Source organism: Protomyctophum bolini (genome assembly GCF_963924005.1).
Source record: "Protomyctophum bolini genome assembly, chromosome: 12".
Lineage (NCBI taxonomy): Eukaryota > Metazoa > Chordata > Actinopteri > Myctophiformes > Myctophidae > Protomyctophum > Protomyctophum bolini.
The window spans coordinates 937,680-1,005,360 of NC_137873.1; the positions used below are offsets into that span (position 1 = coordinate 937,680).

The 67,681-nt window shown below is 44.6% G+C and overlaps 5 protein-coding genes, 1 long non-coding RNA gene and 1 pseudogene across 7 annotated transcripts; 1 reads left to right on the forward strand and 6 right to left on the reverse strand.

The window, feature by feature from the left end:
- Positions 1-13,262: 13,262 nt before the first annotated feature.
- Positions 13,263-13,574, reverse strand: LOC308325323 (histone H4; the record flags this gene model as incomplete). Its single annotated transcript, XM_080777812.1, has 1 exon — positions 13,263-13,574. The coding sequence occupies one exon, from the start codon at positions 13,572-13,574 to the stop codon at positions 13,263-13,265; it is 312 nt and encodes a 103-aa protein (XP_080633938.1).
- Positions 13,575-14,711: 1,137 nt separating this feature from the next.
- Positions 14,712-15,400, reverse strand: LOC308324909 (histone H1-like; the record flags this gene model as incomplete). Its single annotated transcript, XM_080777254.1, has 1 exon — positions 14,712-15,400. One exon carries the CDS (start codon positions 15,398-15,400, stop codon positions 14,783-14,785), a length of 618 nt encoding a protein of 205 aa, XP_080633380.1. The 3' UTR covers positions 14,712-14,782.
- A 3,169-nt stretch (positions 15,401-18,569) lies between these two features.
- On the reverse strand, positions 18,570-18,980 carry LOC308324916 (histone H3.2; the record flags this gene model as incomplete). The annotated part of the gene is made up of 1 exon (XM_080777262.1): positions 18,570-18,980. The coding sequence occupies one exon, from the start codon at positions 18,978-18,980 to the stop codon at positions 18,570-18,572; it is 411 nt and encodes a 136-aa protein (XP_080633388.1).
- Positions 18,981-22,945: 3,965 nt separating this feature from the next.
- On the reverse strand, positions 22,946-23,882 carry LOC308324937. The gene is made up of 2 exons (XR_013964976.1): positions 23,800-23,882; positions 22,946-23,458 (listed from the first exon to the last, which is right to left on the reverse strand). It is a non-coding gene; the product is annotated as an uncharacterized lncRNA (long non-coding RNA).
- A 7,407-nt stretch (positions 23,883-31,289) lies between these two features.
- LOC308325389 (histone H2A-like) lies at positions 31,290-31,981 on the forward strand (the record flags this gene model as incomplete). The annotated part of the gene is made up of 2 exons (XM_080777876.1): positions 31,290-31,363; positions 31,612-31,981. The coding sequence occupies 2 exons, from the start codon at positions 31,290-31,292 to the stop codon at positions 31,979-31,981; spliced, it is 444 nt and encodes a 147-aa protein (XP_080634002.1).
- Positions 31,982-32,849: 868 nt separating this feature from the next.
- Positions 32,850-33,234, reverse strand: LOC308324922 (histone H2B 1/2-like; annotated as a pseudogene). The gene has a single exon. The product of its transcript is annotated as a histone H2B 1/2-like (transcript).
- Positions 33,235-50,829: 17,595 nt separating this feature from the next.
- On the reverse strand, positions 50,830-60,145 carry LOC308325390 (chymotrypsinogen B-like). Its single transcript, XM_080777877.1, has 7 exons — positions 59,917-60,145; positions 59,000-59,194; positions 57,960-58,143; positions 54,512-54,666; positions 54,122-54,259; positions 52,488-52,624; positions 50,830-52,116 (listed from the first exon to the last, which is right to left on the reverse strand). The coding sequence occupies exons 1-7, from the start codon at positions 59,960-59,962 to the stop codon at positions 51,904-51,906; spliced, it is 1,068 nt and encodes a 355-aa protein (XP_080634003.1). The 5' UTR covers positions 59,963-60,145; the 3' UTR covers positions 50,830-51,903.
- Between the last annotated feature and the right edge of the window lie 7,536 nt (positions 60,146-67,681).

Consider the following 67,681-nt stretch of genomic DNA (forward strand, 5'->3'; position numbering starts at 1 on the left):
CGTTCTGTTATACTTTTCTGCGTGTTTCCTTGGTGGGCTTAGCTACTGCCTACACACAGAAAATGCCCAAAAAAAGGAAAAGAGAGAAATGGAAGCCGGTTTTACTGTGAAATCTAGTAGCGCTACAGGAATTCAACAGTCCACCAGCTAGCAAGAGAAGTATTGGTACTTAAGAACACTTTAAATAAGGTTACAAATACATACGTTTTGTTGAGTTGTTGCTTTGCGATCCGACCAGCCAGGCTGCAGGCACCGGCTCGGTCAAGATTTATCCGTATCCAGATAGACAGAAAGGTGAATTCTGTGCAGGTTCTAGCCCCCCTCCTAATGTTTTCACAAACCAGCTGTGAAATTCTATAGGCAAAGGAAACACCGCTCGATATGGACCAAATGATAAGTATAGAAATACTTTAACTCCACCTTAACTATCTTTCTTTGGAAACCAGAGACAGCTCAACTAACAACTCAAAAGTACGCTCTCTGGTGGAAAACCAGAGGGAAAAAGACTTGAAAGGAATGTTCACACGGACGACAGGTTAATACAAGGATCTTTAGTGAATTCTTCGGTTCTTACAAAGTATGTTACACATGAAATATGTGACAAGAATGATGGAATATGGTAGGAGAGAGAATTCTCCGTACCGCAAGAGCTTCTGAACACTGTTACATCATTTTACAATAGTATATATACAATTCAATCATGTCATGTTTTATCAGAATGCAGTGTCACTTCTCCATAGGTCGAACAGCGTGATTAGGGTCAGGCGTCATCAGACGCCAGTCACGCCAAACAACAGAACATGTTTTTGACTGGTAATCATGTTCCATGATTACGGATTCTGTTGTTCACGGTTTATCTCATGGGGTGAGAGTGTCATTTAGGTCAAGTTGTTTCCTCCAGTTTGAATCAATCTGGAGTGGGTGACAGCTGATAATAGAATGAATGAACATGCAAAAACAAGAGGTCCCTTACTCGGTGACAGGGCAGTCCTGTCCACCCGAGTGAGGACAATTTTTAACATTACATTAATATGTGAATCAATAAAATATGAATAGAAATATCTATCAGGCAAGACCCCACCGGCGGTGGCAGTCTCCCTGCTGTGGGCACTCCGGCTGTCAGACGCCGTAGAGAAGTACGATGGTTGCTGGGACCTGCGACGAGTCGACAAGTCACCAGCTCCTGAACGGCACGTTAATGTCCTGGCCGCTGTGGCCCGCCTTAATGCAGCCATGCTGCTGGGCTCCTATGTTGCACACTTGGTCTTTACGCTCCAAGGTGCCGGCCAAGCCAGGACAGACAGAGCAGTGAAAGTATTCTGTCCTTTCTCCACCGGTTCCACCTGGGACGGATGGTCCGACACGTCGACGTCCTAGAGCTCAGAGCTGTGCGCCTAGCTCTATGGGATTTTCCTCAGTGTTTGGAAGGCCGGCATGTGTTGGTCGGGTCAGACAACACTACGGTGGTGGCCCTCAACCATCAAGGTGGATTGAGATCCCGCCGTCTCCACGAGATGACGCGGGAGCTTCTAGTGTGGGCTCATGAAAGAGCCCATCCATCCAAGCCACTGGAAATACCTCCGGTTCGCCTTCGAGGGAGAGTCCTACGAATACCAGGTACTTCCCTTCGGGCTTTCTCTTGCACCACGCACCTTCACAAAATGCATGGATGCGGTTCTGGAGCCCCTCTCCTCCATGGGCATTCAGGTATTGAATTATCTCGACGACTGGCTCCTCTGTGCTCCGTCCATGGAGCACGCAGCCAGGGACACCAGCCTCCTGTTAAAACACATCCAGGAGCTAGGGTTGGTCCTGAACGAGAAGAAGAGCCGTTTGTCCCCTTCACAAGACGTGGTCTTCGTGGGGATGGCTATAAACTCATCTCTCATGAGGGCGAGTCTGCCCGCCAAGAGAGTCGAGACGATTCTGTCCTTTCTCCTCCGGTTCCGCCTGGGACGGACAGTGTCCGTCGGGGACTGCCAACGCCTACTGGGCTTGCTAACAGCGGCCTCGTCGCTGGTCCCCTTAGGTCTCCTTCATCTCAGGCCGCTGCAGCGTTGGTTCAATGCCCACAAGCTGCATCGGCGGCGACACAGACATCGTCGTCTCCTGGTGACGAAGTACTGTGTGCTCGCACTCACTCTGTGGCGTGCCCGCTCCTTCTTGGAGTCAGGGAGGGCGCTCAGCAGGATGACACGCAGGGAACTGGTGTGCACCGATGCCTCTCTGGAAGGTTGGGGCGCTGTGTACAGGGGCATGGCGGCCAGCGGCCGCTGGAGTCCGCCATGGTCTGTCCAACATATCAATGTGCTGGAGCTCAGAGCTGTGTGCCTGGCGCTTCGGCATTTTCTTCAGCATCTGGAAGGCCGGCATGTGTTGGTGCGGTCAGACAACACCTCGGTTGTAGCCTACATCAACCATCAAGGTGGGTTGAGGTCCCGCCGTCTCCACGAGATGACGCGGGAGCTCTTAGTTTGGGCTCAGGCTCACTTCCCATCTCTTCGGGCCACGTATGTCCCGGGGGTCCAGAACTCTGCAGCGGACATGCTGTCCAGAGACGGACCGAGAGAGGGGGACTGGCGTCTCCACCCTCAGGTCGTGCAACAACTGTGGAACAGGTTTGGGAGGGCACAGGTGGACCTGTTTGCCTCCCAGGAAACCGCTCACTGCCCCAGTTGGTTCTCACTGGCAAATCCTCCAGGGCCTCTGGGCCTGGATGCCTTGGCTCACGACTGGCCGCTGACGCGGCTCTATGCCTTCCCTCCATTTCCCCTGATCCAGGCTACGCTGGACAGAGTCGGGAGGGAGGGACATCGGTTGCTTCTGATAGCCCCACGCTGGCCGAGACGCCCTTGGTTCAGGGTGCTACTGTCTCTGGTCGCGGGGACACCGTGGCAGTTGCCTCAGAGGCCCGACCTGCTTTCGCAGGCTCAGGGAGCCCTGTGGCACCCCCGCCCCGATCGCCTCCAGCTATGGGCTTGGCCCCTGAGAGGCGCAGGTGGTCGGGTCTAGGTCTCCCAGAGGGAGTTCTACATACGCTGCAGAGTTCCAGAGCCCCGTCTACGGTTGCAACATACCAGGTTTGTTGGCGCCGGTTCCGCACTTGGTGCGCGACCTGTGGTGCTGACCCGGAGCACTGTGACGTTCAGATTGTGCTACACTTTCTGCAGTCACTGCTGGACGAGGGCAGGGCGGCCAACACTCTAAAGGTGTATATGGCCGCTATCTCTGCATGCCATTCTGATGGCTTTGACGGACAGCTGGGTAAGCATCCATTGCTGTCACGCTTTATGAAAGGAGTAAGGCGCCTCCGCCCAGTGAAGACTCTTCAGGTCCCCACTTGGGACCTTGGCTTGGTGCTCTCAGCACTCGGGAAACCTCCCTTCGAGCCCCTGGATACTGCCTGTCTTCAGCACCTTTCATGGAAAACTGCGTTTCTCTTGGCAGTCACCTCTGCAAAGAGGGTGGGGGAGCTCCACGCGCTCTCGGTGAGCGCAGAGTGTCTCCAGATGGGTCCTGGTAAAGCGAGTGTTACTTTGCGACCCAATTCCTCCTTTCTGCCGAAGGTTCTGTCCGTGGGACATGTGAATCGGCCTCTTCACCTGTCTGCCTATGTCCCTCCCTTGAGTGGGGAGGGCTCGGGTGATGCTCCTCACGTCCTCTGCCCGGTGAGGGCTCTGGACGCCTACGTCGTGCGAACGAAGGCGGTCAGACTGACTGATCAGCTCTTCGTATGCTACGGTGATAGAGTCTTGGGCCAAGGCCTCTCAAAGCAAAGACTCTCACATTGGCTTGTTGATACAATTGCCTGTGCTTACCACTCGGTGGGGCAGGTTCTGCCGCCCGCGGTGGTGGCGCACTCGGTTCGGGGCATGGCTACTTCTTGGGCGCAGCTTAAGGGTGTCCCCCTTTCGGACATCTGTGCCTCAGCCAGCTGGACGTCGCCTAGTACCTTCACCAGGTTCTACCGCGTCAATGTGGTCCCTGAGAACCGGTTGGAACAAGCCGTTTTAGGGGTGGCCTCTGCTCCTTCGGAGACAGTGGGCCCCTCTTTGTGATTGAGCTGGGGCTGGCCGCTCCCACCGGGAGGGCCTGGCTCTTGTTCTCATTGATAGGTCCCCGACTGATCTGGTAGTGTACTATCATATATTGGAGTGATCCAATATAGCGCTACATAACGTAGGTTACGTAGGTAACCACGGTTATGTGAGCGATTGGATCACTCCAATTATAGTCGCGGTGATCTATCGCGCCTCGGAAAGGGTACGAGGAAGGGGAAATGACGTGTGCGAGCAAAGTAACCTCGGGAGGCGGTGCCTCACTCACACGTCATTTTCCCGTGGCTGTTAGCACGGGATCATCGGTAAGTCCGCTCGACGCTCCGCCTGCGGACGGAACTATCATATATTGGAGTGATCCAATCGCTCACATAACCGTGGTTACCTACGTAACCTACGTTGTGTTGGGGAATATGTTTCCGCAATACCGCCCTCATCTGGCAGCGTCAGGTTACCATTTGGTACCATTCAGAGTTACATAACCATAAGGGTCCATTTGGTTCTAAACTATCATTTAGCTGGGTACCCCCTCAAGGACCCCTGGGGGTCCCCGGACCCCACTTTGGGAACAACTGCTCTATAGCATGCACCCATAAGCAATGACCCAACAGTTGAATAATATACAGATTACAACAGGGATACTCAAATAGATTTACCTGTGGGCCACATTACAAAAATGGCAAGGGGCCAGGGGCCAGTAGATAAAATTACGACATTAATGATACTTGATAACTTCTCTCTTTCAATTGCTTTATTTTCGCAAAATGTATCAAAGTACAATGTGCATGCACACAATATGTAAATAAATAAATGTGTTACATCTTCTTGCATAAACACAAAGAGCTGTTTCCATAACTGCACAAATTATTGCACATAACATGAGTAGCTGTTATAATAACATAATAACATAACATGAGTAGCTCTTTGCCTGCCTGCCTGCCTGCCTGCCTGCCTGCCTGTCTGTCTGTCTGTCTGTCTGTCTGTCCAATCCATGAGTAGTTATTTGTCTGTCTGTCAATGAGTAGCTGTCTTACTGTCTGCCTGTCTATGAGTAGCTGTCTGTCTGTCTGCCTGCCTGTCTATGAGTAGCTGTCTGTCTGCCTGCCTGCCTGTCCAATTGTCCATGAGTAGCTGTCTGTCTGCCTGCCTGCCTAATTGTCCATGAGTAGCTGTCTGTCTGCCTGTCTATGAGTAGCTGTCTGCCTGCCTGCCTAATTGTCCATGAGTAGCTGTCTGTCTGCCTGTCTATGAGTAGCTGTCTGCCTTCCTGCCTGTCCAATTGTCCATGAGTAGCTGTCTGTCTGTCTATGAGTAGCTGTCTGCCTGCCTGCCCAATTGTCTATGAGTAGCTGTCTGTCTGTCTATGAGTAGCTGTCTGCCTTCCTGCCTGTCCAATTGTCCATGAGTAGCTGTCTGTCTGTCTATGAGTAGCTGTCTGCCTTCCTGCCTGTCCAATTGTCCATGAGTAGCTGTCTGCCTGCCTGTCCAATTCTCCATGAGTATAGCTGTCTGTCTGCCTGTCTATGAGTAGCTGTCTGACTGCCTGCCTGTCCAATTCTCCATGAGTAGCTGTCTGTCTGTCTGCCTGTCTATGAGTAGCTGTCTGCCTGCCTGCCAGCCAGCAAGTTGGTTAACAGAAAATAAATTGTTATGGCTGAGTAAAATAAAATACAATAAACACAATTTGCCTGAAAATAGATTACCCAACTATGACCTTTTTCATGAAAAAAATGAGTAGTGATATGGCTGACTGAGTAAAATAAAACAATCTACCTGAAAATAGATAGCTATAAGTGAAGAGCAATTTCCGCAATTTCCATTTCCGCAATTTCCGCAATTTCCGCAATTTCCATTTCCGCAATTTCCTCAATTTCCATTTCCGCAATTTCCGCAATTTCCATTTCCACCATTTCCGCAATTTCCGCAATTTCCATTTTCGCAATTTCCGCAATTTCCATTTGTACCATTTCCGCAATTTCCGCAATTACAATTTCCGCAATTTCCATTTCCGCAATTTCCGCAATTTCCATTTCCATTTCCACTATTAATGGCAGCTGGGTTTCATCATTCAAATAAAATAGAATTTTGTCCGTTTAGCTATAAAATTATGTCAGGGAATAGGGATACACAGTATGGGCCTGATTCATTAAAAAGAAATACGCCACCGTTGCACTGTGGCGGAAACAGATATCGTATTTATCCGTCCGATCAAGCTACGTTGAGATGACGTGTTATTCAGAGAAGCTGGTGTAATCACTTCATTTATGCGGATCGCTGAGTGTATCCTTTCCGCATTTTCCCCAAGCGATTCGCCTGTTGTCGCCTGGTTAGTTGGAACATCCACGCCCATTCTACACCATATAAGGCAACAGGAAATCTCGAAATACGTCATCATAGCCGGCACAGAGGATTCCCAAACTTTAAATTCTATACAACAGCGCGATGAGCTTGTAGAGTAGTTAATTTTGACAGGAGGTTCTCTGCACGGACAGATCTTCAAGCAAACAGCGCGAGTTATATGTATAAAAATAATTATAAACGAAACTTGCCAACTTGGCACGCATTGCTTCACTCGATCCTTAAATGTCAGAGTTAACTGATATGTTACAGTTACTTTCACATAATGAGAAAGAAGTTAATTTGTACTGTTCACCACACGACCAAATGCTATATACAACTTGGCAATGATACTGATGAATGCACTGCAGGGTTATAAAAAAAGAAAGAGCACTCGCCTGCAGAAGTAAAATAGATATCCGATGTATCAGATGTAAATTCATTTCATGATGTCGTCATATTAAAATGATTCGCGGGACACGGCAAACTTGATTCATCTCATGATGAGATCAATGTAGTAGCTAGCCTACAGCATATAGCCTACACAGCTACAACGTTGCCCATATTATAATTAATTAAGGTGAGCTGGCTTAAAACTGACTGGCCAAATTGCACGCGCTGATGCCATAATGTGGATTTATAGCCCTCGTCGTGACTGCTGTCTGTCTGTCAGACCGGCATGTCTGTGAACCATAGAATGCCATAGATAGACCATATAACAGTCGGGCCGGGCCGTGTTCTGTCCTTGCCGGGCTCACCGCGCCGTTATATTAATTTTCCAATGTAAATTTCACCCAGATTGGACTCTGTTCAGCGGCCGCATGCTGCTGTCCGCCCCACACACACACACACACACACACACACACACACACCGACAGTCAGAGAACTGACTCACTAAATAACACTAACACACACTAAACAATGTTGGATTCGTACAGTGCAGAATGCAGATAAGTGTAGGCCTATGTTCTTATTATAATTGTGAGTTTGTTTTTTAACATGCCGCGTGAGTCCACGGGAGCCGATCTACAAGCTCACAACACGTTGCACTGCGAGTAGCCTAGAGAAGGCTGTCAAGTGAGCAGCGCAATCGCGCATGCTATAGAAATATCCTAATAAATAAATAAAAATGTGTCGCTTGCAGGGGCAGTTTCCTTATGGGACTTGCCTCTAGAATGCATGCATAGGCATACAAGTGCAAGTTTTATATATCATTTTTTTATGTGCTGAACAATGTTATAGGGTCGGGACACATGCCTACATATTTTATCTGTGATTTGGGAACTATTTATTGATTCAGCATGAAGACTAAAGCCTTCTGAATATATCCGTAAATTCGTCCGCCACCTAAAGAGGTCCCGTGGGATTTTACGGAGTTTCCGACCAACCTACGTGAGCGTCAAGTTCACGGCCATTTCCATGAATTCCAAATTAATGTGGGAAATCCACGTAAATGCCTTTCCGCTAGCTTCACGTCATTATATCAGCGTAAACGCGTTGAAGAATCAGGCCCTATATGTCTTTCATTTGCATTGCATCTCCCCCCCCCCCCCCCCCCCCCCAAGCTTTTATTTTCGTTCGAGGTAATAGTACAACTCTAATAGTATTACTTATAATAATGTAATTGAAGATAACTTCATTCAGATTTTTTTATTTTTATTTCATTTTCCAGAATTTTTTTTCTTCTTTTTTTTAGATTTTCATTGGTGGGCCAGTCATAATGGTCCCGCGGGCCTGATGTGGCCCGCAGGCCTGAGGTTGAGTATCACTGGATTACAATATCAGGTATGCCAAATCTATAATGTAATGCACAACTGTCACAATTCAATATAGCATGTAATATATAAACACAATATAAAGCACACGTCAGTGAAATAATAATTTAGTTTAGAAGATTTAGAACGCTTTGCTGGGGGGTCTTTATGTGTGTAATGTGTGGTCCAGTGCCTACAGATAGTACTGGGGAAGCCATGCCCCAAACATATCTTTAGAGAACTGTATCCAAGTACAGCACAAGTGTGGCCTACAAAACGAACATATAGGCTTACCAAATGACCAAGTCAGCAGCCGAGCATCCCTCTCTCACACCGCGTTAACGCTATGGGGTTGTGAGGACCCACAACTGACGTCCTGTCCTGTCAGCTGCCTGTTCAGAACACCCTTAATAAACGTCTCACTCAGGACTCACCTATTGTATTATTAATAGACCTTTTTAACTTGTGATCATATGTGTTCATTTTACATGATTGCTAATAGTAGCCTAGTAGTGTGTAGTGTAGATAATGTAATATCAATCTACATTTGGACAAGCTTCTCTAAAGTAGTTTCATACAAATGTTGAACCCCATTTACAGCAATATTTTTGTTTATGAATTAATGCACAGTAGTTCATTAAAAAAACGAGTTTTATCATTGTAATTCAGATTAGCGTCAGACGACTGACCTGGACTAGCTGGTTTATCTGGCAGGCTCTGAAATGACAAATGCTTATAGTATTTGGATAAAGACAGAACCGTTTACTTGCAGCTGGTGTACTTGGTCACAGCCTTGGTGCCTTCAGACACGGCGTGCTAGACCTCATGGGGCAGTTCCTTTACAAACAGCTACACATTACATTACTTTATAAATACGGTAGTTGCTATAGTACAGGGGTGGGCAATTATTTTTTAAGCCCTCCAAATATTTTGGAGGGCCGGGCCAAAAGGCTGAACTTAATTATGCATAATATCACTTTTATTTTTTATATAAAAAGCAGTAAATGGCCATTTATGATGACGTACAATAAGTGTGCCCCTCATTTCACATGGGTGTGATTTGTACTTGCATGCTTGAGACGTTTCCTTTCCCAGTTAAAAACTATGTTTTTGTTTAAGTTACAAGTCATGTAAATACTAGCATTTTATTTTAACAATGAGATGATATTGTTGATGTAGATGGTTTTGTTATGACTTCTCCTCTGCATGCTGTAGTATTTAGATAGTTCTGTTATGACTTCTCCTCTGCATGTTGTAGTATTTAGATGGTTCTGTTATGACTTCTCCTCTGCATGCTGTAGTATTTAGATGGTTCTGTTATGACTTCTCCTCTGCATGTTGTAGTATTTAGATGGTTGATCTGTTTTGACTTCTTCTCTGCATGCAGTAGTATTTAGAATGGTTCCGTTATTAGTATAGGACCTGATATGTATGCACTTAATTTAGGAGAGAATATCGCAACTGTTCTTGACTAATATAAACCCAGCGAACAACTTGGGAACTGTGAACAATTCTCTATCTGGGGCGAAATACCCGAAAATTAATATGCCCTTTTAAAAATGGCCGCTACTTCAAACATGGCTCGATTTTCTAAACCGTTGGAGCTACAGATGTTCTGAGGTGCTAAAAATGTTCAGAATACTGAGACAGCAACCCTCATCATAGTGGCCAAATCCAATATCATCTAAACTTTAGATGGTTCTGTTATGACTGTGTAACAAGGTTACACTTGTAGTTTATTTTTATGTTGAAATCCCACCAAATCTGTATTCCTTTCAGTCAATGTGAGAAGCCCCTGATTGCAGCCCGCAGATCGGGGCGGGGCTTCTCCTAGGAGGAGTGGGCGGGGTTATGGAGGAGGAGTGGGTGGGGTTTTGAGAGGAGTGGGTGGGGTCACCCCCTATGGTTACACCCAGCCCCTTGAGTGAAGGGTACAATACTTATTACATTATCAATGTTTATAAGTTAAATACCGAAATTAAACTAAAAATAATTACGTATAAATTAGCCTATATTTTATTTAAGACATAGTAAAAATCGCTAATCAAAAAATCATAGGCTACTACTGATTAAAATTCTTAGTAATAATGAATGTTTATAGTTTAATATAATATCAATACCGAAATTCTTTATAGGCCTAAATGGTAAATGGTGCATTTATATAGTGCCTTTATCTAAATAAATCTAAATCTATCTAATCTAAATCCTGATATAAAAAGCTTGTTTCATGGTAGGCCTACAATGTCTTATAACAATGGAATCAGCATGATATAACGTAATAATGGAAAATTCCATACAGATGACATCAATAGTCCCATAATAATAATACTAATACTACTACTACTAATAATAATAATAATAAAGTTGTGCAATTGCTATAGTCTGGCAACCAGATTATTGCCCACTCACAATATGTTGCGTATTGAGATAAACACGCACGCGCGCACGCGCACACGCACACGCACACGCACACGCACACACACACACACACACACACACACACACACACACAAGCTGTGCCTATTGTAGAGCAGCTGTATATCAAGGTGAGTTACTGTACCAGTGCGGCAGTGCCAGTGTCTGTTTACTATGACAAATGAAACACTTTAGTCTGTCTGTATACACTATGTAGGCCTACACTAATGTTTTTAATGCGACTGTACATTTTTTTTATTGTGTTGTGTTATGAATACAAGGGACCTCAGACATCTTGGCACCTTTTTTGGGATGACTGGATCCTTGATAGTACCTTCTAATTCTAATCTTCAATATGATTTAATTTATAGCACTCTGAGAGTCCCTGTGAGTGACAAGTGCAATACAAATAAAATATGAACAACAAATTACCTCTTATAGTGACTTATGTACTCACTGTATAATGGATTTTAATGCATTTTAAGAGTGACTATAAAGCATTATAAAATGATTGCAATGTCTTACAACTATGATATTTAACATAGATAGAAACTGTCATTACACAATGGTTTGTGTTATGAGTGCGTATAGAACTGTGTTATATGCATTTCATGATGCATTTATACTTGGCCTTATAATGATTTATAACACATTGGCTGGATGTACAATTATAGAACGCCTTTATCCAAGGCTCTTTACATAGATTGTGCATTACGTTCACCCATTTACACATGAGGAATTAAACTGCAAGGCACTAACGTTTCAGTGTCTTGCTCAAGGACACTTCGACACTAACTCTAGCCCGGGTTTGAACTGGGAACCTTGTGGTTGCCATCTAGCCATCCACGACAACAATGTGTTATAAATCAGTATAAGGCCAAGTATAAATGCATCATGAAATGCATATAACACAGTTCTATACGCACTCATAACACAAAACATTGTGTAATGACAGTTTCTATCTATGTTAAATATCATAGTTGTAAGACATTGCAATCATTTTATAATGCTTTATAGTCACTCTTAAAATGCATTAAATCCATTATACAGTGAGTACATAAGTCACTATAAGAGGTAATTTGTTGTTCATATTTTATTTGTATTGCACTTGTCACTCACAGGGACTCTCAGAGTGCTATAAATTAAATCATATTGAAGATTAGAATTAGAAGGTACTCATCAAGGATCCAGTCATCCCAAAAAAGGTGCCAAGATGTCTGAGGTCCCTTGTATTCATAACACAACACAATAAAAAAATGTACAGTCGCATTAAAAACATTAGTGTACATAGTGTATACAGACAGACTATAGTGTTTCATTTGTCATAGTAAACAGACACTGGCACTGGTACAGTAACTCACCTTGATATACAGCTGCTCTACAATAGGCACAGCTTGTGTGTGTGTGTGTGTGTGTGTGTGTGTGTGTGTGTGTGTGTGTGTGTGTGTGTGTGTGTGTGTGTGTGTGTGCGCGTGCGTGTGTGTGTGTTTATCTCAATACGCAGCATATTGTGAGTGGGCAATAATCTGGTTGCCAGACTATAGCAATTGCACAACTTTATTATTATTATTATTAGTAGTAGTAGTAGTAGTATTAGTATTATTATTATTGGACTATTGATGTCATAATCTGTATGGAATTTTCCATTATTACGTTATATCATGCTGATTCCATTGTTATAAGACATTGTAGGCCTACCATGAAACAAGCTTTTTATATCAGGATTTAGATTAGATAGATTTAGATTTATTTAGATAAAGGCACTATATAAATGCACCATTTACCATTTAGGCCTATAAAGAATTTCGGTATTATTATATTATATTAAACTATAAACATTCATTATTACCAAGACTTTTAATCAGTAGTAGCCTATGATTTTTTTGATTAGCGATTTTTACTATGTCTTAAATAAAATATAGGCTAATTTATACATAATTATTTTTAGTTTAATTTCGGTATTTAACTTATAAACATTGATAATGAATAAGTATTGTACCCTTCACTCAAGGGGCTGGGTGTAACCCCACCCACTCCTCTCAAAACCCCACCCACTCCTCCTCCATAACCCCGCCCACTCCTCCTAGGAGAAGCCCCGCCCCGATCTGCGGGCTGCATTCAGGGGTACATGGTCAATGTTATTCTATTCCAATACCTGTACTGTCACTTTAAGACTTCACTGCAGTCGAGAGTTAATGACGTACAGGTATGTTTATTTTGTTGTGTTATGCATTCATTATTATTGGTATGTTGGAACTGGCGTTCCTTTAATTGTATTGTCATTGAAACACTATTATTGCTGTGAATAATAGTGATGATACATAATGTACATGTAAAATGTATATTAGTCAGTTTATGCTGGACTAACTGAGGGGAGGTCTGTTGCTGAACCCTGTACAGTATATGGCTGCATATTCACTGCATATTGTGCATTTATTTTCTGACGTACAGAGTAAAGAATCATCAACAGCAGCGTGTGGTCCCTTCTCTTCTGTCCATCAACACAACACAACACTGAGAGTTAGCGGATGTGCAGTCAAGAAGACTGACAGAACACACCCGATACAAATGCATGCTGTAGTATTTAGTATAGCATTATCTAATAGAAAAGTGTCTGAAAAAAACTCTTTAAAGAAAATGTGGGTGGCTCTTAAAAGAGCCTTTGGGTTGTTGGTAGATTAGATTAAAGTCGGCGTTATTAACCTCCGAAGCCGTACAGAGTGCGTCCCTGTCTCTTCAGAGCATAGACAACATCCATGGCGGTCACGGTCTTTCTCTTGGCGTGCTCGGTGTAGGTGACGGCGTCACGGATGACGTTCTCCAGGAACACCTTGAGGACACCGCGGGTCTCCTCGTAGATAAGACCGGAGATACGCTTCACTCCGCCACGGCGAGCAAGACGGCGAATAGCGGGCTTGGTGATTCCCTGGATGTTATCACGAAGCACCTTGCGATGACGCTTGGCGCCTCCTTTTCCAAGACCTTTACCGCCCTTGCCTCGTCCTGACATTTTGAGTAGAAGTGTAGTTGAAGATAGAAAACTGAATGATTAGAAAGCTCAGAGCCTTGCCTATTTATGTGTGTTCTGAGGACGTAAGGGAGGACAGGCACAGAGAGAGCTACGTGGGCGTTGCCAATGTGCACCCCCCCCACCCACCCACACACACACACACACATACTCCTCCCCCTTGGTCACATCACCCATTTGTTTTTACAGTAATATTGCTATTCAACTCTATAATCATATAATTGCTGTTATGTTTTCCACTCCAATATTGCTTTCCCTGTTTTTATTGGTTTTATTCCTTGGCATTCATCTTATTTTTAACTCCCTAATAAAGTAGATTTTACATGTTGCTTCTTCTTGCCCCTCATGTGTAAAGTGTATTTGGGTGAGTACCCAAATACACTTTACACATGAGAATACACTTTACACATGAGGGGCAAGAAGAACCTGAGAAAAGCGCTACATAAGTTTGAGATATTATTATTAAATATCACATTTTATTATCATGCAAGAGACAATAAAGACAATAATTTATATGTAAACATTTGTAGAAACCCTTGGAAAGCATAAATAATAACATTACATGACTTCATGGCTTATTTTCCTATGCTGTACTCTCGATAATTCTAAATACTACAGCATGCAGATGAGAAGTCATAACAGAACCATCTAAACACTACAGCATGCAGAGGAGAAGTCATAACAGAACCATCTGAATACTACAACATGCAGAGGAGAAGTCATAACAGAACCATCTGAATACTACAACATGCAGAGGAGAAGTCATAACAGAACCATCTAAATACTACAGCATGCAGAGGAGAAGTCATAACAGAACCATCTAAATACTACAACATGCAGAGGAGAAGTCAGAACAGAACCATCTAAATACTACAACATGCAGAGGAGAGGAGGGCCGCTAATTGGGGAACCCTAGTCCTTTATTTTATTTATTTGGAACTACCGTATGTCATTGTACACTATTCAAAATTGATTTGAACCAAACTGATTCATGGTTTATCAGTGTGAAGATAAATGCCAGATTAGAACTGGCCTTTTAATAATTGCGTGGTGTTTGACTTCTAACAAACAGGTATAAAGTGCCTGCTGCTCACATGAACACCATTATAGTGAGGATAGGATACTCTTATAAAACAATGTGGTTGGCTCTTAAAAGAGCCTTTTGTGAGTATAAATATGGAGCAGACAGTTTACTTCTTTTTGGGCGCTGCCTTCTTTGCTGCCTTGGGTTTGGCAACCTTCTTGGCTGGAGCTTTCTTGGCTGCTGCGGGCTTCTTAACCACTTTCTTGGGGCTCTTGGTGACCTTCTTCGGGCTTTTAGCTACTACTTTCTTTGCGGCAGGCTTCTTGGCTTTCTTGGGTGATTTCTTTGCGGCTACGGGCTTCTTTGCTACGGCCTTCTTGGGCGATTTCTTAGCCGCTGCAGGTTTCTTAGCTGCAACGGGCTTCTTTACTTTGACTGCTTTCTTAGCTGCAGGCTTCTTTACCTTCACCGCTTCTGCCTTGTTAATCTTGAAGGAGCCAGACGCGCCAGTGCCTTTGAGCTGGACCAGGGTGCCTTTAGTGACCAGGCTCTTGACTGCGCTCTTAACACGGACCTTGTTCTTCTCCACATCGTAGCCGCCGGCAGCCAAAGCCTTCTTGACCGCAGCGAGAGACACACCGCTCCGCTCCTTGGAGGCGGACACGGCCTCGACGACCAGCTCAGCGACGCTGGGGCCGGTCTTCTTGGGTCGGGGAGCTGCTGCTGCCTTCTTCTTGGCTGCCTTGGCCGGAGCTGGAGCTGGTGCTGGAGCGACTTCTGCCATTATTCTCTCGGATAGTAGATTGCTGTTCCTTCTCGAAAGTAAACTCCCACAGTGTGATGCTGAACGCTCTGAAGGGGCTGGACTTAAACGCCACATGAGAACCATCTAGACTCAACATACACAGCAGCTCTTCTGTAGTATCTTAATGTGACACTTTTGTGTTTTCTCCTCAATTAAAACATCATATAACTATCTACTGGGTATATTATTTAATGCAACAAAGAGCTGATCAGTTAACACACATGCTCCTTTTTTACATTAATACATCTGATATGAAAACAGCACTCTAGTTTTTAAGTTATATGATAAAAAACACCACCCTTCCACAGTCCGACACAAGTGTTTCCTATCATTTGTATTCTAAAACAATTTAAACTATGATAAATTGACAATGATACTCAAACTCCTCTTAGCAGACATTCATGGCGACGCAATAACATAAAATATACTTTTGTTTTGTCTTCCGTTTTTCTATAAAAAGAAGGTTTTCTGACACAAGTAAACACACTCCAGTTGACAACAGCATGGTGGAGTTGATACCACATTCCAATGCCAGAGGTTGTAATACTTTTGTGGTCAAAAACGTATTGCTATCAAAATACAAAAAATATGTTTTCATCTTCAATCAACTGCAGGTACATTATGTATTTGGTTATGGCAAACATAAGCTACACTGATACACTACTTCCATGCGTGATGATGTGAGCAGACAAATCTGACTTTGGAACATGATGTTGCATGTTGGCTTGCATTATTTTACTTAAACTGGTGTGTACAGTAGACTATACCTTTGTAATAATACAAAAGTATTTGTTGTAGTGTCACATTATGGACAACATGGAGACTATAATGTATTTTATGGACACTACTTCATATGTCTTCTTTTCAGAGCCACCCACACTTTCTTTCAATATTTATTCAGTGTCATGATCAATGAGGCCAATAATTAAGTACTTATAAGTAATCCGTTCTCAACAGTGATATCAAAGTACATTATAGTAGTAATGGATGGATTCATGACAGAGGTGGCAGTGCATATTTAGGTGAGGTGACTCTGAGACAAGCTTGGTTAAGGCCTATTCATAGTCTAGAATTTGGGTGGTGAGGTGACCATGCCCCATGCCAGACTGTGAAGAGTTGGAGACCATATGACACTTGCTCATAGAAGACTGCAATAGGTCAAAAGCAATCTGGAGCAAGATGCACGATATAGGCGTGAGGGTGCCATGTCACAGGGACATTTTGTACTGTATTTTTTAAACAAATTAAAACTGAACTTAAAAAGAGAAAAACAATGGACCTGAAGAGACTGCACACGCACTTAAACTGGCCCACTTTGGCACTGTAGGGTTAGTAGTAGTAGTAATTTTAGCACAGCCCAGACAAATGTACTTTGTAACGTATGTATATATATTTTTTGCCCTTATTCTGCCACAGTGAGTAGTATTCTGATGTGAGGACTCACAGTCGCGGTATGTCTACATGTTTTATACTTTTAAATGTTTATACTGAGTGTGCGGTTCTGGGGGTGTTGTTGCATGCCAGCGGATAGACACACATGGCACCAAAGCATGGTGCTATTTGTTGGCGAGTGGCGAGACCTTCAGAACAGCACATGCAAGTGCAGGCATTTGGGCGTTGGGGGGTGCTGCGGATAGTATACATGGCACCCAAGCATGGTGCTGTTTGCTCGCGCTCTCTGGCGCCTAAAAGCCTATTCATAGTCCGGATTTTCGGTGGTGAGGTGACCACCGGAGCTGAAATAACGCTGAGCGGCGGTGAGTAAAAACAGAGAGAAGGGCTGGAGCGGTGGCGGTGGTTTGCTCTTCACCGCGGCTCGTGACGTCATGTTGTAGTAGTTCAGTGGTCACCTAACCACCGAAGATCCAGACTATGGGCCGATTCATACTCCTATTTTACCGCTGTTTCGGCGCTGTAGTGCCGAAATGATTTCGGCTCGTCAGAATTTTTCAGTAGCACCGAAGAGCCGACTTTAGGACGGTACCCGCCCCCCCGAACCTCAAATGACGTCAAATTGTAGGCTCTACAGCGCCGAACCGACTTTTATTCGGCTCTAAAATAGGAGTATGAATCGGCCCTATGAATAGGCCTTTATGGTTATGGAGCCTCACACAGCTGGACTCAAGTTAACATTAAGAAATGAATGCAGTGATATGCAGATCAAACTGTTTTCATTCTCCAGTATTGCATGTGTCAGTTCAACATAAGAGGAGTAAATCTAAGGTTGTGATTCCCCCCCCCCCCCCCCCCCAGCGATGCTGATTAATAGCAGAAAAGCAGATCTACAAGATCACACAGAGTCACAGACTTGCAGTATTGTTATTATTTGTGGGGAACAAGCCCCATCTATGTCGAGCCTTTAGTCAAGTCAAGTCAAGTCACCTTTATTTATATAGCACATTTAAAAGCAACAGAAGTTGACCCAAAGTGCTTTCCATATCAAAATGACATCATAAAATACAACATTAAAATAAACGTTTAGGAGCTGAAGGCAATTAGTGTGCACGTAAACAGTGTGTCCTAAACAGTTCTGAGTGTTTGTGTTAACACAAACATTGAAGACGAGGACATACATTGTGATTGGCCAGAATGAGATGATGTATGATGACGTATAAGAGCGCCCCTCAATTCACACGGGTGTGATTTGTTTGCATATTCAGTATTCTAATGTCATTTCACAAATGTTTCCTTTGCTTGGTGTTGTGTAAAACACATTGAATTGCCTTGTTGAAATAAAATTGGCTTTGCCTTTCATAGTAACCCAAAAAAGTGATTATTACTTACAAATTAATGCTGAACTAATGATAATAATTTCATGTGAATGGGTGTCTGAGATAATTAATAGTAAGGAGCACACACAGGTAGCAGTTTTAATGACTTATTATAGCCTTCACACAATGATACAGTATTTGTATTGTTTTATTGTGCAAAGGCATTGATGAATAAACACAGAATTTTAACGTGCACATGTGAGTTAGTCAAATTTTCTCAGCACACATTAACAAATGAATAATTGTCATTTTTGGCCCATTGTTCAGTTAGTTAAAAGTGCATAACTAGTCAATATCAAAGGATAATAGCTCTTTAAATAACACATTTGGTGGCTCTTAAAAGAGCCGTTTTGGGGGTGTGGCAGTGACAGATGAGTTTATGCACGTTCTCCGCGGATACGACGGGCCAGCTGGATGTCTTTGGGCATGATGGTCACCCTCTTGGCGTGGATGGCACACAGGTTGGTGTCTTCAAACAGACCGACCAGATAAGCCTCTGCGGACTCCTGCAGAGCCATGACGGCGGAGCTCTGGAAGCGCAGGTCGGTCTTGAAGTCCTGTGCGATCTCCCTCACCAGGCGCTGGAAGGGCAGCTTGCGGATCAGCAGCTCGGTGGATTTCTGGTAACGACGGATCTCCCTCAGAGCCACTGTACCGGGACGGTAACGGTGAGGTTTCTTCACTCCACCAGTCGCCGGCGCGCTCTTACGAGCTGCCTTGGTGGCGAGCTGCTTCCTGGGCGCTTTGCCCCCGGTGGACTTACGCGCTGTCTGCTTAGTTCTGGCCATTGTCTGTTCTATGTCAAGAAGAGAATAGAATGACTAAGCAGAGCAAACTGCTGACTTTATTAGCGCCACGGAGACGCCGTCGTCCTATGATTGGTCAGTGTTCTGAAACCTCCTTGTTTGGGGAGGTACCATGCATCACTGGCACCGATTGGAGGAGAGCTCTTTACACACGTCAATCTGACTGGGACTGCTGTAATATAGCTAATAAATACTATGGAATACCAGTTTCCAGCAAACTGAAACAAATAATATACATGCATTGCTCTATGACACGGGGCATATAAATAAACATTTCTACAAGAGCACTCAAAAGGTTAAAAAGGCAGTGTTGGATTGCAGTGAAACTGTACGCGCACGCACACACACACGAAGGGCATTTGTTCTAGTTTGCATCTCCATGGACACCTTTCCTTTTGTTACTAAACACAAGGATGTATGTGTGTAAAATACGTGGTTATCTCTTGTCTTAATGCATAATTAACCCTCATTTACGTACAAAATATTAATGTGGTCAATCTTACATGTAGGCCTATGTGCTTTTGGCACAGAAGTGATGATTGTGGACTAGAACTAAAACGTGTCTTGCACTTGAATATTATATGCAGGCACTGAATGTATTATGTCAGCTGGGGTTTCTTAATCTTATTTACATGTGGTCTGTTTGTATGGTTCTTAACATTTTTCTCTGTAAAGCAGTTGTACTGACATGTAACTTGTCGCAAAAAGGGAGCAAACTGCTGCATTTTATCTCACTAGCTCTGAGAGGCAGCAGTGCAGCACACACACTTTCAGTGTTGTTGAAGATGTGTGGTCAGGAACCTCCCTATTTGGGAAGAGTCAGAGTTTACACTGGGAGGAACCGATCACTCCACTAGCAGTGATTGGTGGGAAACTCATACACACTCAGCCCGCGCTCTCATCCGTCTCTATGATTGGTGAGGCGCACAACCCCACACTATACTTTACTAAGGCAAGCTGAATATATAAAACGTCTCGCACGCCTCTACCCCAGTAAATTTCTTCGAGTGCTTATTATTCTACAAAACCAAAATGAGTGGTCGAGGCAAAACCGGAGGAGCCTGTCTGGAACAGTCCAGACAATATAATCTTAGTAATATGTATATATATCTTTTCTGCCTTATCCTGATGCGAGGACTCCCTCTTTGGACATTTTATATATTTATTATTGTTTGTACTGAGTGTGTTGCTCTGGGGGTCTTGTTGCACGCCGGCGGATAGTCACACATGGCACCAAAGCATGGTGCTATCTGCTGGCGGGCGGCGAGGCCCTCAGAGCAGCACATACAGGCGCAGGCGCTTGGGCTTTAGGGGGCGACGCGGAGAGTACACATCGCATCAACGGATGGTACTGTGGCGCTCGCGCCCCCTGGCGCCTAAGTGGCTGTGAACTAAATGTTTTTGATGTATGTATTGATGATGTTTTATGTATTATGAGGTATGTAATTTGATGTGATGATTTTATACATTGACAAGCAGCATATATGTTTGTATGGATTTTCAAGTTTCGATATATGTATGACTTGTAACTGTGTGGAAATTTAATAAAATACTTTAAAAAGCAAAACCGGAGGACTGGAAACTGGAAACTAAACATCAATTGCTTAAAAAATCTAGAGTTAATACAGAGTGTTAAAAATGAGATAAGTAGAGTGAAGGATTTAAGAGTTCTTACTGAATCAAATGTCGAATTATGGGAAGAGATGAAGAGATGCGTAAAAAGGCAACTCATTTTAAAATGTAAAGATTTAAATATAGAACGAAATAAAGCAAGAGTGTCTGACTGCAGGGCAGGTTGATCGATCAAGAAGTCTCTGCGAGGGCGGGGTTAGTCAACGGGGCGGGGTTAGTCAACATCAACCAGAGTAGAGGAAACACAAAAACGGAAACGGAAACAGATAAACGGAAACAGAAAAGGGCGTTCCCTTGTTCCCTCCTCACTCAGGGACTCGGCCCCGTGGGTCTCGTGCCCAAGTGGGGGTCCGCGGGGGTCCGCGGGGGTCCCCGGCGTATCTCGGCCGTCTCTGGTCCGTTTTGAACGGGGGGAATCTCGTTGCGACCGGGCCGCCCTCAGGGACTCGGCCCCGTGGGTCTCGTGCCCGGGTGGGGGTCCGCGGGGGTCCGCGGGGGTCCGCGGGGGTCCCCGGCGTATCTCGGCCGTCTCTGGTCCGTTTTGGCCGGGGGGGATCTCGTTGCGACCGGGCCGCCCTCAGGGACTCGGCCCCGTGCCCGGGTGGGGGTCCGCGGGGGTCCCCGGCGTATCTCGGCCGTCTCTGGGCCGTTTTGGACGGGAGGAATCGTGGGCCCTATTGTAAACAAGTGTAATGCTTATGGCAGCAGTTCCCAAAGTGGGGTCCGCGGGCTAGGGGTATGCGACGCATAGCCAGGGGGTACTCAAGCTGACAAAAAAAAAAAAAATCATGTGTGTGTGTGTGTGTGTCTGCCCAGTGTCTGCCCAGTGCCTCCCCAGTGTCCGCCATGGTGCCTCCCCAGTGTCTGCCCAGTGGCTCCCCAGTACCTCCCCAGTGTCCCCTGAGTGCCTACTGCCTCACCACTGTCCCAGTGTGACCCTGAGTGCCTCCTCAGTGTCCCCCTGAGTACCTCCCCGCAGTGTCTCCCCAGTGCCTCCCCAGTGTCTGCCCAGTGCCTCGCCAGTGTCTCCCCAGTGCCTCCCCAGTGTCTGCCCAGTGCCTCCCCAGCGTCCCCCCGAGTGCCTACCCAAAAGGGGTACCTGGTCCAAAAAAGTTTGGTAACCCCTGCTTTATGGTGTCGTCCACTCAATGTACTGTAATTCTGCAAACTGCATGTTAATCAATCTATATATATATATTGTAGTGACTTTTATAATATATATATATATAGAGAGCCTAATCACAGACTGCTGGACATTCACTGGAGAGCACTCCAGGCATAAGGTTGAGCAACCCTTTTGTGGTCCCACCTGGTTTCTTAGGAGGCACTATCAATAAAGTCTCTTCAATAGTTTGTTCCACAGTAATTCAACAATCTGGATGGATAATAAATAGGTTGTTTGGTCATAGTAGTAACTTAGTAAGGACTAAGGAGTAGTAACATATAGCCTACACTTGCTGCAGTAGGTGTAAAAGATATGCAGTCACCTTCACTCTGCGCTCCAACAATATCACTACCATGTGAGGTATGACAGCAGTTGAGCCAAATAAGTCCATACTAATTATCCATAATGTATAAATATGGATAAGAGTTCAGGACAGACAGGCCTTTTCGGGGAGGTTAGATGGTTAACTTAGATGTTTAACTGCTCTTCTGGGGTCATGTCAAAATTGGTTTCTACGTCCTCCTAAACTCAGTAGGCCTATGGGGACCAGGACAATTCCGGCTGTCTGTTGGTGTATTATGTTGGTCATGTCCATCTATGGTACATGGTGGTACAGTATATTATAACATTTTTTTCTTTTCAATAATTGTTACCTATTAAAACCCGGCTATAACCCACTAACCCTACGATGTGGTTTTGCATATTCAGACTATTACCCCAAAACAGTATGTATACTCACTCTGCTTCTCTTCTGAAACTGGCAACTGCTATCACATTTGATCACTCCTGGATGTCAGACTATAACACTTGTATAAACCAATGAATAGTGTGACAGTGCTTTAATCTGTGGGCACAATTATGGAAACTCTGTATACAATACATATTTTGTGATTCAAAGTAACGTCTAAATGGTTTCTACATCTTCATAAACACTTACTACACCGTTACACTACACTATACTATTACACTTATCATAGTTCATGGTATCATATTACACGTGTCATAGCAGCCTCCACCCACCTGCGAGGTACCAACATGGACTTCCAGAGCAGTACATGGACCTGGGAGAAGTGGCAATTCAATAAAACAAGCAGAAAGCCTGCAACACTGCATGTGTTTGGAAACAACAATAGAGCCACAACATAGTGAAAACCTTTTATCCTTTTCTTTATTGCTTAAAGAATACAACTTTGTAATCAAATGAATGTGTATCAATTACAACCACGTTATCTATGTTTATATTAAGGGTTTACCACACAGTCGCATTGCAAATGTTTGATAATACACCAGAGGTGGGCAAAAGAACAAATTCAGCCCAGATAAAGCATTTTACAAAGTAAACATCCTTAACATTGTGTACATTTGCTTGGATGCACTCTGCAGCCAAGCAGAGCAGTACGGGCATCTGGAATGGGTAGAGGGCTCAGAAGGGCTGGGCGCCTGAACACTGTGCATCGCGGGGCTGGCAGACTGACCACTGTGCATCGCAGGGCTGGCAGACTGAGGAGGGCTGGACAGCTGACCTGAATAGAGTTTGCACTTCGGCAGGTGTTTTCTCATCGCATCAGCCCTTAAAAGGGTGTTCTTACACCGCAGGGACAATGATAGTGTGCCTGAGATGTATCTGATCTGCAGTTAAGACAGCATCTAATGATGCGCAGATCTAGAGGGAGGGGAGACATACAATATGACAAATTAATATACAGTATATAATATACACACACAGCACCAACTCATTCTTACATTTCAAATGTACTTAAGGGGAGATCCATCCTTCATAGACCACTGGCAGTCACTAGACTGACTCACTGACTGAACACACAAATTGCATGCGTTGCAGAGATGGAACCTGGGTGAAATGAGTGCATGAATAACACACCCTGCCTGGCCAAGGCCAACAGTCTGAATAAGTCCCAATGTCAATTTGAAAGATAATGAAAATGCCTCCTCTCTACAGTACATCCAGACATACATCCTAAAAATAAAAAACAAGCTTATACATACCTTCAAAAGCGATTGCAGTTTTAATATGAGCAGTGGTACAGTGTACAGCAGGTTGTACATTGTTTGAGCTGTACAGACTCATTTGCGGTCAATATGGAATGATGCATCTGTTAATAAAAAGAAACAAGACAATTTTAACAATTACACTGAATTTGCAGAGCAGATAATCTACATCTGTAGACAGGCATTAAGTCCATAGATCTGTCAATTTGCCTATGCTGTAACAATAACAGTAATCTTTTTTTTTAAGTATTAAACTAATAAAAATGATCCATCATTTAACAGACCTCACAAATTAAAATAATATGTCACCAGAAGCAGGGATGCATGTTGTATGCAGCCATGCTAGCTGCTGCTAATGAATAACCTAACACTTTGGCTACATGTTTAAGAAATTATTTCATATTTATGTCAGACATGCTCTATGTGAAGAGTTTTCCTGTGTCATTAACTAATTTCATGGAACATAACAGCTAACAAAATAATGCAAGTGCATGTTACAAAAACAGAATATAAGGGGGAAAACGAACCCGTTTAACTCCTAACGCTAGGTGCATTAATGGTAGTTTAGCTTCATAAGTTAGAATCGGAATATTGCTTGTTGTGTTATTACTCGAGTGTTAGCTACCGGTGTATCCTTTGTATCTGTCCGGTATTTAGCTAAGAGGCTAAGCTACTCGAGCAGGCAAGAAAGAAAAGAAAAACAAACTCATTAACTCCTGTTCATAAGGCTATAGTTTGCACTGCAGAACGTTTACATTTATATTAAGTTATACTTATAATATTAATATTGTCTTGCTGGTTTACGTACCTTGCGGAGGAAGAACGAGAAGAGTCTGGAAAGTGGAAAGAACTGCAGCAAACGGGCTGTAATATAAGTAACCCAATAGTGTAAGTGGTGCCAGATTTTGCAACAGAAATGTTGAAAAGAAGCCACTCAACAAATTGCAACAGATTAGCTCATTTAAATCTAATGTTCATCAACTGTTTGAAAATAGCAGAGCTAGAAGCATAGCAGCATATTAAATTAATAATAATATTAATAATAATACAAATAACGATAATAATACAAGTCGCTTATAATAAGCGGACATGGCATGCGGACAACAACAAGCTCCCATGGACCGCCCCCACCCTTGCAATACTTCCTGATCAATGCCCTCCCCCCTCGCAGAGACTTCTTGATCGATCAATCCTGCCCTGCAGTCAGACGCTTCTCAAATAAAGAGTATACTAAACTAATGCAACTATATGTTGAACTCAAATGTAAAAGTAGCCCACTATCAGAACATGATGAAAATAAATTAGACGACATTACTAGCACTTTGAAGATTTTTAATAATGATTATTTTAATGCAGCTAAAGTACAAGCAGGCTTCGATATGGACGAACCAGCAAACATACGAAAAGTTATAGAGAAATATAAAGAGAGACAGGAGTTTAACTGTATAAATGCACTGACCAATAAACATGGTCAAATTGTAAATGATGATAATGGAATAATGGAATTGATTGTGGAACATTTTAAGGAAATGTATTGTGGTAACAGAGTTGCAGTCCTACACAGCTCTCTGTGCTTCCTCCAGTGCAGCCGCCTACCCAACCTGTCCCACAAATCAGAACTATACAAACTATACAGTCTCTGTACAGGCTGAACAAACCATATAGGCTGCACAAACAAAAGCAAAAGGAAATAGGAGCTGTACATACAAACTTGATACAAATCAAGACCAATACAGTTGTACCACAAGACACAAATATCAAATGTGGATTTCTAAATATTAGATCTCTACGCAAAAAAGGAACATTAGTCAATGAAATTATATCAGACAATTGTCTTGATATATTTTTTCTGACTGAAACTTGGCTAGGTGAGCAAGAATATGTTAGCTTAAATACAGCCACCCCACCAAGTCACACCAATGCACATATACCTAGAGACAATGGGAAAACTGGAGGTGGAGTGGCTGCTATCTTCAATACAGGCCTAGCAATTAGTCTTAGAGCTAGAGCTACATACAAATCATTTGAAAGCTTGATTCTCAACCTTTCACACACAAGCTGGAAATCAATACAGCCGCTGATAGTCATTACAGTGTACCGCCCCCCCGGCGCTTACACACAATTTTTATCAGAGTTTTCAGAATTTCTATCAAGTCTAGTTCTCGAGTCTAATAAAATCATCATAATTGGTGATTTCAATATTCACGCGGACATAGGAACTGATAGCTTGAATAGAGCGTTCATCTCATTGATTGATTCAATCGGTTTCTCTCAATGTGTAGACAAACCTACACACATTCACAACCATACCCTTGACCTCATTCTGGTCTATGGTATTGCAATAGAGCACCTCACAGTTTTTCCAGAAAACCGTGATCTCTCTGATCATTATCTGATCACCTTCGATTTTACATTGATCGATTATACACCACTGGACAAAAATGTCCTTGGCAGAAGTATATCCGAGAGCGCTGTAAGCAAATTCAAGGAAATGGTTCCATCAGCCATCAACTCGGTATATTTCAACAAAATAGAGGACCTTCACACATATAGTTCTCATCAACTCGATCAACTTGTTGATAGTGTCACATGCTCATTTCAAACTACGCTAGACTCTGTTGCTCCCCTGAAAAGGAAGGTAATAAAGCAACAAAGGCTAGCCCCATGGTACAACTCGGAAACTAGAAACCTCAAGCGAACGTCTCGCAAACTCGAAAAGAAATGGCGTTCAACCAAACAGAAAGAATCATGTATAGACTGGCAGAATAGCCTCAAAATATACAAAAAGGCTCTCGACACGGCCAGAGCCACTTATTATTCATCCCTAATAGAGGGAAACAAAAGTAACCCAAAGTTTCTTTTTGATACTTTGGCAAAACTGACAAAAAGCCGTGATTCCACGGACCCACGGATTCCTACGACTCTCAATAGTAGCGATTTCATGAGGTTCTTCAATGGCAAAATAGAAACTATCAGAGATCAAATTGATCTACAACTACTCTCGGCTCCCACTGGACTGCCACCAAATATGGTGGTCTCAGAGGTGGCCGCAGACCCAAATATATTTATGGATAGTCTCTCTCCAATCGAGCTCTCTGAGTTCACTTCAATGATATCTTCTTCAAAATCAACGACATGTACCCTGGATCCAGTTCCGACTAGATTACTCAAAGAGGTCCTGCCTCCGGTTGGTACATGCCTACTCAATATGATCAATATGTCTTTGGTGACAGGCTACGTGCCACAATCTTTCAAGGTAGCGGTAATCAAACCTCTACTCAAAAAGCCTACTCTTGATGCAGGCATTCTAGCTAGCTATAGACCTATATCGAACCTTCCGTTTCTCTCCAAAATTCTCGAGAAAGCGGTCGCCAAACAGTTGTGTGACTTTCTACAAAACAACAATATATTAGAAGGCTTTCAGTCGGGCTTCAGAGCTAACCATAGCACTGAGACGGCCCTGCTGAGAGTTACAAATGACCTCCTGACTGCAGCAGATAATAACCTCCTCTCCGTACTGGTGTTGCTGGACCTTAGTGCTGCATTCGACACTATTGACCACCACATTCTGCTACAGAGACTGGAACATCTGGTTGGCATCAGGGGTGCCGCACTGAAATGGTTCGAGTCCTATCTGTCTGATCGTTTTCAGTTTGTAGAGGTCAATAATGGCTCCTCTACACGTGAAAAGGTCAAATACGGAGTCCCACAAGGCTCTGTGCTTGGACCAATACTCTTCTCTTTATATATGCTCCCTCTGGGCAACATCATCAGGGAACACTCCATAGATTTTCATTGTTACGCAGACGACACTCAACTATATCTATCGATGAAACCGAACGAAACGGACCAACTAGTCAAACTTCAAGCATGTCTTAAAGACATAAAGAGTTGGATGGCAGGTAATTACCTGCTCCTCAACTCTAACAAAACGGAAGTTATCGTGATCGGCCCTAAGCCCCTGAGAGACAAGTTGGTCGATGGGAACTTTTCTCTAGATGGCATTACTTTGGCCTCCAAGGCCACTGTGAGGAATCTGGGGGTTACCTTTGATCAAGACTTGTCTTTCAAATCTCATATCAAACAAATCTCAAAGAATGCTTTCTTTCACCTGCGAAATATTGCAAAGGTCAGGCACATCCTGTCCAAAAATGACGCAGAAAAACTTGTCCACGCCTTCGTCACCTCAAGGCTGGACTACTGCAATTCGCTATTATCAGGCTGCCCAGGCAAGTCTCTGAAAAGCCTACAGTTAGTTCAAAATGCTGCGGCGCGTGTGTTGACAGGTACCAGAAGAAGAGACCATATCACTCCTTCACTGGCCTCCCTACACTGGCTCCCGGTCAAATACAGAATAGAGTTCAAAGTTCTTCTTCTCACTTACAAAGCCCTCAATGGTCAGGCACCACAATATCTCAAGGATCTCATTGATCCCTACAAACCAAATAGAACAGCAGTGCGTTTGCAATATGCAAACATGCTTACTGTTCCAAAAATATCAAAAGTTACAATAGGAGGCAGGGCGTTTAGGTCCCAGGCACCGCAGCTGTGGAACCTTCTCCCGGCTTCGGTCCGTGGGGCTGACACGCTCTGCACATTCAAGACAAGGTTGAAAACCTTTCTCTACGACAAAGCCTATGGCCAGACTTGTCTCCGGGTCTAGCTGGATACCATGGTCGTACATTGTTGTGTGGGTTTGTCTCCCAGCAGTACTTGTAATATACACTATATAGGCTCCAGTAAGGCCTGCCACTAATCCAGCATCCGGGGAATCTCTCCCCGGAGTCTCTTTTCGTCCTCCCCGTCGCAGTTCTGTGGACCTCTAATATTAACCCCCAACTGACTGCCGAGTGTGACCGTGGATCAGGCCTCTTCATGGAGCCCACCAGAAGTGTGACCTGGACCCGGCCTCACAGAGCTCGACCTGGACCAGATGTGGACCAGACCCCTCCACGGAGCCCACCTGCCTATTCTCTGTCTTTTCTCTCTGTCTATCTCTCTCTCTCTCCCTCTACCCCCCCCCCCCCCCCCCCCGACACGGTCGAGGCAGATGGCCGCCCACCCTAGAGTCGGGTTCTGCCTGACGTTTCTTCCTAAAGGGGAGTTTTTCGTTACCATTGTCGCAATGTTGCTTGCTCTGGGTGGATCTTTGTTGGTTGTAAAGTGTCTTGAGACAACTTGTTGTGATTTGACACTATAATAAAATTGAATTGAATTGAATTGAATTGGTGATGGTACTTTGTTGGATGCAGAGGCCTTTTTATCAGAGGTGAAAAAAATAGATGGAGTGCACTTTGACACACTCCTGGGTGATTTCACAAGCGAGGAAGTAAAAAAAGCAATTTCTTTGTTAAACCGAGGGAAGTCTCCCGGCCCGGATGGCCTACCCTCCGAATTTTATCAGGTCTTTGCTAACGAGCTTGCTGATATTTTGGCCTCTGCATTTAATGACGGGTGTTTTAAGAAGTCAATGCATGACGGGTTTTATCAGGGTACCATCTCGATGATTTTTAAAAAAGGGGATGAAAAAGATATAAATAATTGGAGACAGATCACACTAACTAATATAGAATATAAGATACTCGCCAAAATCATAATGATAAGACTAAATACAGTATTAAACAAAATAATTGAAAAAGAACAGACATGCGCCATTAAAGGACGTATGATGTGGGACAATTTAAATAGGATCAGAGAGATGATAAACTCACGTCATGAGCCTGGCTTTTTTATTGTTGGCTTTGACCAAAAGAGAGCTTTTGATTTTGTAAATAGAGAATATTTATGGGGTGTTTTAGATAAATATGGGTTTCCACAGGTATTTATAAAAATGGTTAAAATGTTGTATGCAAAATCTCAGGTGGCGGTAAAAGTAAATGGAAGGACGTCTAATTACATTGACATAAAGAAAGGGGTGAAACAGGGCTGTCCGCTGAGCGCAGCGCTCTACGTTCTGGCCATCAGCCCATTACTAAATAAAATAAAAAATGATAACCGAATACAAGGAGTTCGGATTAATAGAACGGCAGCCAAGGTGTCCGCATACGCGGACGATGTAACTGCCTTTATAAAATCGCAGAGAGAACTGGATTATGTCAGAGAACACTTCCACCTCTATGAGCAGGTCGCGGGGGCCAAGCTAAATGAGACCAAAACGGAATGTATTTGGATAGGAGAGGAGGATCGGAGGCCGGCCCTGCTCATGGAGGTGAAAGAGGAAATGAAAATACTTGGCATTTTCTTTGCTAATAGGGACTGTGCAAAAAATAATTGGGACAGAAAAGAAATGGAAATACATGCCGAAGTTGAAAAATGGAAAGTTAGGGACACAACTTATAAATCGAGAATAGAGATTGTAAAAACTTTTATTTTGTCAAAGTTATTGTTCCTGGCCACCATTTTTCCGCCACCTGAGAAATGCATAACAAGAATTAATAGGATGTGTGTACGTTTGATTTGGGGAAACAACCGGGAGGTTGCCAAAAGGATTTTTATGTTTAAAAGTGTCAAAGAGGGAGGCCTTGGCGCAATGGACGTCGGCAGCAAAATAATGATTGCATTCTGTAAAAATGTGGCTAGGGGCATTCTGTGTGGAGCAGCTTGGGTAGGAGACCACAAAACATGGAGAAAACAGAGGGGCAGGGGCAGACTGTCACTGCCATACTATAAACTGGCATATGGGGACTTTACCACAAAACATAGCAATTTAAACATTAACTGGGGAACCCAATCAAATAAAATAATATATAATCTAATAAGTAATATGATATATGGAGGTATGGTACTTTTTAAACACTGCTCCTTTGAAGAAAGTAAAAACCTAGTAAATAATTTTAACAGTGGCCTCGTCACTGGGAAGATGCAGGACGTTATGTGGTTAACTGCACATGGTAGACTTCCGACTAGAGCAGTGGTTAAATGGAGCTGCTTTGTAACCACAACGGAATGCCCCATGCCAGACTGTGCAGAACTAGAGACAATATGGCACTTACTCGTAGACTGCAAGAGATCAAAAGCAATCTGGAGCAAGATGTACGATTTAGGAGTGAAGGTGCCGTGCCACAGAGACATTTTGTACGGTATCTTTAACTGCAGAAAAGAAGATTATGATATATTTTGGGTTTGTATTTGTGTGACAATTTTTAGGATCTGGATAACTCGGTGCAAAATGTCAATAGACCACCTAGTAATTGATGCAAACACTGTGTTTAAACATATTAAAACGGAACTTAAAAGGAAAAAAACAATGGATCTGAAGAGATTGCACACGCACCTAAACTGGTCCACCTTGGCACTGTAGCCTGTCTGGAACAGTCCAGACAATATAATATTTGTAACGTGTATATATCTATATATCTTTTCTGCCTTATCCTGATGCGAGGACTCCCTCTGTGGACATTTTATATATTTATTAAATGTTTGTACTGAGTGTGTTGCTCTGGGGGTCTTGTTGCATGCCAGCGGATAGTCACACATGGCACCAAAGCATGGTGCTGTCTGCTGGCGGGCGGCGAGACCCTCAGAGCGGCACATACAGGCGCAGGCGCTTGGGCTTTAGGGGGTGACGCGGGGAGTACACATCGCATCAACGGATGGTACTGTAGCGCTCGCGCTCCCTGGCGCCTAGGTGGCTGTGAACTAAATGTTTTTGATGTATGTATTGATGATGTTTTATGTATTATGATGTATGTAATTTGATGTGATGATTTTATACATTGACAAGCAGCATATATTTTTGTATGGATTTTCAAGTTTCAATATATGTATGACTTGTAACTTTGTGGAAATTTAATAAAATACTTTAAAAAGCAAAACCGGAGGAAAGGTGAGGCAGAAGGCCAAGACCCGCTCATCCCGTGCCGGGCTCCAGTTCCCCGTGGGTCGTGTCCACAGGCTGCTGCGTAAAGGCAACTATGCCCAGCGAGTCGGTGCCGGCGCCCCGGTCTATCTGGCGGCTGTCCTCGAGTATCTGACCGCTGAGATCTTGGAGTTGGCTGGAAACGCTGCCCGCGACAACAAGAAGAGTCGTATCATCCCCCGTCACCTCCAGCTGGCCGTTCGCAACGACGAGGAGCTCAACAAACTGCTGGGTGGAGTGACCATCGCTCAGGGCGGTGTGCTGCCCAACATCCAGGCTGTTCTGCTGCCCAAGAAGACCGAGAAAGCCGCCAAGAAATAAACCTTCATTTCGACTGCCCAAACCCCACAAAGGCTCTTTTAAGAGCCACCCACTGTTTCTATATGAGGGTCATTTCTGATATCTTCCACATTATATAAATGTATCAATTAAGCTATTTAACATCCTCGTTAATTCCTCTAGTATTATTTAAATACGTAGTAGTAAAATGAACCTATTGTCTCTAAACATTGAGGCTATGAAGAGATTACAATTATACATTTATTATTTAAAGATTGTGTGCCATGCTTGCAGCTGTTTTGACACACATTGGCCTATGACAGACCTTTTAATGAAGTCTTATTTTGACAAGCTTCTTTAAAGTTGTTCATACACAAATACCACTTACAGCAATCATTACCTGGTACTTATAATTAAAACAAGCCTTGTATAATCATTCAGCGTCAGACGTCTGACCTGGTTTAGCTGACCGGCTGTGAAAAGGCCATTTGCTTAGTGTTTCGATAAGATCTTCAGTGAAGTCAAGATATGAAGAAATTAGACGAATTATATATATTTTTTAGATCATGTGCCATGCTTGCAGCTGTTATATTGTGTATATTTTATATACGTTTTAACTTGTGGATCATAATATGTTCATTTTACATGATTGCTAGTGTAGTAGAGTAAATTAAATTAATTTCAACAGGCTTATGAATTAATCTGCAGTACTATTAAAAACTTTACATGCCCAGTATTAGCAGTTATTCTGAACAGCGTCAGAAGACTAAACTGGACTAACTGGTTTACTTTAGACTACACTACAAGGCTGTGAAAAGGCCATTTGCTTATAGCATTTGAATGAACTCTTTTCTTGGAAAAGATGAGTGGTCCTTAAAAGGACCGTTGTGTTTAGAGCAGACAGAACAGTTTACTTGGAGCTGGTGTACTTGGTCACAGCCTTGGTGCCTTCAGACACGGCGTGCTTGGCCAGCTCACCGGGGAGCAGCAGGCGGACGGCGGTCTGGATCTCCCTGGATGAGATGGTGCGGCGCTTGTTGTAGTTAGCCAGTTTGGAGGCTTCACCGGCGATGCGCTCGAATATGTCGTTGACGAAGGAGTTCATGATGCCCATGGCCTTGGAACTTGGAAGAGACACCGGTGTCGGGGTGGACCTGCTTCAGGACCTTGTATATGTAGATGGCGTAGCTCTCCTTCCTGCCCTTTCTGCGCTTCTTGCCGCCCTTCGTAGCGGTCTTGGTGACGGCACCCTTCTTGGAGCCCTTCTTGGGTGCTGGTTTCGCTACTTCAGGCATCGTGGTTGTATTCAAGAGAATAGTTCAGTTGCAGTGAAGAATGTGAAAGATGGCGCTCTCGTACCACTATTTATACAGAGCCAATCCAAATGAAGCGTGTGACTCCTAGCATATGATTGGCTGATACTGTCACAAAGAGTCTTTGTTTTCTGTATTATGTTTCCCCGCTCGTGTGCTCTATTGTCCCTGTAACATTGTGAGGGGCTAAATATAATAGCCCCTTTAGGCTTTATAAATTATTAATATGTATTGTAAATGTATAATTTAAAGCCCCTTTTTTGACACCCACATTTCCCCATTATAAAGGTATATCTATATCTATATCTGCAAATTAATTTGCCACAACTTAAGCTAACTTTGCCTAACTATACAGGGAAACACTGTATTCTGAATATTGCAAATTAAGAAAATGATAAACTGAGTGGGTCTCATGTCCAGGCCTCAGGTAGCACCTGACAGAAACCGGCCTGCTGAAACCAGGAACCGGATTAACTACTACATTAATTAACATGTTCTTTATTGGCACCAAAATGCATTCATCCAGAGAGAGTACAAGCTTTACCAGAAGTAATAGAAACTGTTTTGATAGTTGTTTTTATCCCTTCCTATAATGTTTGTTTTAAAAAGGGATAATTCATGTTTGTTTTTAGTTCAATGTTTTAAAAACGCCAATGACAAAGATAATGTTTTGTTTGATTTTTATATATCACTCATTCTTGAGATGAGGGACAAAAGTGGAAAAAACATGTCCCACACAAAAGAGCCTTATTTTATGTAAAAAATAAATTAATTCATAAAAATAAAAGCACTTGCAAAGTTAAGTGTAATACAGTTGTGTATTATTATGCCCTTAATTTCATTATAATTGTTTTCATATTCCATCTGAATTAGTTAAAAGCAGGCCCTGTACCCAAAAAGGCCTGTATTTAGCCTGTCCCCAGCAAGTGGCCACAATTTCAAACTGCCAAAAAAGTGTCTAATACTGTCACAATCACATAAATATACATACTAAATTAAAGTAGATTGTCAACAACATAGCAAATAATATACACAGTTAATTTTAATTTATATTTTCTATTAAATATCTCATATCAAATGTTCGTCCCACGTCTCCGTCAACTCCGTCAGGTTTTTTTAAAAGTCTTAAATTAATCAGAAAATATTGTCGACAGATTTAGCCTGAAGACTCCTTTTCCAAGTCCCATTTATATTTGTTGCAACAGTGGAGTACCTGGTCTGACAAGCATTCAATTGTTTGATATTTTAAACAAACAATGTTGATAACAATGTGGTCACAGCTTTTACATGTCAACTCCGTCTGCACATTTTTATGATCTTTGTTAAGAATTCCAAAATAATGTTTATTATTTTAGTTTAGGGGTTAGGTTTAGCTAACAAAATTAAGCAAAAACAAAATGGCTACATTGTACTAAAGAGGGTTAAGATGAAAACAAATGCCATTTTGTCAACTCCGTCAGACGTCAACTCCGTCAGATTTTGTGTCTGACGGAGTTGACGTGTATCTGACGGAGTTGACAAAAGTGTTCCTAAAACAATAAAATTATTGTTTTTGAATAATGGGCAGTATTCTAATTTGGCACACAGTTAGAGCATGCCTTAAGGAACATTTTTGGCTATGGGGCCATCACAGATTTGTCTCGTGGTGACCATGGCAGCCATATTACAAAAGAGCCGCCACCTGATGTTATTTTACAATAACTCAAGTTCTACACCACCTAGGATCTTGATTCTGGTGACTAAGACCTCATTTTCAAGGATGAGGGATACAGTGGTACAATTTAGACTTTCCCTGTGACCATGGCAGCCATTTTTCAAAATGGCCGCCACCTGCTGTTATTTTACAATAACTCAAGTTCTACACCACCTAGGATCTTGATTCTGGTGACTAATCATACATTTTCAAGGATGTGGGGTACATTGGTAATATTTAGATTTGTCCTGTGACCATAGCAGCCATTTTTTTCTCAAAATGGCCACCACCTGCTGTTATTTTACAATAACTCAAGTTTTAGACCACCTAGGATCTTGATTTTGGCGACTAATCATACATTTTAAAAGATGAGAAAGACAGTGGTACTATTTAGATTTGTCCTGTGACCATGGCAGCCATTGTTTTTCAAAATGACCACCAACCTGCTGTTATTTTACCAATAACTCAAGTTTTAGACCACCAAGGATCTTGATTCTGGCGACTAATCATTACATTTTCAAGGATGAACTTTCTCTGGGAGAGGTAAGGGCTTATTTCAGGTGCAGGTTGAGTTTCTACTGACAGGACATTAAAAGGAGGTGGGCTTTCTGGCCTTTGACTTGCCCCTTTCAGGTACAGATGTACAGTTTGACTTCACTGGCAGGGAACTGTGGGGGAGAAACTTTGGTCTCTCTCTCTTCAGGGTTTTTTTTGGTGGAGACTTGCCTTTCATGACATCTTTGCTGCAGCAGTTGATCTCCTTACTGCCAGTGGTGGCACACTCTGGGTCTCTGGGGCATTGTATCTTGGTGGCCTCCTGCCAGTGTTTCTCCATCCTTCTCATGAGCTCTGTGTTCTGGGGCTCTGTTATAGTCAACTTACATTGTCTTGGCTGGAGATTGCTTTCCTGCAGGGTCCAGCCCAGTCTTGTGCAGATGGCTGCTGGCCCACCTGGAGGCCCCAACCTCACTTGTTCGGTTGGTGTGATTAGGTGGGGTGGTCTTCCCCAATCAGGATGAGGGGTTTGACCCTTTCAAACGGCAGTCTGGCCAAGTGTCTGTATTTAGTTGTGAGTTTAGATACAGGATACGATTGCTCACCCAGCCCCAGGTGACATGAGGTGAAGGCTCCTTTGATTTGGTAACATTGCTTTGGTTGACATGCTGGGGACACAGAGAAAGACACTGATGCCTTCAGTGTCTGCACATCCTGCCTGATGGTCCTGAAGCCAAATCTTCTGTCTTCAGTCTTTCGCTCACTGTTCACTGCTCACTGTTCACCTCACCGAATTTAGCCCAAGGAGTTTGACCCCTAGTTTGGCCATAGACCCCCTAGTTTGGCCATAGCCACTTGCCCAAATGTGCCGACATGTGCTGACCTCATCACATCTGTGATGATGGCTATGGCCGTTTTTAGCCAACGTAGTGTTTTTTTTACAAAACTAATGTTTGGAATGGATCCAGAATCATGAAAAGCCCCTAGTTTGACATGCCACATGCTACTTAAAGCATAATGAAATTTAGAACATTTAGCCTTATATTGGTTGTTGATGGTACCCAACTTTCAGCAGCTGTCAAACATGCCCCTAGGGTGGTCAAATAGAAACCAATGTGGGATATGTTAGTAGACACCTTTACAAACATTGGTGAAGAAAATTCTTGGTAAGAAATGTATTCACAGATTTTATATTATTCTGATAATATTCCCTGAGTAAATTGGTAAAATAATAGCAGGTCCACCATTTTTGAAAATGTTCTACCATCCATAGTCACAGGATAAATCTAAATAGTACAACTGTATTCCTCACCCTTGAAAATGTATGATTAGTCACCAGAATCAAGATCCTAGGTGGTGTAGAACTTGAGTTATTGGGAAATAACAGAAAGTTGGCGGCCATTTTGAAAAATGTCTACCATGGTCACAGGACAAATCTAAATAGTACCAATGTATCCCACATCCTTGAAAATGTATGATTAGTCACCAGAATCAAGATCCTAGGTGGTGTAGAACTTGAGTTATTGGGAAATAACAGAAAGTTGGCGGCCATTTTGAAAAATGGCTGCCATGTTCACAGGGCAAATCTAAATAGTACCACTGTATTCCTCATCCTTGAAAATGTGGGATTAGTCACCAGAATCAAGATCCTAGGTGGTCTAGAACCTAAATCAGTTAAACTTGTCAACTCCGTCAGATGTTCGTCAACTCCGTCAGACGTTCGTCCCGTGATGTTTTTGTTAATTTCCAAAGAAATAGAAAATTCGCTGTCAAATCTTTTGTGCTTATGTATTGAAACACCAACTGAAATGATACGTAATGATGATTTTCTTTTTTTTTTACATGGTTTTCATGTTATAATATTGAAAATAAAGGTTGAAATGACGGTTTTGAGAAATTGGATATTTCATAATAGTGTGATATTGGAACAAAATAATATTAAAAGATTTGTATTACTTAACTTGATTACTGAAAGCCATTATAAGATAACTGAGGACTTTATATTATTGTTGAAATGATAAAATTCAATTAAAAGGGATTTTAGTGTGTCTGACGGAGTTGACATGAATCAGGTATTAAGTGCATAAATGTCCCATTTTAGAAAGAAATGTTATGCGAAAAACCTGTTCCTTCTCAAGATTGGTAGTTGAGACCTGTGTCTACAAATACATCTATTTGATTTGAATGTATCTTTAAAAAAAAAAAAATCCAGTTTGAAAAAAGTTTTGTCCCTTATCTCAAGAATGGGTGATATATATATATACGACAGACTTCCCCGGTTCCTTCATTGCCAGCACAGAGTGCCGCGCTACGAGCTTGTAGATCTGCTATTTTTGTGGAAAATCATGAAAATGTGGTGCAAATCTTTGAATATATATTCTTTCATCTGCCATTGAAAAATAGCAGATCTACAAGCAGATCATAGCGCGCCACCGAGCTTGTAGGTCTGCTATTTTTGAAAAATCGAAAGAACGACTGACATAGAAACATAGCTTTTTCAGAAAACTGTCAGGGTGTAGAAGACAATTTTTAGAATCTGATCTCGGGTCAAAATGGGTTAAATATAGTATGCAATATATTTTAATACATATTTTTGGACACAGAATTAAAATAATGAATATGGGCCCCAACACCACTGTGTGAGATCGGACACACACACACACACCGCGAGCACACTAGCAGGCGTGAAGGCGTCAGAAGTAGCTCAAGTTTTCTTCTTCGTGGGGTTTTTAGACAGCTGGTGGATGGAAAAGAAGCTCCACCTCCGCGCCCGACGGACGCGACGGACAGCTTTCCGGAACAGCTTGCCCCAGACTCAAATGGAAGCCGCGCACAAGCGTGAAAATTAAGAGCGTCACACGGCAGTGATAGATTACATTTCAAGCTAGATAGGCACTAGCCAATGGAAAAGATTCAGCCTGCAGCCCATCCACTGGGCGGGTTTTCACTTGTAGTTTTCTTCTTTCACGGAGTCAAACGCCCTCCCCCCCCCCCCCCCCCCCCCCCCATGTCGAGGGATACAGGGAGACATCTGGGCAGTGGGCACCTCGAAGTAACATTCTGTCCAAATTGTTAACAAAACATTGTCTGAAGAAATGTAAAGCAGTGGTTCTCATGTTTGCTTCAGATCACCCCTGTAATATTTTCATCCATGGCACCCCTGGCTGAATTACATTGTCATTTACTGTAACCCTGATCCATGATGACATTGAAAATAACTTCATACTTTATAAAATAGCCCGTATCTTCAGTTTCCGCTTCACTCGTTATCATCATCTCCATCACCATTCTCCGTGGTGGTCTAGTGGTTAGGATTTGGCACTCTCACCGCCGCGGCCCGGGTTCGATTCCCGGTCAGGGAACACTGTTTTATGATGAATTCATGTTCTGTTCTTTAACGATTATAGAAGTGTCTATTTGTACGTCTCTAAATGTTTTGATGAATTGAACATTGTGCACCCTGTTGTAAACAAGTGTAATGCTTAATGGGGTCGTCCACTCACAGTTAACAGTCTTTGTATTGAGTTTGTGCTTGAAATGTACTGACTTGAGAGAAATGTACTGTTAAGGGCAGTACAGTCTTAAGAGTATGGACTGCCCTTTATTCTGCAAACTGTTAATAAATATTTCAATCAATCAATAAAAAAACTCCTTCTCCTTCTCACCGCCACTAGTGTGGCCTCGGCCGGGAGGCGAACCGGGGTTGTCAATTCCAAAGGCACGTACGTTAACCAGTCGACTAATGAGTCATGACTCGATAGCTAAGTAGCAATGCAGCAGCATATAGCCTACAACAGAATGCGCCTTTCCCTGTGTCAACATCTTGTCACTCACTTGTCACTCTCACGCCCACTTCGCCAACCAAGAAATAGAGGACTACAGGCCTTTAAATAGGCTTCTGTGTGCGTCCCCTCTTGGGACCGCCCAACGCCCCGGAAGGCATTAAACTGAGACCTGACGCGACGTCCAACTGACGCCTTCACGCCTGCTAGTGTGCTCGCGGACACACACACACACACACACACACACACACACACACACACACACACACACACACACACACACACACACACACACACACACACACACACACACACACACACACACACACACACACACACCTCCTTTTTGAAGTCCTCAGTGGAGTGGATCAGATGGACGTCCTCAGTGACTGCTGGAGCAGCAGTGCAATACACCACCTGCTGCATTGTGGAAACACCAGAGTTAGAATGTTATATATTCTACAGACAAGACCCCATAAATGACGCCAGTTTTAATGCATAATACTTTAAAACCCCATTCTGGGCGGGCGGGATCCCCTTTTGGTGTTTTAAGCATGATGTTATATGCTTTAGCCATTGAAAAATCTACAGATCTACAAGCTCATACGAGTTCTGTAGATCTGCCTTTTTTTTTTAATCGTGAAAGTCTGGCACAAATCGTTGAATATATATTCTTTCCGAGTGAACGTTTTTAACTCAAAGCTTTGCTTCTGGAGTGATCCCTGGAACAACATATTTTCAGATGGGGGGGTGGTCGGCTGGCCAAATTCATATAATTTTTCTGGGGTCCTTCCGTACCTTGACAGAACATAGTTTGAGAACCACTGATATAGAAACATTGTTTTTTTTTCCCCTTCAGAAAACTGTCTGATTTAGAAGCCACTTTTATAGAATCGGCCTAAATGGGTTAAAGCAGTTGTTCTCAACCAGTGGCCCCGAAGAGACCACCAGTGGTCCTTAAAGGCTCAAACATAGTCTGGATTTTCGGTGGTGAGGTGACCACCGAACTACAACATGACGTCACTGAGGTGACCACCGAACTACAACATGACGTCACTGAGGTGACCACCGAACTTCAACATGACGTCACTGAGGTGACCACCGAACTACAACATGACGTCACTGAGGTGACCACCGAACTACAACATGACGTCACTGAGGTGACCACCGAACTACAACATGACGTCACTGCGGTGACCACCGAACTACAACATGACGTCACTGAGGTGACCTCCGAACTACAACATGACGTCACTGAGGTGACCACCGAACTACAACATGACGTCACTGAGGTGACCACCGAACTACAACATGACGTCACTGAGGTGACCACTGAACTACATCATGACGTCACTGAGGTGACCACCGAACTACAACATGACGTCACTGCGGTGACCACCGAACTACAACATGACGTCACTGAGGTGACCACCGAACTACAACATGACGTCACTGAGGTGACCACCGAACTAAAACATGACGTCACTGAGGTGACCACCGAACTACAACATGACGTCACTGAGGTGACCACCGAACTACAACATGCCGCCACGAGCCGTGGTGAAGAGCAAACCACCGCCACCGCTCAGCCCTTCTCTCTTTTTTTAACTCACCACCGTTCAACGTTATTTCAGCTCCGGTGGTCACCTCACCACCGGAGCGGTGGTCACCTCACCACTGAAAATCCAGACTATGAATGAGCATTGAGAGGGTTCCAGGTGGTCACCAGCTAAATGATGTGGAGAGTTGGTAACCAAAATGGACCCTTATGGGTCCGATCTTTGAACACACACACACACACACACACACACACACACACACACACACACACACACACACACACACACACCCACACACAGCGTAAAATTAAACCAAATGGACCGGTTCCAGTTTACGCTCTCAAGAGTTAAAATATCTGTATTACTTTAGTAAAGTCTACACAATTAGAGAATGTAGAAGGATTGTTATGTGTTTGCAGAATTACAGTACATTTCAAGCACAACTCATTAGAAAAAACTGTTAACTGTGAGTGGACGACACCATAAAATGTACAAGTTGTAATGCTTTATGGCATAAAGCATTACAACTTGTTTAGGGTCCACCGTTTTCAATTCATCATAACAAGTATGTTGTTGTCAATAATAATACAAGTTGTTCCAAAAGCCTTAAAACTATTCCTAAAAAGTACGTGAAATCTTGTGATTTCTAAACCTTCTACTGTAGCTAGCACAGTGGTTCCCAAACTTTTTCATGTCAAGGACCCCCAAATTTACTCTAATTAGCCCCCATTTGAAAAGATATGCCAGGGACCCATAAGAGAAGATTTGTACGGCTCTAGCAATGATTTTCAACCCGTTTAATTTCAAGGACCTACAGTTTCACATGCATTAGTCTATGGACCCCCATTTAATAGCATTTCTAGAGAGCAACTAAACGGGTACATTTGGTTCCATTTGTACACTCTCTGAGTTAACAGACCCATAAGGGTCCAAATTAACAAAATTATCATTTAGCTGGGGTCCCCCCTGGAACTCCCTCAAGTACCCCTGGGGGTCTCGAGTCCGGACCCAACTTTGGGAACCACTGAGCTAGCACACAACGAGAGCAGATCTGCAAGCTCACATCGGAATTGCAACATGACGTTGACATGAGGTATAAAAGTTGGCGACTTTCACTTTAATGACTTGGAGCTTGGACATGAACCTTTCATTAAGTGGCTCATTAAAACCTTTTTTCAACCACTGGTCCGCGGACCACTATTAGTGGTCTTTGAGGGGGTTCCAGGTGGTCCCCGCCAGGACCCCAGCTGCTAAATGATGGAGGTAAAATGTATTAGAATTGTCGTGTCACCTCCTACCTACGGTAGAAGAGCATGGCATTGTGTTCATAATCCAACGACTTTGCAAGGCCACCATCAAACGATGGCCCAAACCAAATGGCGAATAAATATATAAGGGGCCTTGATATGAAAAGAGTTAACTTGAAAACCACTGCTTTAGTTTAGAAGACCGAGTTAATTAACACCATTTCTACTTTAATATCTTTAGTATCTTCTTCCATGGTGTTGTTGACGCACGTTTCTCTGCCTCTCCTCCAACTGCACCAACTAAAAACCTTCTGCAGCAACACCTGCCACAAACTCTGCACTCATTACCGGAGGCAGGGTTGCCAGGTCTTTGCGAAACAAAGAAATATGATCTTATTGGTTAGCTCGAACTGGTCCATATAGCTCTAATAATGCATGAAACACATTAGAGCTATGGATCAGAGCTACTTATTGGTGTACTGTGAGATTGTAGATCTTCTACGGTATTTTCAAACACCGGGGGGGGTCCATGGACAGATGGGGGTCCATGGACAAATTCACGTTCATTTGGGGGACCGTCCTTGACATGAAAATGTCTGAGAAAGAACCACTGGTTTAAACAATAATACAAAATAAAAACCTTTGGAAGCCAGCCCAAATAACAAGAAGAAAGCAAGAAAGACGAAGAAGAAAGGGGAAAAAACTCATCAATATTTACAAGCCACTTTAAAGAAAAACAAGCTCAAACTTGCTTATAATAAGCAGACCTGGCGACACTGATTGCTGTCCTGGACTAGGACGTGAACTTTCTGCTGCGTTAAATGCTGCCACCTGCTGGTGTTTGTGTCTACTACATCAGTGGTTTTCAACCTTTTTCATATCACGGCTGGTCCATTATTTCATTTATTCTGCATTTGAGCCAGAGCATACGGTATTACCGTATTACGGACCACGATTTGATGAGATTTGGCCTTGCAGATGCAAAACGAATTGAAAAATATGTCCACATTTCCATGCTGTTGTTAACATATTTTGACGGCAGTAACTGCCTGTCATAATGTCACCCCCCTCCCTAAGTACATTTCCATGCTGTTGTTAACATATTTTGACGGCAGTAACTGCCTGTCATAATGTCACCCCCCTCGTATTGGTATAGTTCTATTAAGATGTTGATATTGATTTTGTATTAATCTCTATAGGGCCCCAAATCACACCTTAGAAAGCACAAGTGTCTATTTCAAACACAAAGGGTTTTTTGACTGGGGGGGGTCATATTTTGACGGCAGTAACTGCCTGTCACCCTATCCAGTATTGGACAGTAGCTATAGCCTATGGGCCCCTTCAACTCTCACTAAGTAGACACTTTACCCCCCCCCCCCCCACACACACCTCTCTCTCTCTCTGTGTGTGTGTGTGTGTGTGTGTGTGTGTGTGTGTGTGTGTGTGTGTGTGTGTGTGTGTGTGTGTGTGTGTGTGTGTGTGTGTGTGTGTGTGTGAACAATGGCAACCATGACAACAGAATCCTTAGCTACAGCACACATTCCTACGGCACCAATTCCAATTGAATACCCAACCACATTAAAGTCCAAAACAGCAAAAGATAATTACAAGACTGAACTCCTGGCAAGCAACATAGAGACACTTTATGCAGACTGTGACACAAAGAAGGTTGTAACAAACCTAATCTTTTTCACAAATAGACCTCAGGCATGGATTGAAGCCACACAAGAGCACTACACAGAGATAAAAAAGGCACCGCTGACCGAGGGATGTAGTCTTAAATTGCACTCAGAGGAAGGTCACACCACTGTAAACATTTTCAACTCTGGAAAAGTAACAATCCAGGGGAATAGAATACCCATAGAGAAGGACTTCACTAAAATCAGGGAGATGGCACAAGGAAAGCTCACTCCAAGCATAGACACAACACATCCAAACACAGTAGAGACCCCACCCCCACCAATCAGTGCCACAAAAGGTCACACCATAGAGCCAAACCTGTTTAGCGAGTTGGCCGACAAATTATATAAATTAGAATAATATAATAGAATATAAGCAAGTACAGATGGAGCAACAGTTATTGGAGCACAGGCAAGAACAGACTCCCAGAGACAGGGCCACAAAGGAACAGGAAGAGAGTGAGCTTAAAGTAAAGGTGAAACAGCTACAAGACAGTGAGCTGAAGCTCAGACAGGAGTTTAAACAGCTAGGGGAGCATATGGAAAAGGAGATAAGACAGCTAAGGGAAAGACAGGAAAGACAGGAAAAGGAAATAGCAGAGACTAGGGAACGTATGAGAACAGACACAGAAAAGCTAAGGAGAAAGACAGAAAGTGAAATAGGACTACTCAGGAGAGAGATAGAAAGGCTTGAAAGGGAGGCAAGACAGCAGGGACGGTTAGAAATAGCACATAGCAGCGCTGACCAACCAACGGTAAGCCAAGTGACCGTTCAAGAAGAAGACTCACCCCATCCAACGGTACCTCTAAGCCAAGTGATCGTTCAAGAAGAAGACCCACCCCAACCCACCCCCACTGCTACATCCCAACCCACCCTCACTGCTACACCTCCGGAAAACCGTCAGCTACAAAACCCAGAAATTGTACTCCTGACTGACTCAAATGGGAAATACATAGATGCAAGAAAGCTCTTCCCAAAGCACAGAGTTGAACACATCAGATGTCGAAACACAGCACGTGCAATGGAGCTGCTGACCAGGGACCGACTGGGCTCCCCCAGCCACATAATAATCCACACCGGCACAAACGACATATGGGACCTGGAAAACTACCAGATGGTCACATCTACCAAGGGAATGATAGAGAAAGCCACCTCAACATTTCCCAACGCAGAAGTAGTCATCTCGGCACTGCTACACAGAGGAGACACAGAATACAACTACATCGACGCAATCAACGCACAGACTTCCAAAATCTGTGCAAGGAAGCATAAGGTCCACTTCGCAGAACACCCAACCCTGCACAAGGGAAGCCTACACGACGCGGTACACATCCGCAAGGCTGAAATCCCAGCTTTTGCAAAGAGCCTGAAGGACACCGCACTCGACCGCGACCATCCTACAGACGCAACGTCCTACAAACGCAACCAACGTGGACAACATCCTACACCCAGACGACAACGCACTGCATACACAGGACATTCTACTAGACATCACCCCTATCCACCAGGCAGACCCTCTCCGAGACACCCCTCCGCTCCAACCAGACCTCATACCACACTCCAGGGCAGCCCATCCACACCCCTGATGCCCACCCCCACCGCTCCACCCAGACCTCACGACATACACAGCTCACCCATACCACTGATGTCCATCCCATACACTCTGGCATCAGTCGCACCACCGCCCTCTCTCCCCCTCCCTCGCCAACCATACACATACGCACATGCGCTGACCAGAGCCATCCCCAGCACACACAGCATCGAGCAGATGTTCATGGACTTCTACGCAGCATGGGCCCAGGGCAGAACCCCTGGAATGTAACAACAATGTGAACAATGGAGTACAAATCACTCACTGTATCATCCTGGAATATACAAGGTTTGAGGTCAACTGCCCTTGGCATCAAGAGCAGAACCCCAGACTTTGTCAAAGAGATTGCAAACATAGACATCATTATTCTACAAGAGACATGGCACAGAGGGGACGGCCCCACTGGCTGTCCTACTGGCTACAGAGAACTTGTGGTACCATCTACAAAGCTGGCAGGAGTCACCCAGGGAAGGGACTCTGGAGGTATGCTAATATGGTACAAATCTGAACTAATCCACTCCATTAAGCTAGTCAAAACTGGAACTTCTTCCATCTGGCTAGAAATAAACAAGGAACTTACTACAACCGAAAAGAATGTCTACCTGTGTGCCACCTACATCCCCCCAATTGAATCCCCTTACTTTACGGAGGACTTTTTCCCCACATTAGAAGAGGATATCAGCCGTTTCCAGGCACAAGGTCACATTGTAGTTTGTGGAGACCTAAATGCCAGAACAGGACATGGGCCTGACACCCTCAACACACAGGGAAACAAACACTTACCAGGAGGGGAAAACATCAGCTCCCCAACATGTCCCCCGAGATTCAACCACGACAAAACAACAAACAAACACGGGTCACAACTACTACAGCTCTGTCGCTCACTGGGTCTGTACATCATTAACGGTAGACTCCGAGGGGACTCATTCGGTAGATATACATGCAGCTCATCCCTGGGAAACAGCACGGTAGATTACTTTATCACTGACATGAACCTGGCATCTTTCAGAGCTTTCACAGTCAGCCCGCAAACACCCTTGTCAGACCACAACAGAACCACAGCCTATCTAAACAGATCAACACACAGACACAAAGAACAAACGCCAAACAAACTACACAATATAAGAAAACGCTACAAATGGAAGGAACATAGCGCAGAAGCCTTCCAAAATGCTATTAGACAAAAACAAGTCCAATCACAACTGGACCAGTTCCTAGAAAAAACCTTTGAAGAAAACAGTGAAAGTGTAAACAGGGCAGTAGAAGGCCTCAATTATATATTCGAACTTACAGCCTCACTAGCAAACCTAAAAGTATCAAACAAGAAAGCCAGAAAAAATGTTGAGAATGACAAATGGTACGATAATGACTGCAAGAATCTCAGGAAAAAATTAAGGAAACTATCAAACCAAAAACACAGAGACCCAGACAACCACAACACACGTCTCCAATATGGGGAAACACTGAAACAATACAAGAACACAGTAAGAGAAAAAAGAGATCAACACGTTAGAAACCAACTGCAAGACATTGAGGATTCCATACAGACAAACAGCTTCTGGGAAAACTGGAACAGACTTAATAAGCTAAAACAGGACGAATTACCCATCCAAAATGGAGATGTATGGGTAAATCATTTTTCGAGCCTCTTTGGCCCAATCGAGAAGAACAAAGAACAAAAACAAATAAAAGATAAACTACAAAACCTAGAGTCAGCCATAAAAGACTACCAGAATCCACTAGATTCCCAAATCAACCTAAAAGAACTACAAGACAAAATAAAAACACTTAAAACCAAGAAGGCCTGTGGGGCAGACGGAATTCTAAATGAAATGATAAAATTCACCGACCTCAAATTCCAACTGGCCATATTAAAACTCCTAAATATCGTGCTCAGTTCTGGGATTTTCCCCAGCACATGGAATCAAGGGCTGATAACGCCACTCCACAAAACTGGAGACAAATACGACCCAAATAACTACCGCGGGATTTGTGTAAACAGCAACCTCGGAAAAATCCTCTGCATGATCCTCAACCACAGAATTCTAAATTTCCTCACAGAAAGCAACGTCCTGAGCAAATCACAAATTGGCTTTCTACCAAAATATCGCACAACAGACCACATTTACACTCTCAACACCCTAATTGACAACCAAATAAACAAAAACAAAAGCAAATTATTCTCCTGCTTTGTCGACTTCAAAAAAGCATTCGATTCAATTTGGCATGAGGGTCTGATGTACAAACTGTTGGAAAGTGGCATTGGGGGAAAAACCTATGACATCATAAAATCAATGTACACCAACAACAAATGCGCAGTTAGAATAGGCGAAAAGCACACAGACTTTTTCCCCCTGAGCCGTGGTGTTAGACAGGGATGCAGCCTGAGTCCAACACTCTTCAACATATATATCAACGAATTAGCAAAAACGTTAGAACAGTCTACAGCGCCAGGCATCCCCTTGGCAAACACAGAAATCAAATGCTTACTTTACGCAGATGACCTGCTGCTGCTGTCCCCAACCAAGGAAGGACTACAGCAGCAACTTGATCTCCTACACAAATTCTCCCAGACATGGGCCCTGACAGTGAACCTAACCAAGACTAAAATCATGATATTTCAAAAAAGGCCCAGCCACCAAAACCACCAATTTTTACTAAATACAATCCCACTAGAACAAACTAAAAACTATACCTACCTTGGCCTAAACATCAGCAGCACAGGGAACTACAACCAAGCTGTAAAGGACCTGAGAGACAAGGCAAGAAGGGCATTCTATGCCATCAAAAGAAACATCAAAATAGACATCCCAATTAAAACCTGGCTTAAAATACTGGACTCGGTGATAGAACCAATTTCCCTCTATGGTTGCGAGATCTGGGGACCATTAGCAAACCATGACCTGGAAAAATGGGATAAACACCAAACCGAGACCCTACACACAGAATTCTGCAAATCCATTCTCCGTACCCAGCGAAAAACACCAAATAATGCATGCAGGGCAGAATTAGGACGATACCCACTCATAATCAAAATAAAAAAGAGAGCACTTAAGTTCTACAACCACCTAAAAGAAAGTGACCTAGATGCACTCCATAACAAGGCACTCACACACAGTGAAACTCTAGAGAGATGCCCCCTCAGCCAGCTGGCCCTGGAACTCCGGGCACAAACACAAACAGAGCCACGAGATAGAAAACCCATTGGACTAAACCAAATTATAAAACAGCAAAGGGAAAACTATCTGACACATTGGAAAGAAGCAACACAAAAGCAGAGTAAACTAGAATGCTATCTGGCCCTAAACAGAGAATACACAGCGGCAGAATACCTGAGCACCGTGACTGACCCAAAACAAAGAAAAATCTTAACTAGGTACAGACTCAGTGAGCACAGTCTCGCGATCGAGAAAGGCCGTCATAGGCAGACCTGTATCCCGAGAGAAGACAGACTATGCACCCACTGCACACTAAACGAAGTGGAAACCGAGCTACACTTCCTAACCATCTGTCCATTGTACCAAGACATCAGAGACACATACTTCCCACAGATTACAACCACACACGGAGATTTTGAAAACATGACCAATGACAAAAAACTCCCATATCTGCTGGGCGAAGTACAACAATGTGCAAACACAGCAGCAAGATTTGTGAGTTGCTGTGATAGGAGAAGGATATCAAATGGAACACAACCACCCTAAAGACTCATCATTGTGTATATTCCTGCACTATACCTGCATCGACTTATCTTGGTACACAGAAGTTGATCTATTGAAGATTCTGACCTTCAAAGTACATAATTTTTGTTTTGATTGTATTGCTGTATTGTTGTTTTGTTCTTTCTGCTTTGGCAATGTAAACGTATGTTTTCTCATGCCAATAAAGCCCTTTGAATTGAATTGAATTGAATTGTGTGTGTGTTCTGTCTCTACCCCCCCCCCCCTCTCTCTCTCTCTCTCTGTGTGTTGTCTCTATCTCTCTCCACCCTCTCTCTGTGTTCTGTCTCTACCCCCCCCCCCCTCTCTCTCTCTCTCTCTCTGTGTGTTGTCTCTATCTCTCTCCACCCTCTCTCTGTGTTCTGTCTCTACCCCCCCCCATATCTCTCTCTCTCTCTCTCTCTCTCTCTCTCTCTCTCTCTCTCTCTCTCTCTCTCTCTCTCTCTCTCTCTGTGTGTTATGTCTCTATCTCTCTCCACCCTCTCTCTGTGTTCTGTCTCTACCTCTCTCTACCATTCAAGATCAATTCAAAGTAGATTCATGTATTGGCATGAGGAAACATGAGTTTACATTGCCAAAGCAAAAGTGGAACAATCAAGATGAAATAATTGCGAATGCACTGAGCACTTACTAATAGCAGATCATGTCTGTCTGTCTGTCTGTGTGTCCCCCCTTTGTACCCATATATGGAGCTGAGTGATTTGTTTGTGATTGATGCAACACACTCCATATTTGGACGTATAGCTGCGTTCGCTTCCCGCGTTTGCGCGTCTTACTTATGTATATGTACAAATAAATATTGAATAAAAATGGGGATCAAATAAACGTGTAAACAGAGCTGTGTTACATGAACACAGCTCTGTTTACACGTTTATTGTATTACTATGAAAACCTGCAAAACCTTGTCAGTGCGCCGATCCGTCACGCCACCATATATGGCCGTCAGTCCCGCCTCACGCCTTCATGTGACACGTCACACCACCATGGCCATGAAGATCTGGATCACGAGTATACACTGACCTCATCTAACCCTGGATAACCATACATGGAGAAGAGCTGGATCTGCTTATGGAGACAGACCTGTTCTGACATTCCATATGTTTATCTTTACCCCACCCGTCCTTTTCAATGTCTCCCTTTTGACTGATACCTGTCCATTCAAACTCTAGACGGGCCTTTTGACTGATACCTGTCCATTAAACTCTAGACGGGCCTTTTGACTGATACCTGTCCATTAAAACTCTAGACGGGCCTTTTGACTGATACCTGTCCATTCAAACTCTAGACGGGCCTTTTGACTGATACCTGTCCATTCAAACTCTAGACGGGCCTGTTGACTGATACCTGTCCATTCAAACTCTATACGGGCCTTTTGACTGATACCTGTCCATTCAAACTCTAGACGGGCCTGTCCCAAAGTTATTACTATTAGGGACTTTAAGCAACGCTCCGTCAACCAGAAAATGCATCAGTGCTCGATACATAAACCTGCTCTCCATCGCAGTCCTTTCTACTATGGCAGAACCTACACTTACACGTAGTGTCTACTCTATACAACGCCATGTCATAACTATATGTCTATTGAAATTATAGCCGTCATAGATTTACACCGATTGCTCCATCACCTCTCTTATGCTGTGTAATGTGTTGGCATGCTCTGAATGAAGAAATAACACTAATACCATAAATTATGTCATATTAACCATGTTTATTAAAAAGGTTTTAGAATAACACAGATTGCTCCGAGAACCTTCCTCTTTCCACTGCTGATCATGTCCAGCGCATGTTTAAGAATTAAGCAATATCGGCAAGTTATACACATTTTCCCAAACCATTTGCCAGCATACTGTTTATAAATCAATACATTGAAACTGGGACTCAACTGATGCAAATCACACATGTTGTTATTCAATTGAGCCATTTACACGTCACATCTATAACCATAAGTGTTCACTTCGTAAATGTGTGTCAACCCCCATCCTGCTGCCTCTTAAGGTTACATTATATTATACTACAAACTTATACATCTTTGGGGTATTCCTGAATCTTATGTCATATTATCATCATCATACTATAATTCTAACAATGTCTATCTGCCTGTGTGTGCGATTTGACACATTAATGATTATTAATGAATTTATTAGTGAATTAAAAACGCACCGCGCGCAGTATCCCCCACGGCCACAAGGGGGATACGGGTAAGGGCTAGTATTCAAAATTGATTATTATATAAACTAGACCTGTACGTGTCCGTCGCAGTCGGCCACCGGCCTACTTGGGAACGATGCAACTTGGGAACCTAATGATATACGTTGTCATAGCACCCGTTTTAACTGTCAGCCGGTGTCCCACATGGAGTTCTGTGTCTGTGCCTGTGTGTGTGTGACTACTTGTGCCTGATACGGCAGTGTAGCCAGATTATGTATACATAGGAGCATTACCTTCAATCCTCCCGACACTAAAACATATCGTCATTACGTCACCATCGAAAACCAATTACACTCTGGCATTGGGTCATTTAATCCACATCTCTGTTACGTCATCATTGAGAGCTAGTTATACATATAGTATGTATATGTAATTTGTAAGTTGATTAGCGGTATAATGTGGTTACTTTGCGCCGTACGCATCGTCCCAGCCGTCCCGCCAATTTTGATGCGTATATATGCACCGTCCCAGCAAATTGTGCCTGATACGGCAGTGGTGCCAGATTACATACATCTGTATAACTAGCTCTCAATGATGACGTAATAAAGATGTGGATTAAAGGACCCAATGCCAGAGTGTGATTGGTTTTCGATGGTGACGTAATGACGATATGTTTTAGTGTTGGGAGGATTAAAGGTAATAATGCTTTTATGTATACATGTATGTATATAATAGGTTTATACTTCATAGTCATCATATTCCCACACACTCTGTGTCTTGCATTGTTTTCCATAGCTGGCAATGCAGCGGGAAATCCACTGCACTTGTCTGTGGACGTCGGTGTAGACATTAGGGTTTTCACCATCGCATGCCCCACTCCCCCAGCTGGCCAAGCCTGCCACGTAGTGAACCCCATGGTCCTTGCAGATCACGGGTCCGCCCGAATCCCCCTGTAAGACACACAGCCATATGAGTCACCCTGTAAGACACACAGCCATATGAGTCACCCTGTAAGACACACAGCCATATGAGTCACCCTGTAAGACACACAGCCATATGAGTCACCCTGTAAGACACACAGCCATATGAGTCACCCTGTAAGACACACAGCCATATGAGTCACCCTGTAAGACACACAGCCATATGAGTCACCCTGTAAGACACACAGCCATATGAGTCACCCTGTAAGACAAACTTACTTGATCTACTTTATCTCTTTGACTTATTCTCATTTTTGTATTATCTTCAATTAAACCTTTTTTAACACACACACACACACACACACACACACACACACACACACACACACACACACACTTACTCTACAGGTGCTGACTAGTCCCGTCTTGTTTTCTCCACAGATCATGGTGTCGTCCAGCTGGGATCCATAAAACTTCATGCAACGCTCATGAGACATCAGGGAAACCTGTCCTTGTGACAGTTTGGATGGGTGGATATCTGAGGGACAAGAACACTGGTTGGTTTATCCCTGTGTTAATATAGACTGGTGTAGCTTTTATTTAAAGTACCTATAACATAAAATGCAACTTGTTCAATTTAGTTTGAACAAATTAGTTTGTCAAATTAGGTGTTTTAATGGAAATTGCTCTCAGGAACAGCTCAACTGATTTTGTCCTCATCGTGATGTCATCAGCAATGTCCACCATTGTTGATTTTCCAAGCTGGCATGGAATGGAAACATGCCTGGTTTTTATCTAGCATCAGTATTATAATGACTCAAATATTAAATAATCTGCATATCAGCACCCCCACCACCTCAGGACATTGTGGTATTGCAGCTAAAACTGCTTTCAAAGTCCAGAAAGAAATTACAAGGACTGGTTATATCAGAGTGGTGATTGAGTCTCAAACAATTAGAAATAACTTTGAGGGACATAGACAATATGATATTAAATATTAAAAGCAGCTTTAAAGAGGGAGTGCCACAATGTTTGTATTTTTTCCAGTTTTTCATGTGTCTATGAGGTGAGAGTACTTCATTACACCCTGGAGTCGTTTTTATGTGCAATGGTGTATTAACTTTGTATTTAGGGTTTCTTCCTGGAGGCTGAACCCTTGACAGTCAAACGGGCCAATGAAATAAACAGTAATATAGTGACATCACACTATCAGCCCATCCTCTAAGCCCTCCCTCTCCCAACTACAGCTGTGGGTGTGGCTTCAGTTCAGGTGGATCACCACTCACCACCACCCATCACCACCCACCCTTAGAGTATATATGAATAGAGACGGCACCCGGAGGAAACCCTGAGGCGAAATGGACATTGTGGCCGAATTTGATATTGCAGCTCGAGCCAGCGCTGGTCCGTTGACTATCATTGCGCACGTTCATGTTATTGGGGCCATGACGCGTGAACGAATGTTTCATACGTGAACGCGCACAAACGGCACAATGATAGTCAACGACCAGCGCGTTCATGTTATTGGGGCAATCCATCCCAGAATGCACTTGTGCCTAGGAGTGAAATCGCCTCATGCGCTTTTGAGCAACTTAATGCAAGTGGATGGGAGGAGGAATCCGGTGCCGTCTCTATTCATATATACTCTAAGCACCCACCAAGCAAACCGGGCATACTTAATTAACTGGTGGGCGTGTCCACATAAAAACAACATTAGAGCAAATATTGTACACTTTTTTTTTGGAAAAAAATATAACTCCTTATATAACAATAAGACCTGATGATCATGTTTTAGGGTGGAAAACAATCACGGCACTCCATCTTTAACCCATTCTGACCTGAGATCAGATTCATACGAGGTTTCCACTGGACACACACTGGTCTGATTAACCCATTCTGACCCGAGATCAGATTCTAAAAATGTCAGTCGTTCTTCGATTTTTCAATAGCTAAAGCATAACATTATGCTATAGGGTTCCCGTTCAGAATGGGTTAAGGTGTGATTAATGGTAGTGAAATGGTTGGACACGTATACCATCTTTAGTTTCGCCCCATCCAGAGATCCAACACTTCGTTCCATCGGGGGACATCTTGTCTGGCAGACAGGCAGTCGTAACGTAGCTGGTTTCATTGGCACAGAATGCTCCGTTGGTGGTTCCCAGCTGCAGTAATGCTGAAGACACAGTAAACACAATAGTTACATAACATTGGCATAACATAGTTACAAGACCTTTAGGCATGCTGTGTGAGTGACATAGAGTAGATGAATGGACCAATCAGAGACATAGAGTAGATGAATGGACCAATCAGAGACATAGAGTAGATGAATGGACCAATCAGAGACATAGAGTAGATGAATGGACCAATCAGAGACAGAGTAAATTAATGGACCAATCAGAGACATAGAGTAAATTAATGGTCTCACCAATGTCATTTCTTGGATTCTTGTTTATTTTGCTTTCCCAATATTCCCCATGAATGAAGTCTCTGACCACTTCGACGATCTGGTCTTCCTCTTCATGTATGCCTTTGTCCACTCCCCCCAAGACCACCTGCATGTCCATGGTGCCGTTAGTCTTACTGGAGAAACAACAGTCAGTCATTAAGACATGAGAGACGTTTCATTCATTATTCTGGCTCCCAGACTGGAATGAACTGCCCATTACAGTCAGAACTGCAGACTCACTCCCAATCTTTGGACCATAGTCTGAAAACCTACCTCTTCAGACTCCATCTTAGCTCCGTAGGACTTAGCCTATAGCCTTGACGACCTTACAGGCTTATGGAAAGGCTACAATGTCATTTAAATACCGTAAATCCTCTTTTAGGAACCCGGGCTATTATTTGTCTCAACCGATCCCGATACCGGGCTTTTATTGAAAGGAGGCAGCTATAAGAAGGAGGAATTTATTTCAAATTTTCATTTTGGGTCAGTTAGAACACAGTAAAATGTATTGGGCTCATGTAGCCTATTGAAACCAACAACACATCAATTTAACTTGAATAACCAATGTCATTGTCATTTGAAGCTATACGATTCCCTGCTTTCATATGACATGAATCTTTTTTAAATACAATGGCAGTCCCTCAGTCAAATCTGGTCACATTCACAAATATACTGGTATATAACTTCAACTGAGATAGACTACCACAGTACTGTGGTAAAGGCCTACAGTTAGGCTACTGACAAGTTCAGATGCAAATAATAACATAAAAATAAAATGTATGATAGGCTATTTCATATACCGGTAATATCAAATCAGAACAGTGCAACACTGCAGTGCTTCAACGGGAGAGAGAGAGAGAGAGAGAGAGAGAGAGAGAGAGAGAGAGAGAGAGAGAGAGAGAGAGAGACGTGTTAGAGAGAGCGTCTCTCTCTAACGCGCGCGTGCGCGCGAGAGAGAGAGAGAGAGAGAGAGAGAGACGTGTTAGAGAGAACGTCTGAGAGAGAGAGAGAGAGAGAGAGAGAGAGAGAGAGACTTGTTGCTAACGGGGTCCCGTTAGCAACAAGCTAACAGCATACCGGTGTACGTTCGTTCCATAAAATGAGAGATCCACAACGCGCATGGAGCTGCGCCAGTGCGCCAGGCTGCAAAACCCCCCATGCGCTCATCGACGTTACATGAAGGGCAGATCTGCATGTGGGGGCTCTCTCCCGAAGTTAACTTTGTATTGTGTGCGAGCCGAGCAGCGCGGCCACGGCATCTGGACAGTGGACGCTAACGTGACAGGCACAGCCAGCCAGAGCAGCGAAAGTAACAGATACGGCACTTGAAAAAAAAAAACAACACAAAAAACCCCGGCTCATAAAAGGAGGCCGGAATTTATTACTTAATTCAACGCCATTCCCGGTGATTAATAGGGGCTCGGTAATGAATAGAAAGGAGGAGTTTATTTGAGGATTTACGGTAGTTAATGTTATGTAGACAGATGCCATGTCCTATAGTGCTATAGTGTATATCAGTGGTAACCAACCTTTTCAAGCCCAAGAGCCCATTTTATTCCCAATTGTAAGCCAAGATCTACCACTAAAACGTGTTAGAAAAAACACTTGTTTTTTTGCTATTTCTGACAGGCTCAATGACTAAAGCTTAAATTAGAATAAATTCTTATAGTAAGTTATATTATCAATGTCAAATAATATTAAGACAAATGTATTAGAAATAAAAAATATTAGGACAGGAAATACAAAAAAAATATTAGGACAGGAAATACAAATAAACTTCTTTGTTGAGTTTTTTTTAAATAAAACAAAATGCAAAGGACATGAATTGCTTTTACAGCACAATATTTTGTTTCTCATTTCAATGAATATTCACATTGGCAGATGTTCAAATGACATAGGCATAACATGACCATATATATTTGCACAGATATGGTGACATACTCTCAGGGTCAGCCCACCTTTAATGAGACTGCTGTGACTGCACTTTATCTGCAAGCGTTTTGAAATCTGGTTCATATTTAGTGATTGCCAGTCTGAGGGTGTCATTAAGATGTGAGTCAGTCATACGAGTTCATGATAGCGTCCCCGACACGTTGAATACTAAACTTATTTGTAAAGTTCGAACGCCAACTTTTAACCAAACGTGGAAGAAACACTGCACGGCTGCACGCAAATAAAGAGTGCACTCGCGCACACACATGACGGATTATTATCGATCAAAACAATCCTTAGCGTCGCTTACAAAAGCATGTGTTGCACACAGTTGCACAGCATGAATGATAAGTAATCACCGACCTGGCTGGATAAATATCAGTGGTCCATATCCATTGTGTGACCTGCTTAACGAGCAACGGTAGGCAGCCGAGTAAGTTACCAGTTTAGTAAATTAATAGTCTACTGTAGCTGTGTGTCAGATGTTCTGTCTGAAGTAGTCAAAGCCAAGGAGAATGTTACAATTTAATTCACAATCGAGCATCTTGCCCTGTATCGAATATCCCATGATAGAACAGCAGGATAAAAAAAAACTGTGGCTTTTTGTGTCATGTTTTGACAGCGGCACTAAACATTTTGACACTTTGTCATAGTGATATTTATCCAGCCAGGTCGGTGATTAAACTGATTACGTATCATTCATGCTGTGCAACACATGTTTTTGTAAGCGACGCTAAGGATTGTTTTGATCGATAATAATCCGTCAGTGCACAGTGTTTCTCCCACGTTTGGTTAAAAGTTGGCGTTCGAACTTTACAAATAAGTTTAGTATTCAACGTGTCGGGGACGCTATCATACTGCGTTCACTCTGACGCTGTGTGCTGACTGCGAGGGAACAACAGACACACAGGACACAGCAGCACATGAGCACATAGTGCTAAAAGGGGGAGGGCCGAGGGCGGTGCGGTGGAAGCAAGGGGAACAGATCTTCAAGCTAAAATGCATCGAGCCTCTACACGTTGTTAGCTTGTAGATCTGCTCTTTTTTGCGTACGACATTCTGCTGTGTATTGGCAGTGATGGCTGGCTGCCCGTCACTTCGCGATCGACGTGAAACGTTCCCGCGAGCTACCGGTAGCTCGCGAACCCCAGGTTGGTCACCCCTGGTGTATATAGTTTCAACGTAGAGATTATTGTTTCATTGTTGAGTCAAAACTCAGAAATGGACAATCTGGTCAGCATGACATCTCACACCTCAGCATGTTAGCACAAATAGCATTCAGAGCAGCATGTTAGCACACATAGCATTCATAGCAGCATGTTAGCACACATAGCATTCAGAGCAGCATGTTAGCACACATAGCATTCAGAGCAGCATGTTAGCACACATAGCATTCAGAGCAGCATGTTAGCACACATAGCATTCATAGCAGCATGTTAGCACAAATAGCATTCAGAGCAGCATGTTAGCAGACACAGCATTCAGAGCATCTTACACGCAGTGAGCAGCGGTGAGGACCCAACAGGAATGGATGAGGACGCCTCCACAGACGTGTCCGAACGCATTCGATGTGTTTCTGCGTTTGCGCTGCAGAGACACCTGCCATGGATGGTCTCCAGGTTGAGACAGAGTGCCTCCGCTGATTGTGAGCATATTGCCGATCCGCTTGCCGCACTTTCCTGAGTCAAATGGAGACAGAGCGTGAGAGCCATGGAGAGAAGTGTGTGTGTGTGACTGTGTGTGTGTGTGTGTGTGTGTGTGTGTGTGTGTGTATGTGTGTGCATGCGTGCGTTCCGTGCGACGCATGCACGCGCACACACACACACACACACACACACACACACACACACACACACACACACACACACTTCAATGTATTTATTTGAATCCACAAATTACAATACATTTTACAAGGAAACAAATATAACGGGGTTGACAGTTCATGTACACTTAAGGATACACATATGGCACCTCCTCCTCCACACAGACAAGCTGCCTATAACAGCCGAAACAGAACAGTATTTGGCAAGTTGTTTGGCTTTGCTCTTTGTCATGCCAGCTATTCTCATAGGCCACTCATGGTCAGTTTATGCACACGGCCCAGGCTTCCTGGTCTCTGTTTCAAAAGTCTGTATGATCCGGGCTGGGGCCGGATGATGTGGTTACGTCATGTTGTAGTATTGTTTTGTAGTCGCCAGACAGGATGAACAGGCGGCGACAACTTCCTTTTCCCTCTCAATAAAAGCTCTCGCTTACGAGAGCTTTTATGGCTTTTATTCAAACAGGAAGCAACAAACAGCTTCCTGTTTGTTGTAGGCAAACCATTGCCTATACAACATGACGTAAGCATATCATCCGGCTCCAGCCCGGATCATATACCGAAATGAAATGGTGCCCAGGCTAGGTCCATGTACAAATCAAAGACACAGCCCACCTCCAGAATCAGGACCTCCTTGTGACTGGTGACACACACACACACACACACACACACACACACACTTCAATCAAACAACACTGACAAACGTATACACTTACTTCCACATTGTCTTGTTAAACGTGTCCATTGTCCATCCACACACGTAACACTGTGGGGTCCTCTGGTCCAAGTGTATCCCACCATGCATTCGTAGAACACCATCTCTCCGGGTGCGTACACGTCTCGTCTCGTACCTTTCATGATGCTGTTCATCTGGAGGACCTCTGGGGGTCCGCAGTGCTTTGACAGTGTCACTGTGGAGAGATGCAGCCGTCCACAATGAGCACAGATAGACCCTAGGTGGCGCCAGAGAGAACCTGCCCTTCTGCCCTAGTCTAGACAGCAATATTAGCCCTTTATGAGAGTTTGTTCATTTTATTTTGTACAGCATGTACAGTATATGTGGCCCATGGTGACATAATCATGTTTTGTACAGTATGTGGCCCATGGTGACATCATCATGTTTTGTACAGTATGTGGCCCATGGTGACATAATCATGTTTTGTACAGCGTGTGGCCCATGGTGACATCATCATGTTTTGTACAGTATGTACAGTATGTGGCCCATGGTGACATCATCATGTTTTGTACAGTATGTACAGTATGTGGCCCATGGTGACATCATCATGTTTTGTACAGTATGTGGCCCATGGTGACATCATCATGATTTGTACAGTATGTACAGTATGTGGCCCATGGTGACATCATCATGTTTTGTACAGTATGTGGCCCATGGTGACATCATCATGTTTTTTACAGTATGTACAGTATTTATACTATTGTAGATTGTCAGGTTGGGTTATTTCTTAATGCAAAATCATGTGGAATATTAACTTTCAAGGCGCGGAATCAAGAATTTGTCTCCGCAGTATCAGTATTGTTCTCCGCAGAATCAAGACTTTTTCTCTGCAGGTTCTTGGAGAGACTAGATGGAGGATTGATGATGATTGTCAGTGTTGAAGTTATTCTTTGTTACCTGAACAGATCACCTCCAGTCTATCCACAGAATGACCAGCCTGCATCGTTACACACTCCCTCAGTGAAGATTCAGATCCAACACAGGAAGATGTAATCCACCACACAGGTTGACGTGTAGAACCAGACCTCCATTTGTAGTCAACAGCAGAGCTACAGCCCAGCTGTCGACACACCACAGACGATGACTGGAGGTTCCAGTTAGATGTAAAATCAGCCGCTGGTTTCCACTCTCCCTGGTGTCTCACTTCGAGTTTACCAGTACAGAGACTGGTTCCTTCCACCAACCTGACATCAGACTCTGTACGGGAGACAGTAGTATAAACAGTATAGAGGTAATATTACTTGAATTAGATTAGAAGAACATCTGTTAGATTACAATGTGTAATAATGTATATTTGTTTGTTCATGTCTGTTTATCTATTGTGTGGAGTGTTGGTTTAACTTGGAGAGCTGAAGAGAAACACGATCAAATTCATTAGTTTGAGTGAAAACAGTGGGAAAAAAAAACTATGGAACATCTTTCAGGCTTCATATGGGTTAGGTTGGACCGTTGGAGTTACATCATGTTTCATATGAGACAGACAGACAGACAGACAGATAGATAGATAGATACCTGAACAGATCACCTCCAGTCTATCCCCAGAATGAGCAGCCTGCATCGTTACACACTCCCTCAGTGAAGATTCAGATCCAACACAGGAAGATGTAATCGACCACACAGGTTGACGTGTAGAACCAGACCTCCATTTGTGGTCAACAGCAGAGCTACAGCCCAGCTGTCGACACACCACAGACGATGACTGGAGGTTCCAGCTAGACGTAAAATCAGCCGCTGGTTTCCACTCTCCCTGGTGTCTCACTTCGAGTTTACCAGTACAGAGACCGGTTCCTTCCACCAACCTGACATCATCAGACTCTGTACAGACAATATAATATCCAGAAAAAAGGTAATATTACTTTGATTATAAGGAAAACTAAAATCAGCTTACAATGTTGCGTAGTTGTCCGTTCTTGTTTTATTTACCCATTGTGTGGACTGTTGGATTAACTGCTGAAGAGAAACATGATCAAATGAATGAGTTTGAGTGTAACAGTAGATGGTTCCTGTCTAGCAGTACATCAGTGTGAGTTCACATGTTCAGTTGGGGGTGTATACTATTGTTGACCTATGCAATACTTTAAAATATAATTTAGGGATTTAGCAGATGCACTTAATGCAGAGAATACAAATATACAAACTCTCTCTGGAGACAGAGAGAGAGAGAGAGAGAGAGAGAGAGAGATTTTAGTTCACTTACACTGAACATCTAGAGCGTGTGGAGGTGACCTCTGGGATCCATGTGTGTTTGTGGCCTGACAGAAGTATTGTCCAGCGTCTGCAGGAGACACATTGTCCTTCACCAGCTGAGGACCAGTGGAGATAGAGGTGATTCCTCCGTCTCTGTACCAGGTGTAGGTGTCTACGGGTGGCTTGGCTTCACTGCTGCAGGTCAGAGTCACCGTGCTGCCCTCAACAACGCCTCCTGGTGGACTCGCTGATACTGAGGGCTTTTCTGGAGGGTCTGTGGAGGAATAAACATTGATGCACTCAAATAACAGTGGGCTGTGTATACAGCATTTTACACTAGGAATGAACACTAACAATGATTAATGTATGAATAATGTGGTGTCTAACATTACATCACCCTTGGTTAAAATAATAAAACACTGGACACTAACGTAATCAATAATGAACGTGATCTAAAATAACTATTTTATATGATTTATTATAGGTGTAGATCGGCTATTTTCACAATGTTTATCTATGGAACTGAGTCAAACTAACTGTAATGGCTACTGTTACGAAGGCCGCCACGAGGCCTCTGACATCAATACCGGGACGTCAGAGCGTGACATCACCCCGACGTCCCGGGACTATAAATACCCATGCCTGCGCAGGTTATAGACAGAATGAGTAAGAAGAACCCGGAATCACCTAGCAGACCTCGGATACCATGTCAAGACCTCGCTAGTAATCACCGGCTCGACCTGCGTTCAAGGCCCTAGCCCTGTCCCTAGAGCCTCGGCATTCTCACAAGACCAGACAAGAAGGCCCTGTAGGGTCCTCGGTTACAAGTGGTCCTTAACGCCTAAGAGGGGCCAAGAGAGCAAGGCTTACCCCCTATCTCGACTGACCGCTCCCCAGCGCGACGAAACCTAAGGAAGACGCCCTAACACCGTCTACATACAGTCCCCACCTCACCCACTGAGAATCTTCATCATGGCCCAGCAGGACGGGCGGCAACTCGACGCTGCCCTACGCACCCTCGCGGACGCCACAGTGCCAGCCAACGCCGCCTCAACGGAGGCCAACGTTGCCCAAGCAGCCCAGGACAAACACCACGCCGAGACAATAGCGGCCATGACCGCCATGACCGCGTCCTCGGCAGCGCAGGCAACTGCCGTGAGAGATCTCATTGCAGCCCTGTCGGCCCACACAATCGTGGGACCCCAAGCCCAGCTCAGAACGGAGAACGGGCCGCCCGCCGACGGGCCGACCGCCCGCACGCGCCAGGCCTCAGCCCCGCCCATGGAGCCTGCCCCTGCGCCCCCGGACGTCGAACGTCACGAGACGTTACTCATCTCAGCACGGCCAAAGGCACGACAACGCAAAAGTTCTGCCCGATCTGCAACTCAGACCAACACTACACCGCCAGATGCCAGGCCCTCCGGAAGATGACCAAGGTGGAAAAGGAAGAGTGGCTAGAGGCGAACAAAGGCTGCCACAAGTGCGGCAGGAGCCACGCGGATGAGAACTGCACCCTCACCTCTAACAACCCCTGCAATATGTGCCCCGGCGACCACCTCACGCCCTTCCACGAACTCAATACCGACGCAAGGTACACACCCGCCGCGACCCTCTCCCTCTCACGAGCCATAAGGAGTCCGGGAGGGGGGGTCATGCTCAAAGTAGTCCGCGTCACCCTCAGCAACGGGACCAAGACGCACACCACCTACGCCCTCCTGGACGACGGCTCGCACCGCACAATCCTCATGCCCGAAGCCGCGAGGCAGCTGGGTCTCGACGGAGACGAGGAGAGATTCAGCTACCAAACGATAGAAAACAAAACGAAGTGGGCAGAAGGCAAATCAGTGTCCTTCCAAGTGAAGGCAGCATCAGAACCCGGGCCAGAATACCAACTACAGGAAGTATTCACCCCCAATGGCAACGCCTTCGACCTCGACCCGGTGGACTACAGCGTGAAGGCGAACCAAGGAAGGTACTTGCACCTACAACACCTGGACCTGGAAGAAGTTAAGGGCGCCCGCCCTCAACTCCTACTGGGGTCGGACTACTGCAACCTGATCACGCCAGTGGAACCAGTCGTGCAGGGCCCAGAAGGAACCCCCGCCGGTGTGAGAACAAAACTTGGGTGGTGCCTGCAAGGCCCGTCATTGCTCCTGAAGAAGGCAGGTGTCGCCCGACATTACTACACGGCGACTCCCACCCCCGACGCAGAGTTCTACAACAATGTGGAACGACTGTGGAAGATAGACGTACTCCCGTACAAGAGCCGGAAGCTCGTCACGAGGTCAAAGGAGGACAACGAAGCCATCAACATGCTCGAAGAGAAAACCATCCGAGTAGATGTCGACGGGGTCCTGAGATACGCGACCCCACTCCTGTGGAGGAAATCGTATACCCACCCACGTGTCGCAAAAGAGGCAGTCCTCCACCTCCTGCGCCTCACCGAGACTCGTCTGGGGAAAGACGCGCAAGGTGCAGAAAGCTACAACAAAGAGATGAAGAGGCTGAGGGACGCAGGATACATCCTCCCGATCCCACTAGCCGAAGCAGCGCGCTCCAACGAGTCGTGGTACATCCCACACTTCATGCGGACGCACAACGGCAAGAACAGGATCGTGTTCGACTTCTCGCACACATACAAGAATCAGAACATGAACAAGAGGCTACTGCCAGGGCCGGTCCTTGGAGCCACGCTACTAGGAGTGCTACTCAGGTTCAGAGAGCGTCCAGTCGCGATATGTAGCGACATAAAGGGGATGTTCCACCAGGTGCGGCTCCTCGCAGAGGACAGGCCACTAACGAGATTCCTGTGGAGAGACATGAATATCAAAGAGCCGCCCACAGTGTATGAGTGGCAGGTGCTCCCATTCGGTACCACCTGCTCCCCATGCTGCACCACATACGCGCTTCAGACCCACGTGCATAAGCACACTGAAGAAGGAAGCGACGCCCGAGCCTCCATCGACCAATGCTTCTATGTGGATAATTGGCTACAGAGCTTCTCCACAGAGAGCCAAGCCAAGAGGAGCGTGGACGACCTCTATGCACTCCTCCTGCGAGGTGGATTCGAGCTACGCGAGTGGGCGAGCAACACTCCCAACGTCATACAGCATTTCCCGGAGTCATCACTGTCCAAAAGCAGCGAATTGTGGTTCACACAAGACGGAGCCGACCCGGAAGAACGCACCCTAGGCCTGCTGTGGCTATGCGCCTCAGACGTACTGAGGTACAAGCAGAAGCCGGGAGAGCCCATGGTACCCACCATGAGGAACATCTACAAAGTATTGGCACGACAATACGATCCCCTGGGCTTCATCATCCCGTACACCACCAGGGCAAAAATGGTGGTAAGAGAGCTGTGGAACAAACCAGATCGGCTCTGGGACGACCCCAACCTGCCCAGCGAGCTGCTCAAAGCCTGGCAGAGCTGGGAGGGTGAGCTCGCACACCTCCCTGAAATCGTGCTGCCTAGGTGCTACGCGGGACACACAGACGGTCGTGACCCCATAGGACACAGCGTCCATGTGTTCTGCGACGCCTCGGAAATGGCGTACGGAGCGGTGGCGTACCTGCGCACAGAAGACTACCAGGGGAAGTTTCACACATCATTCCTGGCAGCGCGCTCCAGAATCGCCCCCAAGAAACAACTAACAATACCCAGGCTAGAACTGTGCGCAGCCCTCGCCGGAGCCCAGCTAGCCGCAACACTCAGAGAGGAGCTCACCGTAACTATCGCAGCCCAGGTCCTCTGGACAGATTCCACCACAGTCCTGCACTGGCTACGATCCCAATCGTGCACCTACAAAGTCTTCGTGGGGCACAGAGTCACAGAAATACAGTCACTCACAGAAGCCACAGAGTGGCGCTACATAAACACAACGAGCAACCCAGCGGACGATATCACGAGGGGCAAAACGCTTCAAGAGATCGCCAGCGGAGACCGCTGGAGTAAGGGCCCCTCATTCCTCACCCTGGCAGAGGACCTGTGGCCCGCACAACCAGTCCTGAACCTATCGGTAGAATCCGAAGAGCAAGCAGGACTGTTCGAGATAAAGAAGACACTATTCTGCAGTCTCATGCCAGCCAACCCGCTACCATCATCCTACAAGGAGCTGATCACCAACACTGCGTTGACCTTAAAGGCAACGCAGGGGGAGAGCGAACGCGAGATAAGCTCCGAAGACTACCGAGACGCAGAAATAAGCATCCTCGGCCAGGCCCAAATGGATAGCTTCGCCGAAGAAATCAAAATGCTACAGGCCGGCACGGAGCTACCCAAATCCAGCAGGATAAAAGCACTAGCCCCAGAACTCCACTCAGGGCTCCTGCGGGTAGGAGGCAGACTCCGGCGGTGCCAGGATCTGGACCCCGGAGCGACACACCCAATCCTGCTATCACCGGCCCATCCCTACACCTACACCTACTACTCCTAATCCAAAAATACGACGAGGACCTAGCACACCCAGGAACAGAACGAGTCTTTGCCGAGATACGCAGAAAGTACTGGATAACCAGGGGGAGGGAAGCAGTGAAGAAGCACCAGACCACTTGCCTCGAGTGCCAAAAGTGGAAGGGAAGGCCCAACGAGCCCAAGATGGCAGACCTCCCCGAGTCCAGGCTAAGGTTAATGGACCCCCCTTTCCACTCCACCGGCATGGACTGTTTTGGGCCACTGACCATAAAGTGTGGCAGAAGGACGGAAAAGCGATGGGGCATCATATTCAAGTGCCTCACGACACGAGCCATACACCTGGAACTCCTTACCAACATGACAACGGACTCATTCCTCATGTCCCTCCGCCGCTTCATGGCACGCAGGGGCAAACCCATCGAGCTGAGGTCCGATCGGGGCACGAACTTCGTCGGAGGAAGCAGGGAGCTGAGAGAAGCCTTCGGACATCTGAAGCCGGAACTCAAATCCAAGATGGCCCCCCTACAGGTCGACTTCGTGTTTAACCCACCAGGGGCCCCACACTTCGGGGGCGCCTGGGAGAGGGAGGTGAGATCCGTCAAAACGATACTCCGAGTGATCCTGGGCGCACAAACCGTGCCCGAGGAGGTACTGGCGACAGTGCTGATCGAGATCGAGGCCATCCTGAACTCCAGGCCCCTGGGCTACGTATCCTCGGACGCAGCAGACCCAGACCCGGTGACGCCAAACCACCTCATCATGGGCAGGCCCGACGCCTTGACACCGCAGGTCATCTACCCCGAGGCCGAACTGCTTAGCCGCCGGAGGTGGCGGCATTCCCAGATCCTGGCCGACCAATTCTGGCACCGATTCACCCGCTTTTACCTGCCCGACCTACAGCCGCGCCAGAAATGGCTGGCGGAGAGAGAGAACCTCACCAAGGGGGCCTACGTCCTAGTGATGGACCCGCAGCTCCCGAGGGCGTACTGGCAGATGGGCAAGGTGACAGAGGCAATACCAGGCGAAGATGGCCGCGTAAGAACGGCGGTAGTGCAGCTGGGGAGTCGGACATGCACACGGCCCGTGGCCCGGCTAATCCAGCTCCCGGAGCTGCCGGACACAGCCACAACGACCAGAGGGAACGAGTAGTGAAGCCGACAGCTTCACTAAGGGGGAGTGTTACGAAGGCCGCCACGAGGCCTCTGACATCAATACCGGGACGTCAGAGCGTGACATCACCCCGACGTCCCGGGACTAGAAATACCCATGCCTGCGCAGGTTGTAGACAGAATGAGTAAGAAGAACCCGGAATCACCTAGCAGACCTCGGATACCATATCAAGACCTCGCTAGTAATCACCGGCTCGACCTGCGTTCAAGGCCCTAGGTCCCTGTCCCTAGAGCCTCGGCATTCTCACAAGACCAGACAAGAAGGCCCTGTAGGGTCCTCGGTTACAGCTACAATGCCAAGTGCTTGCCAGGTTGGGGGTGTATACTACTGTAGATTGTCAGGTTGGGGGTGTATACTACTGTAGATTGTCAGGTTGGGGGTGTATACTACTGTAGATTGTCAGGTTGGGGGTGTATACTACTGTAGATTGTCAGGTTGGGGGTGTATACTATTGTAGATTGTCAGGTTGGGGTAGAACGAAAGAATGACGAAGGATGACCGAAATAATAAGGTCGCGAATACAAGCAGCCGAAATGAGTTTTCTTTGACGGGTGGCTGCTATCTCCCTTAGAGATAGGGTGAGAAGTTCAGTTACACGAGAGAGACTCTGAGTAGAACCACTGCTCCTTCGCCTGGAAAGGAGCCAGTTTAGGTGGTTCGGGCATCTGGTTAGGACGCCTCTCGGGCGTCTCCCTAGGGAGGTCCTCGACGCACGTCCCACTGGGAGGAGACCCCGGGGCAGACCAAGGCGCAGTTGGAGGAAATACATTGACCAACTGGCCTTGGAACGTCTCGGAATCCCCCAGGAGGAAGTCACTAATGTTGCTCTGGAGAGGGAAGTCTGGAGCACTCTGGTGGAGATGTTGACCCCGTGACCCGACTACGGAGAAGCGG

Bases quoted from the DNA above. Each gene is read 5' to 3' on its own strand.
- LOC308325390 (XM_080777877.1), bottom strand. From the start codon at position 59,962: ATGCAGGCTGGTCATTCTGTGGATAGACTGGAGGTGATCTGTTCAG. The intron at 59,195-59,916 runs GTAACAAAGAAT...ATCTCTCCACAG, and splicing joins ACTGGAGGTGATCTGTTCAG to TGACACTGTCAAAGCACTGC. The intron at 52,117-52,487 runs GTAAGTGTGTGT...TGTGTCTTACAG, and splicing joins GACTAGTCAGCACCTGTAGA to GGGGATTCGGGCGGACCCGT.